This window comes from Pyrus communis, chromosome 12 (assembly GCF_041283825.1).
Source record: "Pyrus communis isolate YQ-2024b chromosome 12, ASM4128382v1, whole genome shotgun sequence".
Lineage (NCBI taxonomy): Eukaryota > Viridiplantae > Streptophyta > Magnoliopsida > Rosales > Rosaceae > Pyrus > Pyrus communis.
The window spans coordinates 19857155-19928955 of record NC_142576.1 but is presented as its reverse complement, the minus strand read 5'-3'; the positions used below and the strand labels follow the sequence as shown (position 1 = coordinate 19928955).

Genomic DNA, 71801 nt, shown 5'->3' with positions numbered 1-71801 from the left:
GTGCACAACTTTCATCTAGAGTTAAGGACCGTCTCAAGAATGAGAAGACACTCACTGAGTTGATTGAAAAAGAATAAAGAATTAGTTCACTAGAAATTGGAAAATAGCTATTGACGTAGGAAAAATGGAAACACAATTGTCATCTTCAGCCCTAAGGCAAAAACCTATACTTTTCGGGGAGATGTTTGAGAAATAGAATTGAAAGTTACTGATCCCTACGGGGACAACAACCAGAAGCATTCCTTGATTACATGACTATGAGAATTTTTTTGGTAGCCTCTTGGAAGATAAGTGAAAACTCTTTTTATTAGAGGCTCGAATAAAGAATTCAATGAGTGTTTGGTGGAAAAATTCCATCAAACTACTTATGCAACCATTAAAAACCCGCTGATTCTTTAGCTTGGCAACAAAACCTCACTTCTATACATGAATATATTTTGGATATCTATGTCCAGATTTCTTATCAAATTGAAGAAGAGTGTGACAAGAGATGCTCCATTACAGATTCATGAGAAGGAAAAGTCTATAGTTAAAATTAATGTGTGCCTGTGTATTGTGCATATAGAGTATAATGTTTGTACAAATACAACATATGCACCCATACCTTTAAAGTGTTTTCATCTTTGGCCCAGCTTCTTTCCAAAAAGAGATACTCAGAAAACCACATTGACCACCCTATGACCTGCATGTATAAAGGCATTCCATTTGGTGACAAGGAGTAAACCCTCAAAAACAAGGCAAATGGTAATGCTTAAGTATGATGGGGCCACAAGACAATGTTTGTGGAAAAACCAAAATCACCAATTAATTCATGAAAATATGGATTAAATCAAATAAGAACAATAAAAATAAAAAATCTGTACTATTACAATAAGATCTGAAATTAAATATTGATAGTCCCAACTGGTAATAACTAATGGCCTTAACAGACTAGCAAACTCTAAATTTTTAAATCTTAACTAAGCTGTTAAGGTTCTAAATTACTCTCATTTGATTAAAGATATGTATATATACAGCGCCCTCCAATTTTCTTGCGGATGCTGCTCCAGAATCCGAACCATTTGTTGTTTTTAGTCTCCATTCAAGAATCATCTCTGTCAAATCAGCCAAATCAAAAACCACCTAACCACTTGATTATCATTTACAATCAATTGGGGTTTACCAGAAATATTGTGTTGGTTTATTTATTTGATCATGATTAGATGCCTTAATAATCAATGCTTAGGCTAAGTTTCCCCAGCCATTTCTGTACATTCAATGATCTACAGGATGATTCTTAAATGGATTGTATAGAAGATAGACAGTTCAGATACTGAACTACATACAGAGTGGGCCCCCAAGGGAACCAACTTTTTGCATTCTTCCATGCAAGGGCCTTCTATATATGGAATATTCTCGTCACGACAAAGTGGCAAATCAATACAAGATGCTTCTGTTGGCAAACTACGATATAGGCCAAACATTCAAGCAAGAATCAACGTAATCAATGGTCCTGATTCACATTCTATCAAGAATGCATTGCCATAGTTTCTGACAAGAGAATATTCCCGCATATATGAATGCACGTACACGTACACAGATATTATGAACTTAACAGCTGGTGCCTTATAGCTTCATCTACACATACTGACAAGGCATCTTAGGGTGGAACATACCGGAAGGAACTTTGATGATTTCTTCATTACAGCTAAGGTGCTGCCAAGGCAACCTGACCGCTGCACAAGTAAATTTCATTTAAAAAATCAGTATAAAGAGAATACAACTCCATATGGAACCAAAAATCTAAATTGAAACAGTGGTCTTCTTTTACAAGTACATGTGAATAAGTCTTCAATGTAACTTTTGTGTGCCTCTATGAGTATAAGTAATACAAAAAGCCAAAAACTAAATAAGTATGGGCATTATTTTTTATAAATATACACATTATTTGTCTGGTTAAATGTATTTGTGCATGCATCTGATTAAAGCATGATATATAAACTTTGTACCTGAGCCAGGACCCATCCAACAAGCCAATCAATATCACTTCTATGATTGCATATGACAAGTGCATGTTCTTTACCTAGAAAATAGAAAACATGAATTTAAATAAGTTATCCTGCATAATTTTGAAAAGAGCAATACATACATAGTCCTAATGACAAAGAAACATCAAACAAAAGAGAAGGTTTAATCCTTACCCATTAAACGAAAGGTTTCAGGGTCTGTGTACACTTGGATCTGCAACAAAAAGGGTTAACTAAATCATGACTCAAATTTTCATCTCAAGACACTTAAAGTAAATATTACACCAGGTCATAAGCATTGTCCTTCACTTTATTACTATGATTTAAAGTACTAGGCCTTCCTTTAGCATTTGCTACGCATTTCAGGGGGTTATACAAGCTTATCAGAAGAAAATTTGATATACATGTTTTACTTTCCTCTTTCAGAATTACACCTTCTAGTCTTTCTTGTGGTAACAATAATTGCCGTGAATCTTTCAAAACCCAGAAATAACTTTGACCATTGGTCCATAAGGGTTGTAGGGAAAAATATTTGGTTGAAAAAATACATAGAAGCTGGCATAATAAGTGGGAATGCACCTAAAAGTGCTCAGTGTACAATAAATCAACTGCATTTAAGGAAGTTAGAGAAACCAAAATATTCACAATCACAAGATATGGGGGATATAACTGGTACCTTGACACCCGCCCACCAATCAATGAGCCAAACGAGTTCGAGCCACAACAAATCTGCCACCACTCTGTTGATCCTTCTGTATGTATTCTTAGACAGCGGCCGAACAAGAATGAAGCAAATCCCCTGAAAAAACAGACCAATTAGGCTAAATTGACTAAAACCTCAAAAGAAAAAGTGTGTGAATGGACACACACACACACACACATGTGCACATACAATTGTATGTGCTAATAGAACAGAAAGAGATAACAAAAGTAAGCTCCAAAATCTCAAATTGGAACTCAGTAAACGAAATGAGCTCAAAGGGTTTGGTGGCATGTAAGATTAAAATAAACATTTTTAAGCTTCGTTTCTTTTCCGAAACGTTCTCCACAATCAAACGAAGCTTGCAGGTTACAGTACAAAGTCGAAAGAAAACCTAGATTCACAGGCAAGCTTATAGGCATACCCTACCCAAACAACCCACTTGAGAAACAACAAACCCATGAAACTTAAACGAAAAGAAGCAAAACCCTCGTGGAATTCACGCAGAAATTGAAGAAATCGATGGCAGAAGACACAAAACTGAGCTAAAACAAAACCAAATCTAGGCAATAAGCAAATGATATCCAGAACCCATGAATGCAAAGAGGCAGAAGAAGGTGCACCTGAATGAGATTGACTACGAGGCCTGATACAAAGAAGAGCAGGCCGAGTGGAACGATGACAGCTGCAGCTGCAATCGCCATGGCGCCCAAAACCCCACACAGAGAAACGAATCGATTTCTCCACAAATTTCAAAACTTCCTAGTGCCCAAGAGCAACGAAACGAAAATTTTCAAATCAAAGTTGAATTAAATCAGGAACTCAAACGAATTGGACGCACGAGCGAGCCTGCGCGGCAGTATATCTGGAACGAACTCAGGCACTGGCTGTGACCGCGCAACGTGTTTGTGAAAATGCGCGAGCGAGAGAGAGAGCCGTTGTTGATATACAATTCAAGGGAATGGGGACATTGTGTGAGAAATGGGCTTTTCTGGATTCGACAGAAAACTGTAAATATTAATTAATTTTGCTGACTTCCTTTCCTTGGGCTGATCACCAAGCGCATCCTCTTGTCGGCATCACACGGTTGGTTCACGTCGGCTTCAATCTGAATGTTGATGGGGATGGTGGGTCCAATGGCCCACATCTATGTCTGTGTTAATCCCAAACGTTCAAATAGGTTTGCCTTGTCACCAAGTAAGTTGAACTCCTAAATAGTGTCGGGATATTAATTTGTAAGAGAGGTGCTTGGGAAATACATAAAAGATTTTGGGTTCTTTTCTCTCCGTTGTGGGAGTCGTCCCTTGTAAGTTTCTGCTCTCTCCCTTGTGTGGGAGTGATATTCATACAGTACTTCTGCTTAATTGTTCGAACTGTTCCTTCTGCTGGGATCAGTGATTCGCTTCCTGATTTCTCGTTGGAGTTGGTACTTCCCCTTCTTGGGACAATTCGAGGGTGGAGAGGCCTGGGGACAGGCCGATTATGGAGGACTTTTGGGACTTGTCCCATCTAGTCTTTACTTGGATTCTAATCTTTGGGTGGGGGGGGGGGGGTAAGGGGTATTTAGTGACACACTCTAAACAGAAGGTTGATGGAACTAAGTGTAGGAAGCAGAGTAGTGAATCTAAACATTTAAGAGCAGTTATTGCTATGGTAGAGAGTTTACCTACCATGATAGATACGGATTGAATATTGATCTCTTTCTCAAGATCAGTCAAAGGTGCTTGTTTTAAGTGCACAAGTGAAAGAACTTAACAACAGGAGTTTCAACGAAAAGGTATCCATCTTCCTGTCTTAATCAACACTCTATACAATCAAATCATGAGTAATGTTCAAGAAGATAATCGGGTTAGGGAGCAAGCGGCGGTGGAGGAGTTGGTAGTGCATCTAGAAGAATCGTTGGAATTAACAACTATGGATTAGGGTGTTAAATTGGTGGGGGTTGTGTTAAATGAAAGGTCCCTGAATAAGTGCGGGGTCCGAAACATACTGCGATCTGCTTGGAAAGACTGGGGAGAGGTGCAAATCAAATGGGTGAAAGACAACATCTTTATTATAATTGTTCTAGATGAGAGCTCATAAAGGAAAATCTTATCCCAAGTTCTATAGGCAGTGATGAAGAAAAAAATTTCAGTTAGACGGTGGCCTCAGGAATTAGCTTTGGAGAAAGTTCACTGGGAACTGGTCCTGTTATGGGTTCAAATTAGAGGTGTTCCGTTATGTCTTAGTACAAAATCGAACATAAAGAGGCTGACGAAAGAGATAAGGCAGTTGGAGGAGTTGGAAGATCCATCTTTGGCCCGTGGTTTTTTGCGAGTACGTGTGGTATTTGATACTACCAAGCCTCTCATCACAGGATGTTGGTTGCCCAGGAAGCAGAATCAGGACACCTGGATTGAATTTAGGTATGAAAGACTTTAGGATTTCTGTTATAAGTGTGGAAGAATTGGGCATATGAACACGAAGTGTTCCTTTGAACTTGAAATGGGTGGAGGTGCTGGTTTTGGGGAATGGACTAAAGCCGTTCCGATTCGGGAAACACAGGAAAATTGGAGACCTACTCAAAGTAGCCATAGTGAAAAGCGGATGGCTGGTATGATGATGATGGTAGAAAGGGGTGGAGGATCGCAGTGCGTGGGGGACACGAAGGTGAACTCCAGTGGGGAAAGTGATGCTCCAAGTGAGGGACCCATACGCATTGATGCAGCTCGTAGTCCAAGTGCGATGCAGACTTAGGGACAGATTGGAGGATCTAGTAGCATGGGTCAGAAAATGGGGTTTTTTCAATGGGTTGTGGAAGAAAACATGCAAGTTGTCAATCGCCAGTTGGTTTGGGGGTATGGCTTATTGGGCCCTCAAATTTTTAGCTCAATGGGAATGCAAAGCCCGTTGAAATTGGGCCCATCAGGGAATTCAACTGAGATCAATAAGGTTCCACTTTCAGTAAGTGGCGGGTCCAATGTTGGGCTAGGTTTGGTGGCGGAACTTGAAGCCCAGGAAGAAATTAATAATAACTCGATTGATACTTGCAGTAATATGAAGGAAGTTATTGTGCAGGACGTCCCTGCTCAATTGTCTAATGTTCCTCGAGAAGTTTCCAGACATACGCGAAATTTGGAGCTGAAACACACAGATTTGGCTCTTTCAGCCCAGAAGAAGATTAAAAAAGGTGATAGTGGTGCATCGAAAAGGGGCAAGGAGCGATTCCGGAATCTCAGTGTTCAGGAAATGTGCTTGGAGGGAGAGCGAGCTATCTATGCGGAGGAAGATTTACATGAGGTTCCTGTTGAATGCCAAGAATACTGGGAGTATCTTGTGGGAATTGGGGAGCATGACAAGAGAGCTATTCAGGCACAGAAGGCGGAAGGTTCCTCCCTAGGCGGTGACGGCTGGCATTCAACAGCCGCAAGGCATCCGTGACGTGGATTTGTATTAAGCATACGTAAACCTTGGGCACCATAGTCGTTTTGTTAATTAGTATTTCAAAGGATGATTACATGGGGAAGAGGATCATCTCCAGACCCAATCTCTCCGTATCCTCCGAATCCCCCTTCTTTTTATGTTTTCTTTGCAGTTTTTCTTCTGCATCCTCGTCTCTTTCAATTATTCTTCTTCAATTCTAAGTTTTCTTCTTCACCATTTCTTTTGATTTTAGGGAAACTTCAGAACCACGAGTCGTCAATGACTATTATGACGTTGTCGATAACTAACTTCAGGAAGGCCATGACGCCCATTCCGGGCCGACGCCGACTCTGAGGAAGCACGACTCTGGGGAAGCCACAATGCTAACTCAGCTCTTAAAGAAGAAGGATCAGGAGGATCTGTTGGGATTGGGTCCGGAGATGATCCTTTCCCATGATATGGAATAATTTTCTAGCCTTTTAGGTCAGAATTTGTTAGGTTGTACAATATTAAAATATATAGTCGTTTAGTACAATAGTTTAGTGATATTTTTCTTCATTTACAAGTATGAGATTTTAAGTGTAGCTCTTTCCAAGTTCTATACTGATAAGTGAGGACACATGACAACATTGTATGAAATATATGCCATGTTAGCAAAACAGTTGGGATTTGTTAAAGATTAGATATTTTGGATAAGATTTGTTAAGCTAAGAAATATTAAGGATCAATTGATTGCTGCTAATGAGTCTGTTTCTGATAATAATTTTGTGGTGGCTGCATTATCTAGTTTACCTAAAGAATATTCAACTATACAAACGGTGATTCTTACTAGAGATACTTCTATCACTCTAAAGGAGTTTCGAGAGTAGTTATTGTGTGTTGAAAGGGAAGCTGACTCCATGGTTAATAGTTTAACTCATAACTTTTCTGGATTGTATATGCGAGGTTTATCTTCTCAATTTGCAAATTCTCAAGGTTCCTCTAGTAATTCTGATGATATTCCTCTTAATACTGGTGAGACAATTACTCGATTATCTAATAGGGGTTCTACTTTAAGTTTACCATTTTAGTCTCCAGGTTCTATTGCAATGCCTTTTTCAGTCACAGGGTTCTTTCTCAGCCGTTCCATATCCATCTAGTGGTCCGATGTATTCTCCTGCTCAGTATTCTCCAAATTCGTATGTCATGCCACAATCTCCACCTCATGTGTATCCTGACTTTACCAATATGTATGGCTTCATAGGTAGTGGGAATGCTCCTAGGCTATTCAATAATTCTAATTCTAGATTGAGGCCTTTCTTTGGACAGAAGTCTAATGGAGGGTATAAAGGTTCTAATTTTGGTAATGGTAGAGGACAATCATCTGGTACTAAGTCAAATGGCAATAATTGGCAACCTTGGTCAGGAAATACAGATACTAGAACTTATATTGACACACCCCGACCAAAATCAAGGTGTGATGGTCGTCACGTGAGGGTGACGTAGCCATGTGCACAGTGCGAAAGTAAAAGATAATAATAAATGTACAAATAAATAAAAACCAAACTACTAAATAAACTAGTTAAAGTAACACACTAGTGTGAGACTAAGTGGGATAAACATAATCAGAGCACAGAATGCCTAAGTGCAGTCCAGAATAATGAATACTAATTACACAACACCCAAATGTGATCCTACATTTGTGATGTTCTGTCAGAACCACCGTCAAGTCCTCGTGAACCACCAAAGCTGCTTCTAACTAGAACTTGGAGGGGCGCAAAACAGAAAGTGTGAGTGGGCAAAAACAAAGCTTTTCAAAATCATTTCATTATCAAAAGTTCTAACCCCTCGCCGTAAAACCTGTATAGTTTCCCAGAAAATAGAATATACACATATATCGAACACATGTTCAGAAATATGCCATGTCGAATGCCTCCACATAAAATGTAAGTAACCCATGTAATGTCAATCAATACAAGTAACATGTCAGCCGGAGTCACCTAACGTGACCTGTACGGCTGAATCTAGAGCTCAAATCCTCAACTCACTAACTATACATGCACACGAGTCGGAACCACCTAAAGTGGTCTGTACGATAGGACTGGGTGTAAATAAATACGCTCAAGTGCTACGATCACATGAAGACTGGGCGAATAATCGCGGGTCACCTACGAGTCGGAACCACCTATAGTGGTATGTACGACAGGACTGTGCACCTAACTTGGATCCAAGATGAGCATATGGTGCGGAAGGTGAACATCACGTGAAGTATTGTGCCCTACTCTGGGCAGGAGCACTAACACCGGGGGTGTAGGTTATGAGCTCTCTATGCATCTCACATAACCACTAATTCACAATCATAAACCATAAACTTACCTGGCACTTACCTGTGCGTTCGCAGCACTAAACATACATATATACAACTACTAATGCATAAATAAATAGGCAAACGCTATGCATAGCATTTAAAACATATAAACATTCCATTTCATTTTCTAGGAAAAACCACAAGTATATAGGTATATACGGAAAACCAAAAGCCCACTCATTGGTATGTGGAAGGGTCGTAGCCCCTAAGCCTCAAGTGACTGCGCTCGTCCTCAGGATAGGTCTCACCTATATGCGAAACAACTATAAAATCGTCAATTTAAAGCACATAACCAAAATTAGGTAATAACTTCTCATACAATGCTCAAATGGGGTGTGTGAATACACCAACGTGATCTACTCAACCTCACAAACATCCCCATATTTTTAAAATAATTTTCCAAGACCCCACGCGCCGCCACGCGACGGCAAGTGCACGGACCTACGTGCCCCCTACGCGCGGCCACGTGCCAGTCACGCTGACGGCGTCAGTTAACGCCGTTAGGAATATTCCGTTAAACCCTAACACATTCCGTTAAATCTGACTGATTGCCTCAGAATATTCTGTCCAAATTGACGGAATATTCCGTCATCTTCTCTGGCGAGTTGCTGGTCGCCGGAAACCTGGAAAAAACTTCAAACCCTTCGTTCTCACTCGTTTCTTCACCAAATTTCATGAAACCAATACCAAATTGAAGCTCTTAACTTGTAGAACATTTCCTTACCTATTTAAAGCCCCAAAGATCACGAGATGTTGTCAGAGAAATTCAAGAAAAATAGGCCAAACTTGCAACTCACGATCCCGACGTTCAATTCCACCAAACGAACCACCCCAAGCTTCCTAAGGACCTCACTAAGCTTCCTAAAAGCTTCAAATTCCCTGAAAGTCAATAATTCACATGTGCATGAACAGTGACCAAATCGGAGATTCCTGGTTCGACGTGAAATCGAATGATTCCTTACTTGAAATTGGTATGGTTAAACTCGTATGATCCTCACGAACACAAAGGTACCATTTTCCACTTCGATCCGTCACGTTTGCAAGGGTTTTGAGTCCCGTCCGTACAAGTAAGAAGGAGAGAGAGAGAGAGTCAGCGATAGAGAGGGCACGGGAGAAGATGATGTGGGTGTAGGTGTATGGTCCAGATGTAACCAACAAAACCACAAAACAATCACCCCAAAATGATAAATACTCACCAAAGGTAAAATTGTCATTTCACACCTACGGTACGAATAATTCGGGACGGGCTGTCACACATATTGTTCCAGAATGCCAAATTTGTTCCAAAAGAGGTCATACAACTCCTAATTGCTAGAAGAGGTCTACTAATTCTAATCAAGTTGGACAAGTAGTTGAGCATCAAATACGTGGGAAACAAGTTCATAATGCCTTGGATTGTCATCATTGGAACAACTTTTCTTATCAAGGCACAACTCCTACACCATCTTTAACATCTATGCAAGCTCAAGGTCCTTTTACATTTCTACCTCAAGACTCGTGGATAGTTGAGATTGGTGTTTCTCATCACATTACCACTGATGTGAATTCTCTTCAGCATGTTACACCTTATCAAGGCACTGATAAGATTACTATTGGCAATGGTAAAGGTTTGCCAATTCAGCATATTGGTTTTGCAAAATTACATACTGTGCCTAATTCTTTAATTTTAAGAACTGTTTTACATGTGCCAACTACTGCTGTTAATTTGATATCAGTACAACAACTCTACAAAGATAATTTTTGTTGGTTCATTTGTGATGATCATGAATTCTTTGTGCATGACAAGGTAACCAAAGATGTTCTTTACCAAGGAATAAGTAATAAGGGAGAGTTGTTTCAGATACCAGCTCAGTTGTTATCAGGATCTTCTACATCTTCATCAAGAAAATCAATGGCTTTACTTGGACAGAAAGTAAAAACAGCAATTTGGCATCAAAGACTTGAATATCCCAACAATGCAATATTGTCTACAATGTTGAAACAGTTAAATATAGTATGTTCTCTTGATGAGCAACAACACTTATGTGCTAACTGTATTTCTAGAAAAATGTCTAGGTTACCTTTCTATGATAAAACAAAAACTTGTACTTTTCCATTTCAAAAAGTTCATAGTGATCTTTGGGGACCATCACCCACTGGGTGACAAGTATTATGTTAGTTTTGTTGATGAGTTTACCATATTTGTATGGATCTTTCCCTTAATAAATAAATCGGAGGTTTTTTATGTGTTTCAAAAGTTCTATAGTTATATCTTGACTCAATTCAATGTTGGAATTCAATGTTTACAAACTAATGGTGGTGCTGAATATGTTAGTAACAAGTTTGAGGACTTTCTAAAATACAAAGGCATTATGCATATGGTTTCTTGTCCATATACACCTCAACAAAATGGAATTGCTGAGATGAAACATCAACATATTGTGGAAACAGCTATAACTCTTACAATTGTTGCCAAGTTGCCTTAAGATTTGTGGTATCATGTTTGTGCTCACTCTGTCTTCTTAATAAATAGAATGCCTTGTACAATTTTAAGTATGCAGTCTCCATATCATAAATTATACAATTTAACTCCTCAGTTGCAAGGTCTCAAAGTGTTTGGTTCTACAGTTTATCCATACATCAGACCTTTTAATACCAACGAACTGCAACCTAGAGCTTCATTATGTGTTTTTATTGGATATGCTCTCAGCTATAAATGTGTTATATGTTTTCATCCCCAAACTAGGAAGTTCATTATTTCCAGGCATGTTATTCATGACGAAAGTTTGTTTCCATACAAGACTATCCCTTCTACACAGCATTGTTCTTCTATTCAGGTCCTGAATCTCAATCTTCATATTCTTTAGTTTTGTTTCAAGTTTCGATTCCGCCAAGCTTGGTTCCAAATGTGTCTACATCTTCACAGGGTATTGAAGAACATCATAGTATTGATTTTTCTGCTTCTAATGTTTCTGATACATCTAGTACTACTTCAAGGGATTTTGATTACAATGTGTCTACATCACCATCTGAAACAACTCATTCCTTTTCTTCAACAACTTTGGTGTTATCTGTCCTTGATCCTGCACGGCTAGAGGTAATTCTTCCTCTTCTATTTTACATAATGACAATCATGATTCCTCTACTGTGTCAAGAATGCAAACAAGATTGCAAACTGGTGCTATTTCTAGGAAGAACTATACTACTTTTCTTGCTGCCTTACCAGAGTTACAAACTTTGCAATTAGATTCTCATGCTCAGAGTCCTAGTGGCTTTTCTTTTATAGTTGCAATTAATGATTCTTCTAAAACAACTTCATTTCGAACTGCTACAACTAATGTTCATAGGCAAACTGCCATGCAAGAGGAGTTTGAAGCTTTGCAAAGCCGAGGAACTTGGGTTTTGGTTCCTCCACCAACACACCGGTCTATTATAAGTAGTAAATGGGTGTTCAAACATAAAAAGAATCCTGATGGGTTTACTTCACGATATAAAGCACGATTAGTAGCCCAAGGATATAATCAAGAGCCGGGTTTGGATTATTTTGAGACTTTTAGCCCGGCTGTGAGGCATACTACTGTGAGACTAATAATTTCTCTTGCTGCTCAATACAAATGGGATTTAAGACAGCTTGACATTAAGAATGCATTTTTGCATGAAGAGTTGGAGGAAGAAGTGTATATGAAGCAACCACAAGGTTTTGCGGATCCACATCACCCAAATTTTGTTTGTAAATTAGTCAAATGTTTATATGGTTTAAAATAGGCACCTCGTGCCTGGAATGCTAAATTTACAAGTTATTTAGCCATGGGATTTCAAATGTCTCAGTCTTACACTAGTCTCTTTGTTAAACATGATGGAGTTTATGTTGTGGCTCTTTTACTCTATGTCAATGATATAATCTTGACTGGTTCAAATGCAAGCAAAGTTCAAGCTATTATTCAGGAGTCAGAGGGTGTGTTTGAATTGAAGGATATGGGGGGTTGCAACTTCAATATAAAGATAATGGTGATATTTTTATCAACCAATCTAAATATGCTCGAGACTTGATTCATAAGGCTAGTATGGACACCTATAAACCTGTACCAACACCTTGTAAGCCAAATACTCAACTCTTGGCATCTAAAGGTACACTTTTAGATGATCATACTGCTTATAGAAGCTTGGTGGGTGCCCTGCAATATTTGACTTTCACCAGACCTGATCTCTCTTATTTAGTCAATGTAGCTTGTCAATATATGAATAGTCTTACTGATGTTCATTATGCTCTAGTGAAACGGATTCTTCGATATGTCCAAGGTACTATCCATTGTGGTCTTACATATTCTGCATCTTTAGATCAGTCTATTACTGCATTCTCTGATTTAGACTGGGCAGCTGATCCTAACACTAGAAAAGTTAAGTTTTAAAGAGTGGTCTTCTGAAAGGTTCGATGGTGAGGCAGCGAGAACGGCTGTGGGACGATGCATGTGAGTGTCTACTGCTCTGCTTTTTTAGGGTTTTCCTATTGCAGTTGGGGGTGATTTTGTTACTTAAGCATAATCTTGATTTGATTGTAAGAAGGGATTTTGGGAATTAGGATTGGGTTGTAAACACGAAAAATCTATAACGAATGAAATGAGAACACATGTACAGAGTAGATTTGTATTGATGAATTTGTAAGGTTACAATTTTTGTTTACAATTTTCCTTTGATTCAATCTTCAAATTTGATGTAAATGCGTATGTTGTTGATCTAAAGGTCGCGATGACTTGATCTTGGACGAACATTAAACAATTGCTTCAAGTTTTGAGCTTGAAACAATACGTAGATAGTCTTCACCTCAAAGTTGCGGCACGGGTCTTGACGACTTGATCTTGAATCGAACGTCGTTACAAGTTTTAAGCTTGCAACAAAGTCTTGAAGGAATCGACACAAGTGCTTGTTGATTCTTCAAGGGAATGCTTCGACTTTGGTCGAAAGAAAGCTTCGGATTTGGTTGTGTGTTCTTTGAAGAAAGCTTTGGCAACATATTAGTCTTCAAAGATTTGGCAAAGGTTCTTCTCAATGTGAGAATTTCGGCCTTTGAATGTAGATATTGTCGACCTTATGCTTGTCTTGGGACCTTGTATTTATAGACTTCCAAAGTCATGCCTTTGGGTGGATTTGGCTTTGATTTGTGTCTTGATTCGTCCATGGGAGAATTTAGGCATGTTTTGTGTCTTGTTTTTAGCCACTTTCCCTTGCTTGGCCGAAATCTATAGGGCTTTCTTGCCTATTTTGTGAGAAATCTTCAATTCTTGCTTGTTTTGTGAAGATGCTTTAGCTTTCATTCTGGCTTTGGAGCAATTTGAACCCCTTGCCGATTTTAAAGGGTATTCCCCCATTTTGGCTTAATTTTGGGAATGCTTTTGAGCTTCCTTTGCTTGACTTGTGCCACATGGCATTGATGACTTGTCCATTTGTGATGAGTCATATGCCACGTGGAGCTTTGTGATGCATCATTTGCATGCAACGAAATTTACATGTCTACATGGGTATTGTTTGTTAAGATAATACGGTTGGTCTATTTAGTAGTTTGCCATCTCAGCTTTTTCTTGGGAATAAAGGCATTTGATAATCTTAACAATTTTCTTTTTCTATTTGAACCCAAAAAAAAAAAAAAAAAAACAAACAAACAAACAATTTTCTTTTTCTCAAAAACAATCTTGACCATAATTTATTTTGTGATGCAAATCTTTGGAGTGTTGGATACTAAGGCATCAAGAGTAGTCTTAGCATCATTGGGTGAGTTGATCAAAGTTGTGATTAAATTTTGTGTCACCCATATTTTAAGTTCGATCTCACATTTTTCAATAATAATAAAAATTATATTGGAGCCAATATAAAGTACCTTGAAAAGTGAGTAGTGGTAAAAAGTATTACCATGAATTAGTGATGGATGCACATTGGGACCAAAGTGGTCCCAAGACCACCTAGAGTCTAGAAAATATACATGTGAAGGTTTTTCGAGAACTCTTCGAATGTTTGATATGGGTCCCTTTTGTGCCCAATAAATGTTTGATGTAATGCATGCTAGGCATATCTTGGCAGCACTTAGCAGGTTGCGTCAAGAGCACTCGACAAATTCTCTAGATAGCACTCATCAGATTGCTTTGGCATATGTCGATCTATGTTGACATGTGTGCAACATGGTTCAGCTGACGACAATTGTTCAAAGAAATGCCTTAGTGAATAAACTAATTTTTTTTTCTTTTCGTGATTCAAATCTTGAATCCACCACTGTTATGAAGACAATGACTAAAACTTAAAACATGTTAACTTCTCGTTCTATATTGAGCGTTCAACTTGTTTAAGAAACAAACCAAGCTTAACTTAGACATGCCCAAATCGTAAAGCACATGGGTAGCTCGTTAATAAGAAGCTTGAAAATGTTATACAAGCAGACCCTCTCATTGTTGTAAATTAGCTCGTGTTCGACTTTTCTTGTTTACCCCGCTTGAGATCGGCTCGAAAATAAACGAGCCAACCAAGTTGAGCTCTTATAAAATTTTAACAAACCCAACTTAAACATGATGAAATTTGCAACATTTATATCCCTAGTTAAATTTGGAGAGGTGATTTTCACACATTCTTTTTATTTTTTTCACACACCCACTTTATGCATGATCATCATATTGCATAAATTAAATGGAAACAAAAAATAAGACTAAACATAGGTGTGAAAGAAGTTAAAAAGAGTGTTTAATTACTATTTCTTTAAACTTAGTAGGGCATCAGGGTGGTTTGGAAAAAATAGCTCAACATGAGATGTCCAGAACTATTGTGGACTTGGACTACGGAGATACATGTTCTTACTTATTAATGTTGCAGCCGAAACTTATTGGGCTTAGTTTATGGTGAATTTAATGGTGACATTTCTTTATTCCAAATTATGGCTCCACTTGTGCATTCCTATTATTTTGGAGGGTGAAGTAGTATAATTCTTTTCTTTATTTTTTATTTTTTATAACAAATAATATTACACTAAAGGAAAACGGGTGGGCTTAGCCTCGTAATGAGCTACCAATAATTTGATTCAAATTCACCTTTGGCAAGAATCGAACCTAAGATCTCTCACTTACAAGTAAAGAGAAATACCATTAGACCATAACACTAAGTGGCAAGTAGTAGAATTCTTAGACAAGAATAAACAGAGCACATCTTTTAGACACCCCTACATTTAATAGTAAAAATGTATGTATATAACGGACACATATATAGGCCATGGCCTTGCTACATGAAAATAATAGAACCAAAAAAATAGAAAATGAGGGAAACTTTGCTACATGAAAATAATAGAACCAAAAAAATAGAAAATGAGGGAAACTAAGGCAGATACTAGGGTAACAGAGAGTGGAATGCTTCCTTTGTCTTTCCTTATAAGCATTCCTTCAATGATAGGGTAGTTCATTACTATGACATAGAAGGGTATGAAAACTTGTATGAACATCTTGTCCAACTCCCCCACAAAGATCCCTCTAGCAATCCCCACAGCAAACGATGCCATGTTCAAGATGATTAGGGCAACCATTGGAACAAGAAATAGTAGTGATGTTTGGAAATCAAATACTCCCATATTGTAACGCTTGAGTTGTTCGACGTCGTCGACTTTATTCGTTGGAAAAAAACTGGCTTCTCTTATTCCAAGTTTCTTCATGAAAGCATCCACACTACCATATAAATGGGATGTGACTGACTTCATCATCCATATCCTCTGCTCATTTACCCAATGTCGAAATGTTGACCCCGTTGCGAGCACCTCATATAAATGTTTAGAATGGGATGATAGGAATATGAACGCAAATACAATGAAATAAGTATTTGAGACCTGCGAAGAACAAGACCGACATACTATCATGTCAAAATCATACTCCTAAAGTTGTATAACAACTAATTAAGAGGGTAATGCTTTCTTATATACTATACAAATACTTATATCGACAGACTGTGAGTTTCAATTTTTAACCACACATGTTCATAATCAATAAATGGTTCAGTTTCAATCTTCAGAACATAAAGCAAGTGAACATTTCCCTTGAAAGTGAAAGTAATAATATATTTTGAATCATTTATACAAAAGAATTTTTAAAGAAACTTGTAAAAAAATATAGGTATAATAAGAGAAAATTACCTGAGGGTATAAAGGAATGCCATTGAGTAGGCAGAGTTGAGGAATGGTAGCAAAGCCCCAGAGCGACAAGAAATAGAAAATGGGGAAAAGGGCAAGTTCTGCATAACACATGCTGTGAAGAAAAGTGGGCATTTTGAAAGGGCCATATATAAGAGGATTAAACTTCGAGATAGCAACATCAACCAAGCCGGAGGACCATCTTGTCCCTTGGACCAAAAAATCATCCAAATTGGTGGTGCCACTGCCCAAGAATTGTGGCCTTTTTGGATCACAATACACTGAAATCCAACCTTTGCAATGCAAATGAAACCCTGTGAAGTAATCTTCCACCACTGAACCGTATAAGAAACCAACCTGCATGCCACAAATAAAAGAAGATCACCATTAGCATAAAGTTGAAGGAATGCTAGGCTCAGTCACCTCCCGAGCGGGTTACTATGAGCGCTTGATACATTGTGCTACTAACACGTATCAACTCCTCACAATTGACTAAGCTTGGCATATTCTTTTTTTGGAAATAAGTAAGGTTTCAATAGTTTAATTGTACTCGCCTCTTTGCCCCATTTGGTGCCATCTTCATAAGCACAAGATGCTAGTAGTTGGGTTTCATTTGGCTGTGCATTATTTCTTTGGACGAACATACGATCAGGCTTGTTTATTTGGCGGAGGGATTTGATGAACTCATTGGATGGACCAAAACATTGTCTAAGTTTCATTGCATCCCCGGCTGATCATTCAATAGTGAAACTAATTTAGTGACCTAAAAAACGTATGAACGCATATATTGCGGACAAGTTCATAATTTTAATATATATGCTTATTAAACCAAATTAAGGTATTTAATTAATTGAATTTGTATTTACCTTCACTAATGGAACTTTCACATAAGGACACCCTCTTGATGTAGTAGCCAGTACCAGACATGCATGGCCCTCCAAGCCCATCATAACCTTTCCATAGCACCTATTTATATACAAGTCCATACCAATTCTAGTCAAAGATTATTATATGCATTTGTACATATGACATATAATTGATTGATGCAAAGTTTGGTCCTTGAGTTCTTATGTACCTTCAATGCTAATCTATACTGACTGTCATAGATATCGTTGTTACTGATGTTGCAAAATTTTTGAGGAAATTGAACAAATGCTAGAGAGTGTGATATCTTGGGGTCAAGGTGGAAACACATTGCTTGCCGAGCCGAACTTGCATCATGGCAATGCATGTCACAATCTAAACCTAATATGTAAGGCGAATTGCTTATAACTCCCGACTCACGTAACTGATCAGAACAACGTCAACGTTACTTATCAAATAGTATACTATGTAGGTAATTATGTCAAACTGTCAACCAAAGTTATCAATTAATTGAACGAACTATTTTTTAGGACATAGTGGTTAATTGACAGCTAGCTTGACAGTATATAAGTAATACACATATATGGTAAGAGAATATTACTTAAAATCGACACATAAATAGTGAAAAAATTACAAAAAGAGAGATGCATGCATACAAGAACATTGAGCGCTCCGGCCTTGAAATGATGAGGTTGAGAAGGTCTTTTTTCACGAGAAACATAAATAAGAAGAGGCTTATTTTTGGCTTCATTTGCTTGAATTGCATCAGCATTATCACTGGACGTTTCTTGTATTACCTGCCAAAATTCCAGATATGATTCTTAGGATGAATTTGTATGTAATTAAAACAATATTTGTCTTCTCTTACAAGAATATTAGGTTCCTTTGTGGTTGAATTCTTATAGCAAGCCTGATGTTGACAAAGTTAATGATATGAATTGTGTGCAGACGACTTTTTTCCCATTTGTTGGATGTATTGGTAAAATAGAAAATAATTTGGAAATTAAGTAGGCATGTCAGTTGTGAGGCACGGGTTATCAACGTTACTATCACTAGGAAAATACTAATTACATGTTAATACAATGAAATCATAATTTTGACACTGATAAATTAAAACTTCATATGACATATCAGTTTAATAATACAATGTCTTATGATGATAAACTTAAACATAATATTATATTATTGGACTATAACGCCACAGTTATAATAAACTCTTTCTATGTTAGTACTTCTCGTCACCGATCCTACTTTTATTTTATTGGTCTTAAATAAATCTGTCTTTTGTATTGATGAGAATCACCAAAGCTAAAGTACTAATCAACAGAATTGGATCCGGATCTACTCTTGACCATTCATCATGTATCATGCGGTCAAAAATCATTTGACGTTGTTTATTTAAAATCAAACACAAATAGTATCTGACAAAAATTAATCGCACGATGTACGATAAACGGCTAGAATGTGAGGATCCTTAGAATCCCCACAAAGTGATTCCAGAGAGGATCCCTTTCCCTAACCAGCAAACAATGTCCTATGTAGGGGACATTAATACCTCAATTACCGCACAGTGATCTCGACGACTATTGCTCCTAGTGTCCCCAATCCTTGCATTTTCTGTCACACTTTTCTTAAACGCCTCGTATTTCTCCTGCGATCAAATCTTCGCCATTAGCTTTGTTGCAGAAAAATATCATTATATATCTTCACGAGGAATTTGCTTTGAGAAATAACCAAAAAAAAAAAAAGTCAATTTTGCACTTATTCGCCATCATTCTTTTTGTCATTTTAACGGACCATTTTATGTATTTTCTCAAAAATAATAAGCCTCAAACGTATAGACTCGACCTCTATTAAAAAGGTAGTACATGAGAGATGCCCAATTGAATATTTACAACTAATTATATTATTCTGAGAACAGAAATTCTGTACGTTCTCTCACGTTTAACTAGTGAGAAAATGTAAAAGGGAATTTTGGTGTTGATTGACACACAAATACGTACAAAAAAAAATAAAGAAATTATAATTAACCTTAATATGCTCTTTCTCTTGTACGAACTCACTGCCCCCAAAACCACCGTTCTCATCCCCGTCATCCTCTCCTGCACCTGCAGAGAAATAAGCCTCCGGAGCCGTACACTTGATTCCATACCTCTTACAAAACGGAAGCCACCACTTTGCAAACCTCCAAGCCTCTCTCATCCCATTCAAAGTCACGGCAGCACCAGCGTCATCAGAGAGATACACGTGAAGCTTTTCTGGTGGATAGTCCATTGCCATGGCAGATAACACCGTGTTCATTACCCCCACGGTTGGCTCCTTCTCCGGATCCGCGGTGCAAATAAACACGTCAATCGGCGGAAGCTTGTCATCCTCCGGAAGCCTCTCTGGGAACACAGTTCGCGAAACTGTCTGCCATCGGAATGATTGGCTGAGGAGCCATTCGAAGGCAAGGAGGACTTCCGAGGCAAAGACAAGAAGCCATGGTAGGGTTGTGGCTTTGGTTTTGGGGTGTTGGAAGAAGAAAGAGGCTCTATAGGAAATCAAGAAGACTAGAGCGATCGAGTGGACGAGGATATGTGTCCGGTTGATGAAGTTTGAAAGCTTGTGGACGTGGCAGAGATGGAGAGGGACCTTAGAATTCTCCATAGCTTCTTCTGTGGCAATTATATGTGTTCTTGCACTCAAGCATCAACAAGCAACATCCTCCACCTCCTTTTAAAGTACAATATCACTGTCTAGTTATCGTTTAAAATACTGTCTACTAAATGATGAAATTATGATTCCATTATAAAATTAATTTAATTAGTAATATAGGAAGTAGTCAAAACCAGATAAGTCTTTAATTAATTTAATAAACTAATGGAAAATAGCTGTAAATTTAATAAATTAATGGAAAATAGCTGTAAATTTTTTTGACCTTTTACTTTGGATGTAACTGAGGATTTATTCAATGAGAACTAGCCGATGAGCACACACTCTGTGTGTGTGAACAATTTTATTTTGTTTTTTGTTTTTTTATTAAGGAGTGTGATTAGTTTTTAAAATTTTAAAAAGAGTATGAAAAAATGATGGTGGGACAATTTTTCTTAATAAGTACATATTTTATCTTAATAATACATAATTACTGTTTTTTGTCCTTCTTATGTAAATATCGTTTATCAAAAGTGAGGGTAAAATAGGAAACATAGGGATATGATTGTCATTTTGTCAAAAGGTACAAAATTACTATTTTACCCTTCTGGTGTCAATATTATGTATTAAAAGTGAGGGCTAAATTGGAAAAAGAGGGAAAAATGTTGACAAAGGCTCTTCTCTTAATAGAATAGATGATTGATATGCCTAAATCATCTATGTTTTATTTTTTTTTTATATTTTTTTTACGAAATAAGAGCTTTTTCTGTTTTTATTGATCAACACGATGGTCCCTAACTACCAATGTTCTTTGACTAAAATCTTTGTGATTTTTAGTTTTTGATCGAAGTCCCTGACATTAATGTATGTATTTCTATGTAGGTTATTATATTTTTAACTTAAAAATGAAATTTGTAGTTATTTATATTAATGAGATTTAAAATAAAACCCCATAATTTATGGGATTAAAAATATTAAAGATAAATTATACTCTTTAATATATTGTGTGTGTGTCTATATCTAAACACATGGGTACATTCATAAAAAAACTGACCAAAAAATTATAGTACCAAAACATGGGTACATTTTTCAAAAAAAAAAAAAAGATATTAGGCTTAATAACATTATTAAATTTCTTCTATTAAACTTGACATAGATACATTCTCAAATGACACACCCCGACCAAAATCAAGGCGTGCTGACCGTCACGTGAGAGTGACGTAACCATTGCACAGTGTAGAAGCAAAATGATAAAGAGAAATACGAATAAATAAAAACTAGAGCATGAATAGCCTAAGTGCAGTACTAGCTAAGATAACATGCTAGTGCAAGAGTAATTGTGAAATACAAAACCAGAGCATAAATAGCCTAAGTGCAGTCTGATTGGACAAGTACTAAATAAACAACACCCAAAGGTGATCCTACATTTGTGAAATCTGTCAGAACCACCACCATTCGACTCTTAAGCTTGCAAAGAGTCCAAAAATATCAACAACGATCACGATCTGCGATGTTTGAAAGGATTTTGAGGGTTGTCTGTACAGGTTGTATGGAAATGGAAAAAGAATCCGAGAGGGAGGAGAAAGAGAGGGTCAACGGGGAAAGGGATTGATGTGTGTGAGTGTGTGTGTGGTCTAGCTGAGTCACCAACCGAAAACAAATCACCCACAACCCCAACTAATGTTCAAGGGCAAAATCGTCATTTCACACCATCGATAACATAATTCGGGACGGGCTGTCACATCAAATCAATGAAATAGAATGTACCCATATAAGTTTAAAATGGATTAGAGAAAAGATTGAATGAATTTTATATAAAAATGGGTACATTTTATATTAAAAAAATGTACATTTTTCATATAACAAATTGGTATATTTAAGAATGGGTACATATCAATTTTTTTATAAACATTTAATGGGTACAAACTTATTCTAATTTTTTTTTTATATTTTAGAAATGTTTGAATTGAAAATTAATTAGGAGTTTAATTATTAAAACTCTAAATCAATTACTAATTTTAAAAATTATGTAACTTACATGTAATTCATTAATATATTAATGATAAGAACTTTGATCAAAATCTAAAAACTAATAAAGGTCTTAATCAATAAACATTAGAAACTAGGGACCAGATACTAATTTTTCCTAATATTAATGTAATGAGGACGACTGGGTTACTCCATTTACGTTGACAATATACACCTTCGCTACCAACTATTTCACACATATATACGATACTTAGATATCATCACATAATAACAACAATTCACGTGTTATAACCTGAATAGACCATACGTTTATACAATATATATATATATATATATATATATAAATAGAGTGAGAGTGAGAGAGAGAGAGAGAGAGAGAGAGAGTATTCCACCAACTTTTGCTGATGAAAATCTATGTGTTTGTTCTAGGATTGTTTTGAATATTCTTTTTTCTTTTTCTTTTTTTTATTGCTCCACAATATAAATACACCATACTTTTATACTATATATATGGAGTATTCCACTAATTTTGATATGAATTTTTACCTCAATATTGATTTTTCCTCTGAATTATTACAAATGTGTTGTAGGCCTAATTTACTGAAGTATAATAAGGACAAAGAGATAGAGGGTGCGGCAATAGCAGAGAGAAAGAGAGAGGTGTAATTGTGAGGTGTGTTCTATTCCACCCCATTGTGCCTTTATTTATCGTAGTAAGGAAGGTTAATTCCTTACCTTAATAGGATTACAACTCTAATAGGATAATATCTAGTCTAAGAGATATGGTAGAATCCCATAACAATATCCTAGATATGTTAGGATTTACATAATCACATTCCTAATCTAATAAGACTGCAACATTCCCCTTGAGTGTGTACATACTCAATTAAATGACGCATCAGGTCTTCAGCGATAGAAGCAAGTACAATTGATGAAGTCGGCGGCACAATGAGCAAATGTAAGTCTCAAATCCACGAAAGAATGCATAAAAGGTAAAACTCACAAAACATCGCTATGATAAAACCCAAGGTAGGAGAAAAACCCATAAACTAAGGAGAAAAGTGAGAAGTTGCATTAAATCAAAACTATACGTCTTCTGGACACAAGTAGTCGAGCTCACAAGGAAATGATTAACCCAGTTGGGTGCCTCGTTAAAACCTAGTTAGGTAGCAAAAACCCAATGGGAAAAATACTCCTAATCGTAGGGAAAAAGAGTAAATTAAGATCAAGTGAGTATACTTCTGGATACTCGCCCTGAGTTTGACAGAACTTCCAAATGAGAACTACAAGTATTGCAAATGAATACTTAGGCATACCAATTCCTCGAACAAGCTTCTAGAAGGTTGGCTTCGGTAGTGACGTCGTGTAGAAGTCAGCAAGATTGTTTGGGATTGGCTTGCATGACTTCAATCTCCTAATGCTTTGCTGATGTGATGTAGATGCAATATGTCTTGGTGTTGACTTCATTGATGTATCATCCCTTGGTCAGGTGGATACATGCATCATAGTCTTCATGGATCATCGTTGGGACTCAACGATGGATGAAAACAACAAGTACTTCGAATATGCTTAACAAGAACTCCTAATCATGTCTCACATGTGGCGTAGTGAAGTGAGGTAAGTCTTGGAACGATTTGAAGATTTCGCAACTAAGGTCATATTGTGGACCTCCAAGATATTGCAATATCCCTTAACGGTAAAGATATAACCATTTGGGGATCTGCTTTGTGCAGGTCTGATAAGTAACCATCATCAGTATAACAAACAAGGTAAGCATCATTCCAAGGATCAAGGGGGTCGGATCCGCTCAAGATGCGTTAGGATTAGTCCAAATCTGTAGTACCTTTCAGGGTAGCGGAAAAAACGTCTTTAATACCAATTTAGTTACGCTTAGGCACGGTGCTGCATCTTTACTAATAAATCAATAGCGAATGAGATGTTTTATCTAATGCAGTGAACTCAATAAAGCACAAAGTTGAACTTAGATATGGGATTTCAGATTCTATAACCTCTTCAAGGGTTTCATTTGCATATAGCATATGGAAGATCATAGGTATACTCAAGGGTAACACCTTCAAGGTGTAGTTCAACTGGTAGACCAAAGTACCGTCAAAGCAACACTTGAACTTCAGGTCAAGGCATAAACGAGTTTTTCCAAGATCCTTCATCTCAAATTCCATCTTCAGGTGCGAGGCAGTTTTCTCAAGCTCTTCCAGAGTCTTAGTAAGATTCATGTCAACAACATAAACTGTAACTCTAGAAATTCGGAATAAAACTTAATAGTTTAACACATAAGGGCATTCATTCATATCCTTGACTGAATAAATAATCACTTAGATGAGTATATCGCATCAGCCGAATTGCTTCAATCCGTAAGTGAACGCCTCAAACAAGTTAATAGGGTGTTCCATGGTTTGGAACTATTTGAACTAGTCCATGTAGTTCTTCGGGAAGTTACATGTAAATCTCTGTATCAATATCCCCATGGAGAAACACTAACCACATTCATAATGTTGCAATCAATCACAGGACGTTTGACAGAAACCTTGCGCCATAAGGCATATATCATATCGCATTATTTCATTCATCTCATTACGTTTCCTTTCCCGAAGGTCCAGGCAATCATTGAAATTGTGCTTTTATGATCACTCTGCGAGGCTATTTAGGGTGAACATGGGAATTCGATGTTCAAGTATAAACCCAAAAGACACGTAATACTTATTGAAAACCATCGATATAAACTCTCGGGCATTTATCCAGTCTCCCAGACTTTATGGGATAATTAGGGTGGTGAACCCTCAGAATCGACCAGGAAGTTTAGTAGCAATGTGTCTGGACAAACATGTGACTAGTTTGTCGATTCATCAACCAAAATCATAAGTATTTATATGGTCCGCATTTTGGTTGGATTAGTCCACATATATTCCCTTGAATCCACTGTGAAAAAAAGTTGCTTCGTATCTTTGCGATAGATGATTTAGAAAATCAATTTTCCTAATGAGCAGGCTTGGCAAAATGTGCTTGTAGGCATAAGATCCTTACTTCGGGTAAGGAGATGCGTTGTGGCATCATTGTTCAACCTAAGTGTCCCAAAAAGTTGTGCCAAAGCAAGTAAACTACTCAATCATTAGGTTCCAGGGTGGCTACATGTGGCGTGCTCCTAATTGGGAGACAACCCATTGGCCCCAAAACAAAGCTTCAGGCCCATTTTTGGAGCTGGTGCAAAGATATTCTACTCTATTTTCCATCAATGGTTTCATTCATGATTATTGTCATCTCGAATATCCTTAAGACTCAACGACGTTCTTCCGGAACAGGGAGAATATAAGGTCTCTTAAATGGTAAGTTAGTATCATTCATACAACTAGGAGCATTCCGATGTTCTTAATCAGGTTGGATTGACCTGTAGTCGTTGCTAGAGATGTGATTTACGTGTAAAATTAGTGTGCATCGTATCGCATTCATCCAGACAACTAACTTTTCCACATTTGTACCTAATCATGTGTTTAATTAAATTCGGTCACATGTTTTAAGAAACAAGATTCAATTAACTCATATTCGAGGACAATATCAATAAGATTATCCATAACTAAAACAAACACCAAACGTGAATCCAAGGACATAGAAAAATGTTCACAAGGTAAATGAAGAGGATTTGACTAACAAGGCCATCTATGTCAAAATTCTGCTCTTCCAATGGTGTCTGATGGAGCAAAATTAGTCTCACATATTGATTACTCGAGTAGTACTCCTCAATGACATTAGTATGGGTACGAACAGGTGCATAACCAATGATCTATTCCATCAAGACGGAAATAGATTCTGCAGGATTAAGGTTTGGGAATACTATCCTTTATTCTTGAAATTTTAGGTCTTAAGTGCCAAGGATCATGCTTCGGGCATAATGCCACACCTTGGTAGGCCCTGATTCTACCATATGTTGAAAAAACAAACTCAAAATTGGATTGTGAGAGAGACAGACCTAGACTTGGGTTCGATAGGCTCCAGCCGAAGCTGGACGGCTCTCTTCGATAGGCCTCTGCCAAAGCAGAGCAATACCATTCGGTGTATTTCTGCCGAAGTAGGGCACCACCATTTGGTAGGCTTTGACTAAACTGGGGCCATTCGTTAGACTTGAGCCAAACTGGGTCTATACCTGTCTCTCACATTTGTGGTAGTAATCAAATCTGAGAATTTGGTAAACTTCCGCTTTCTACACTGCTGCTTCATGAGCGAGTTAGAAATAAGGAATGAAGAGTATTCTCCAGTCAAAATTTGATCGGATTTATAAACTTCATAATCGTACTCATTCATGGACGTAATTAAGGTATGCTTTAAGCAATGTCTTTCATGATTAAGCAGTCTATATAAGCGAGCCAAAGAGCCATAGAATCCTTGTTCGAGAGGTATTTCCATTTGTAATGCTTCGGGCATAAGTCTTCGAATGAAGAGCATGGCAGAGGCTTATTCAGCTCTTTCATGCCATTGTTGGCTACAATGGTTTCTTTGCTACTTGATAGTCAAATGGAGATTCATGTCTTGAACCCACGTAAAGTGGTTTCGGTCAAAAAACGTCCAAATCAGTGAAATCGAACTTGTTACAGTTCGGCTATCCATTAAATGGAGGGAACAAGATTATGATTGGTGTTATAGAAAATAAGATATCCATAAGCATCAAAGTTAGAACATTTGGGTTCTAAGACATGTTTTACATGAAAAACGTTGGGTTTTCATAGGTGTATTGTTTTATGAAAACTTCGGGTTTCAAAAGCACTAAATTCGAAACTACAAGTTCGATTTAGTTTATGAACGTTCAATTCATATAGGGGTACTTGTAAGAACACAAAATACAATATACAATAAAGTGTAGTGACTTTGTGGATTGCTTCAGGAACCCAAGTATGAGTGCATCGGGACTATGAAAGATAGTCAACGGTTCAAAGAAACAAAATAATTTATTGAATCGTTAATGACAAAAAGTGGACTTCATGCCAATAATTTTGGATTAATTGTCAAATTAATAGATTGCTGGTCACTTTTAATTAATTCAATAGATCGAGACATTTGGGGTCGATCGTAGAAGCAAAAGAAAATAAAGTTTTAAGCAATATTTTGGGGTAGACAGCTGCGGGCCATTCGAAAGAAAAAAGAAACCCAAAAAATTGGTTAAGGCCATGAAATTAGGCACCAAAAATATGGGTGCGAGTAGGCTGCGGTTGGGCCACATGAGGCTGCTGCAGGCAGCCCATCAAAAAACAAGGTTGCAAGCTTGCTGCACTCACAGGCTGAAAAAATAATCACAAGCAACAAGCTTGCTATTGCAAAGCGGGCTAGGGAGCAGAAGCGCAGCAAGGCTGGCTTCTGATGAAGTGACACATATTGGTGCAAGCTACTGGAGCTACAAGCCCAACACCGACTACTGCATGGAGAAAGCAGCGATTGGGCCAAGTCACGTGGATCCAGGGATGTAGCTGCAGGTTGCAGAGATAAAAGGGAGGCAGGGCGAGTGTGGGTTAAAGCTAGAAGCCCAGCAAAGCTGACTTCTTATGAGGCTAGCATGGATTGAGGCTGCAAACCCAATCGTGAAGAACCCAGGCGTTTGGTCTAGTTTGTCATACGCGCAGCAAGCCCATATTTTTTCTCTTTTTTTTTATTCTGATTTCTAAGGTTTGGAAAAACACAAAATTGTTTCTATTTTCTTTCAATTTTTTGACTCACAAATTCCTCATAGCATAATTGCATATTGGATGAACAAATATATATGTTGACAAAATATATGAACGTATATACAATATATAATTGAAAGAAAAATATAAATATAGGGGGTTCATGCATCATGGGGAATGTTTTCATGCTTCATGGTCGTTTCAAATATCTTAATTTATTTTAAAAGAACATGATTGGCAGAAAACAACAGAGCTTTGAATTTGTAGAAGATCCGTCTCTGATAGCCGGAATTACATCTCCAATGCGTTGTATCACGTTCAACACAGAAAAATTAGTAGGACTGACAATTTCTTGAATAAATACCCTAGATATGTTAGGATTTACACAATCACATTCCTAATTTAATAGGACTGACAATTTCTTCAATGAATATTTTTCACTTCCATACGTAAGATTTACTGCTTATTGTCAGAAGACAAAATAACAAAACATCGCATGGTTCCTTCCAGAACCCTCTCTAGGTTTCAGGATCTTTCCTCTGTTTGAGGGTGCTTCTCACCTTCTTATGTGAGCGATCCCGATTGGGATCGTGCTTCCCTTTGTTGTCATGGGTCTTAGCTATGGCTAGGATCGGTGGGTAGCTTTTTGTTTTTGTTTTTTCTTTCTTCTCCCCTTCCATTTGCTGCTGGTTCTTCCAATTTTCTTCTATGGCTTTCCCAATTCTTCAATCCCCTTGCGTATCCTTTTTCATGGCCCTTCCTTGCTTCGTTTTTCAGCCATGTTTTCTGTTGAGTTCATGTGTAGAGTTTCGGTGTTGTATATATGTGGCTCGGGTGTCTCCCACACCACCACGTTCTCCTTGTTGTCTGCCATTTTCGGTGGTGTTGCTTGGGAATTTCTCAGAGCTTCTTTCTGATGGTTGGCTTCTCTCTCGCTGACTGTCTCTTGTTGTTGGCTGTGTGCAAGTGGCGCCTGTGGAGGGGATGATATGCGGTGGATGGAGGATCGGGTGGCTGGCTAATTCTTTAATCGACGATGATGACCACAGTGGATGATTCTCGGTTGTTCATTTTTGTTTGGGCTTCATTGTTGTTGGGCTCTTTTTCTTTGTTTTCTTTGTTTTTTGGCCCGTTCTTTGTTTGTTTCTAGGAATAAATTGGACATTTGTTTGGCTTGTAAGTGTGTTTGTTTTAATAAAAGTTCGTTGTTGGTGATCCTTTTGGGATCTCGCTTCCAAAAAATAAATAAATAAAATAAAAAATAAAATAACAAAACATCGCCGATATTAATTTTGATGATATAAAAAATAAATATAAAATTAACATCCTGAACTTTTCGTTTGGTTGCTTTTAAATAATTTAAAGCACATACCAAGTTCTGGTTCTAATTAAGTTGTAAGTTCTAACAAATATTTTCGATTAAAAGCCCTATGTAGTTAAGGGTTTTGACAAAAACATACAAAACGGCTCTAGCAATAGAGTAAAATAATTTAAACATGTAAATTTTCTGTCCGAAACCCTAATCCACGGCTATATAGCTAATCACCTTCTAATTATAATAAATTAGTGATTCCTTTGACTTGTCATATGTTTGTCTTTTCTCTTTTGTTTAATTCAAAGGACTTGTCATAAATGAAGTAGTATTAATCGAGTTTACGTTTCAAAATTGGCCAAGTACAACTTGTCATATGTTTGTCTTTTCTCTTTTCTATAATTCAAAGGACTTGTCATATATGAAATAGTATTGATCCAGTTTACGTTTCATAATTGGCTTAAGTACAGAAATCTTTGTCTGTTTTCTGCTTTTTCGGTTTAGGCCACACACTATACATTGAATCTGACCACGACTTCCTGGCTGCAATCTTGAGTCCCAAGTATCAAAGATTAGTCTAACGATTTCCATCCACCTAGTCGGCCGGCTGTATACAGAGTCTTGGACCAGGCAAATGCCACTTTTCCTTGGACCATCCACCTAAACCCTAAGTCTAAACCCTAAACCCTACATTGAATCTGACCACGACTTCCTGGCTGCAATCTTGAGTCCCAAGTATCAAATATTGACTAGCATAAGAAGGGTAGTATGGTCAAGGTCAAAATGTGTAAAAATGATATAAAAGACAGTTAGTTAGTTAGAGTTGGGAGGTCTTGAAGCTTAGGAGATAAGATAACACTTGGGTATATAAGTGTAAAGATCTTGTAAGCAAGTGATCAATTGTAATACACGAAAATATCACATCTCTCTATCTCTCTTCGATATCATTCTTTCTCTCTATATTTCTGGGTATTTTCTGGTTTTCTTGATGAACACTGTTATCATCAAAGATTAGTCTAACGATTTCCATCCACCTAGTCGGCCGGCAGTATACAGAGTCTTGGACCAGGCAAATGCCACTTTTCCTTGGACCATCCACCTAGTCGGCAGCATACAGTGTCTTGGACCAGGCAAATGCCACTTTTCCCTTGGACCAGGCAAATACCATTTTTCCTGGTCCACTTTTCCTTGGACCAAATAAAAAAATTCTTGGAGCGGGACGTAAAATAAAAACTTGATTCACTTAAAGGAGTTTTGCTCCAATAGTACTTAGTAGGAGTAGTGCCCGTGCGTTGCTGCGAGATTACAAAATGTGAGTATAATATAGACAGATATGTAAAGAATGATGAAGTTTGAATCAAATGTGTATAAGGGCTTGTGAAAATGATGGTATTCAAATGAAAGTCTGTATAAAAGTGAAGGAATAGAAAAAGAAAAATATGACACATACCATTTTTTTTACTTGAAAAATTGGTCTCATTGTTTAGGTATTTTGGTGCAAATGGCAGAATTAAATCAAACATGTTGAAAAGTGAAATGATGTGTAAAAAGATGGATCAGATATATCTAGTTTGGTGTCTCTTTACAATATAGAGACACAGTTTGCTGATGTATTTTAGTTAGGCCTGGCAATTTCTGACACGATCCGATAACCCGACACGACACGACACGACACGAAATTAACAGGTGTTTGGGTCGACACGATAACGAATCGGGTCGTTATCGGGTAACCCGATAAGCACCTGTTAAGATAACGAGTTCATTCGGGTATACACGTGGGTAACACGATACACGATAAGCAAAATATTATTTTTATAATTTTATAACCCTAAAAAAATACTGTAATAATTATATACATTAATTTTACAATTTTATACCCCTAAAAATTATAATAAATATATATATATATATATATATATATATTAAATTAACTATAAAGTTTATAATAATTATAATAATTATATATACTATAATAATTATACCCCCAAAATATTAACTATCTATAATAATTATATATATATATATATATATATATTAAATTTTATAAAAACTATAATAATTATTAATTAATAATTTAATATGCATGATGCATTGCATGATTTTGCATCCATTGATGTGATTTCTTTCCATTCAATTTCTTGCCGTTGCCGCCCTTTTTGAAAAAAAAAAATGGAGGGAAAATGAAAATGTTAAGAAAAGTTGAAAATGAAACAAAAAAGTGAGGGAATTAGGGAAAGATGTTGGAGGGAAAAGTGAAAATGATAAGAAAAAGTTGAAAAGGAAACAAAAAAGAGAGGGAAAAATGAAAATTAATAGAAGTGGTGAGAAATTTTTTTTTTTTTTTTAAGTTATTAACTTTTTATCACACACATGACATATCTCACTATTTTTATAATGACACACGTGATGTATGTACTATTCTGTGTACCAGTCAATTATAATTTATACGTACAAAATAAATAGATTTAAATCTACTTAATAAATATACACACACACACACACACACATGGAACTTGATTGATGGCATACGAATTCTCCAAAACTAATTTCAACGATCCCAACCGTCAAACTTGTTTGTATATGCTTTGAGATCACATCAACAAAATATCGTAAAAAATAAACTTTCAGAGATCAAGTAACGGGATAAAGCTTTTCGACGGTTATAAACGAAAAATCACGACTTAACGGTTATTTTAACTTCGATTTTGATGATTTTTTATAGCTACACTCCTTGACCCTATATGAATACAATGAATGAATTCGATCTTCAATTTAAAATATTTACACAAGTGGATACCACAAAATCTTATGTTATACTTGATGAAAGTATAAATAAACTCTAAGAAGGGTTAGTTAATCTATTGTTTTTATGGGATACGAATTCTCTTAAACTAATTTCAACGATCCAAACCGTCAAACTTGTTTGTATATGCTTTGAGATCACATTAGCAAAAAATCATAAAAAACAAACATTCAGAGATCAAGTAACGGGGACAAAGCTTTTCAACGATTATAAACGAAAAATCACGATTTAACGGTTATTTTAACTCCGATTTTGATGATTTTTTACAGCTACACTCCTTAACCCTATATGAATATAATGAATGAATTAGATCTTCAATTTAAAATATTTACACAAGTGTATACCACAAAATCTTATGTTATACTTAATGAAAATATAAATAAACTCTTAAGTGTTAGTCAATCTATCATTTTGATGGGATACGAATTCTCCAAAACTAATTTCAACGATCCAAACCGTCAAACTTGTTTGTATATGCTTGGAGATCACATCAGCAAAAAATCACAAAAAACAAACATTCAGAGATCAAGTAACGGGACAAAATGTTTCAACGGTTATAAACGAAAAATCACGATTTAACGGTTATTTTAACTCCGATTTTGATGATTTTTTATAACTACACTCCTTGACCCTATATGAATACAATGAATGAATTCGATCTTCAATTTAAAATATTTACACAAGTGGATACCACAAAATGTTATGTTATACTTAATGAAAGTATAAATAAACTCTAAGTGTTAGTCAATCTATCGTTTTGATGGGATACGAATTCTCCAAAACTAATTTCAACGGTCCAAACCGTCAAACTTGTTTGTATATGCTTGGAAATCACATCAGCAAAAAAATCACAAAAAACAAACATTTAGAGATCAAGTAACGGGACAAAGCTTTTCAACGGTTATAAACGAAAAATCAAGATTTAACGGTTATTTTAACTCCGATTTTGATGATTTTTTACAGCTACACTCCTTGACCCTCTATGAATACAATGAATGAATTCGATCTTCAATTTAAAATATTTACACAAGTGGATACCACAAAATCTTATGTTATACTTAATGAAAGTATAAATAAACTCTAAGTGTTAGTCAATCTATCGTTTTGATGGGATACGAATTCTCCAAAACCAATTTCAACGATCCAAATCGTCAAAATTATTTGTATATGCTTAGAGATCACATCAGCAAAAAATCACAAAAAAAAAACATTAAGAGATCAAGTAACGGGACAAAGCTTTTCGACAGTTATAAACGAAAAATCAAGATTTAACGGTTATTTTAACTCTGATTTTGATGAATTTTTACAGCTACACTCCTTGACCCTATATGAATACAAAGAATGAATTTGATCTTCAATTTAAAATATTTACACTAGTGGATGTGGATATCACAAAATCTTATGTTATAATTTATATACTTAATAAAAGTATGAATCAACTATAATATTAATAATTATATACATTAATTTAACAATTTTATATCCCTAAAAAGTAAAAACTATAATAATTATATAATATAATTATATATATTAAATTAAATTTAAAAATTGATGACCATTGGATCGGCTGAGATTAAATCTCAACCGTCCATTTCATAATTATATATATATTTTATTAAATTTAAAAAATTGATAACCATTGGATCGGCTGAGATTTAATCTCAGCCGTCCATTGTGTAGGCTATTACTCTTCTCTTCTCTCTCAACTCAGCTCAAAATTCAAATCACTCTCTGTCTGTCTCTCTCTCTCGAATCCTCGATCGACTTCGTCTTCGACTCTAAGACCTCACGCCGTCACGCGGACGCGGCGCCTCATGGGCCCTCTCACCTCACCTCAGTCTCAGATGAGTGACCTCACTCTCCTCGTCGTCCTCGAGTCTCGACCTCACCCAGGTCCCAGACTGTCACCCTCCTCACTCAGTCACTCTGTCAGTTTCCTCACTCCTCACCGGTTCACCCACTCTGTCACCCTCCTCACTCCTCAGTCTGCCCTCCTCCTCACTGCACAAGGTAAGAAATTCCTGCAATAAACTCAAGGGTTTCTGAATTAGGGCTTGTCGAATTAGGAATTTCTTAAATTAGGGTTTCTAAATTGGGGCTTTTGGAATTAGGAATTTCTGAAATTGAAGTTTCTGAATTAGGGATTTTGAATAGGGACTCTGAATTTGGGCTTTTGGAATTCGAAATTTCTTAAATTAGGGTTTCTAAATTGGGGCTTATGAATAGGGACTCTGAATTAGGGCTTTTGGAATTCGAAATTTCTGAAATTCATGTTTCTGAATTAGGGATTTTGAAATTCATGTTTCATTGTTTCTGAATTAGGGATTTTGAAATTCATGTTTCTGAATTAGGGATTTTGAATAGGGATTCTGAAATACAAGAGAGATGACGCACGGCCTCACGCACATCTGCTATGAAAAATTAGGTTAGAGTTAAAATAGATAATTAAAAATACCCATATTCTCTTAGTCATAGTGGAATGTGGTTACATCTGATCTGAGACATTTCCAGAGAACATGGTTTTCCAGAGAACATGTATTCAAATTTTCAAACAGTCTGTCAAAACTATTTACCTAATCCTCATTTTCTAACCCTCAAAAATCTTTTTGACTTTTCTTGTTTGACAAGAATTCAAGAAAATGGAGCTAATTTCATTATATTAATCAAAAGAGGAGGGGTTAGATTCTTCCCCCGTTCCACACAATGTGAAACCGAAAAAGAAAAATACTCTACTAGGTTTGCCAAAAAGAGAACAAAAATAAAATAATATTCCACTAAAAAAAATCAAGTTAACTATTACACATGTGTGGTGCTTTGCTATATAAATTATAAAACCCCAAACCCTAATTTCCTTTTTACCTAACATTCCCCTCGTTCTCTTCTCCCTTGTAACGTATGCTAGAAGACATTGCCTATCCTCGGTGCATAGTTCTAGCCTCATACATTGCATGCATGTTTCAACATTGCCTATCCTCGGTGCATAGTTCTAGCCTCATACATTGCCTATCCTCGGTGCATTGAGGGAAGTGCTTACATACATTGCTTGCATGTTTGAACAGCCCTAGCTGAAATATAATATTATTCCGAAAGTCACCACTTGCATTGCCAATCATGATGATAATTGATAAAGCATCTTCTCTTGCCATCGTGGTTTATATTATAGGGCCTACTAATTTAGTCAAAATCATTTGATATTCCATTATTTGCTTACTGTTTGCTTACTGTTTGAGTGCAGTTATAACTTATATATGTGAAATTGAAATAGTTATATATGTGAAATTGAAATGGATATGTGAATTTGAAATGGATATGGTATGAAATTGGTATGAGCAAGATTTTAAAATTTTGTTTTTCTTTCTTGAAGCAATGGATGCTGTAGAGCAAGATTTTACGAATCTTAGTGATGGAGGGTCAGTGGAAGTGACAATGGGAATGCAACCTGATCATGGAAGTGAAAATACAGAAGATACAAATACAAGTCCGGCAAAGAAAAAGGCTAGAGTGATCAAATTAGATACAAATACATGATGCATGCTTTTTTATGATGTAGGATTTTGATAATAATTATGATGGTTCAAGTTCGATTGAAAAAAATGAATTGCAGAAGTATTTGGAGGATAAAAGAATAGATAGAAAAGTAGACATAGATGTTCTTTCTTGGTGGCAAATGGAGCGTTTTCATTATCCGATACTTTCTCAGTTAGCACGAGATGTGTTAACGATTCCCATTTCAACTGTTGAATCAGAATCTGCATTTAGTATTGGGGGTAGAGTACTAGATCAGTATCGTAGTTCATTGTTACTAGAAACAGTTCAAACTTTGTTGTGCACACGAGATTGGCTATTTGGAAAAGGAGGTAATATATTTTTATATGGTATAGTATTATTATTTTATTTCTTTTCATAATTATTTTGTTTAACTTTTCATAATTTGAATGATTTTTAATGTTTGCTTTTTCTATACTTAGTTTATGCGGAAGAGAGTTCTGACGTGGAAAACCTTACTGAAAACATCTTCAACATAACCCTTGAAGGCAATAGATCAAGCCAAAGTTCCAATAAAATTTCATGATGATCGATGTAAATTGAAGATTTTGTAAATGGAGGTGTAAACTTTTGAGAAAGACTTACAATCTTAAAAACAAAAACTCTTTATCCTTGCACATTTAATATTTGTAATAGATTAGTAATGTATGTATTATTTTTTTTATTAGGCTTTTATTTTCGAGTGTAGATATAGTACTTGAACGAGAAATGTTTTAATGTTTTGAAGTAATATTTATGTGGCAATGTGTGGTATGTGCAAATTTTAAAAAAAAAATATTTTTTTCTTAACGGGTCATAACGGGTCGGGTCACTTTACCCGTTGGGTAAAGTGACACGACAACGGGTAAAGTGACCCGACCTGTTAAGGACCCGTTAAGATAACGGGTGTGACACGACACGACCCGTTAAGATAACAGGTGTTACACGAAAACGACACGAACACGATAGACACGACCCGTTTGCCAGGCCTAATTTTAGTTCAATCATCACTTCCATCTTTTCTCTTCAGAGGAATTGGTGCTACCTATTTATACACAATCACTTTCTTCTTTTGACTTATTGTGAACACATGGCTAACCGGTTGTTTGTCTAATGAGAGGTTTAAGCTGGACATATATAAGTATAAATGCAGGTACTCTGATTGAAGATATACTTTATACATATGTCCAACTTAAGTTATCAATGGTCAAGCAAGGAATAAGGCTTGTATTCAGATTAGGTAAAAAGAAGACAGTCGGTATATACATTGGTAGTAGCCAATTCCCTTGAAGAGAAAGGTTAGTAAATATTGAATTTAAATGAAAACTTAGCAAGAAAGAAAATTAGGAAAACATACCATTAAATCGTTGTATTGTGATTGAGGATTTAGACGATACCTATAAGAGGTTTTCTGTAAGCTTAACCATACAACGAAGAAGATGAATAGAAATTAGTTTTTTAAGTTGGTTTTTTTGTTTATATTTTTATTTTTTATGCATGAGCAAGAAAAGGGTAATGTATCGTAATATTAGTGGATTAGAGAGTATAATAAGAAAAAGAAACATAACCTTTGTGGAGAGTGATGTAGTCTGTGGTATACCTGCAGCAAGGTTGTGTAATCAAATTTAGTTGCGAACATTGGGAAATATAACGTAGCATAGTTAATGGTTGTTGTAGTAGTTGTATAGAGAAAATTGTGCTGCTTCAAGAGTTGATAAGTATTAAAAAGATGCAATTTTTTTCTTATAGTTGGGTAGAAAACATATACCGTAAACTTCTCAATGTGTTCTTTAGGAGTGCATTAAGGATTCAACTGAATTTTACTTCTTTTTTTTTCAATCTTGCTCTCAGTTGTGCACTCATCTGCCTTCCAATCGTTACCACTTGTTCATTATTTGTATAAATGAAAACTAAAAAGGTATAATACTCTTAAATGAAATCCCAAAATAATTGGGTAAAAGCATTTTAGATCACGTCAATTAAATCTTAAATTGAAAAGAACACTTCAATCTAACTAAAAGTACACAAAGAAAAAAACAAAGACAAAAAAAATGTTTAAACTAATCTAGAAGCCAAAATGATCGCCCAACCTCAGTAAATTAATAATAAAATTGTAAACCCATTTAAATTCACAGGAAAATCAAAAACTTGAAATCGGTAAACATTGTACCTTGAAAGGGGTATATGCACAAAGCTCTTCGAGACTGATCCGAATTCTGACATTGGAGATTAAAGTAGAGTCTGATTATCAAGGTTTTGCAGTAAGGATCGTAAAATACATTAGGATAAAACACTTATGATAGGAGCATATTTATGCTACTTAGTTATGTTGTTTCCTTGCATTTAGGGAGTTAATTACTATTTATTTCAGTCTTTTAAGTTATTTTCGTATGTTTTTAGGTCCTAATGGCAAAAGGAGCAAGAAAGGGCATTTTGGAGCTAAATGGAGCATTTTTGGGCATGGATTGGATAGCTTAACCATGGAGTAAAGAGGATGGACGAAATTGAAGTCAAGAAGGACTAGGAAAGGCTACAAATCTGGTGGATGAAGTCCTAAAGCAAAGAAGATAAGGAAATAGCAAAGAACAAGGAACTTTATCCAACCTTATCTTATCCTATCCTAACCAACCTTATCCTTTCCTAACTCTAACATTATCTTATCCTATCCTATCCAAATCACGTTAGGACTTAAACCTAGCTAATTAGAGGGGATTAATTACATAGTTGAAAACCTATTTCAGTTTCTAGAAGCCTTATCCATGTGTATGCCGCATGAACACCATTCCTTGTAGGTTTAGGAATTGCAATCCTTCTCCTACACTAATATCATATGTTCTTGTCCCTTTAGGCTTAGGAATCTACCCTAAACATTCATTCTAGAAACCTTATCTCATCCCTACAATCATGCCGCACCAAACCTTATAGAAATCCCTAAATCCATGCCATGCACTACCTATCCCAATCCCCTTTGGTTTCTGCCTTGAATTAACCCTTTTTCAATGGGATTGTGCAATCCTTCTCCTTCACTAAGTGTGCCAAATTAGCCTATATAAACAGCCCTATGCCGCACCATTTAATCACCACCCTTCCACACAACATTCATTAATTCATTCAGAAATCCATCCTTTGCCGTAACCTTGCAACCAACTTTCCATCATTCCCTTACTTCCAAACCTTCATCCCAACCTCCATACACCACCATCAACCCTTGCCGCACCACCATACCTTCCTAAATCCATCCAAAACCCAGAAAATCATCCACAAAACCACCCTAGACCTTGTGCCGTGACTTAGCAAGGAAGAGGATAAGGAAGACGAAGCCTTGGGCGTTTGTGCATTCGAGTTGGAGTGTTGGACGTTTTTAGGTGTAATCTATCTTTTATTTTTAATGTTTAATTCTATTTTCCTTAGTTTTGTTATGAACATGAGAGGCTAAACTCGTTTTAGCCTAGGGATGCTTTGAAACCATGATTACGTTTATAATATGAGTTGATAAATTCCAGTTGTGATTTCATAAATTGTGAATGCAATTTACTTAACCGTTTGATGGATAACTTATTCTCGTATGTTGATTAGGGAGGCCTACTTAATTTGCATGCTTGAATTTGGTGCTAGAATATAAGGATGTTTCACATAATCGTCACAAACTTATATTCACAAGTACTTAAGGTTGTTTTCACAATCATGTTAAGTAAATTCCTAGCATAAGTATCATGATGTCATAGTTACAAGTGCTTTGTCAATACTTATGATTTCTATTGAACGTAATGATCTTTGACCGTATCTCTATTATGATGTCATGTAGGGAACTTTTGAAGAATGCTTTGGGTTGTCGTATGATGTCATCCAATCCACTAACTTAAGGGAAATCTGAGGGTTAATTAGTGATGTCATGGTTAATCTGGGGTGTTGAGGTTCATGGTTTATCGGAAAAGCAACTGGAAATCAATTTATGTTTGAATGTATCATGTGTGGAGAAGTATCCCTTGGCTATCCCATCATCCATTGGTTTTTCTTAAATTCGTCCAAAATCTGTTTTAAAGTTTTAAGTTACTTGGTTTCTTTTAAATTCGTCCAAAATCAAAACCCCTTTTCTTACTTGTTCCAAATCTGTCCAAAAGAGTCTTTTTGAGTCTTTTGAGTCAAAACTAATTCTATTTTCGTCCAAATTGAGTCCTAGAGTCTAAATTGAGTCTTTTTGGTTGTTTTGAGTTGTTTTGAGTCTTTAAAGTTTGTTTTGAGTCTTTTGAGTTTATTTAAAGTGTTTTAAAGCCTATTTTCACATCTTTGAGTCAATTTTCATTAGATTAGCAATCCCTCCTAATCCCCGGCCTAGAACGATCCCTACTTATATCTATACTACAATTGTCAAAAAGAGGGTTTAATTTGAGTGCTATCTTTTATCACATCAACTTAAAACGCAATTTATATGTTTAGACAAAATGCTATGAAATCAAGGCTTGAAGAAATTTGCCCCTCCTCCGAAGATGGAAGGAGGGTGCAAATAAAATCTAAAGTTATTTCGTTGCGCAGCATTGATTGAAACCAATAATGAAGACAACTGGAAAAAAAATAGGTGGAAAGCACACTGAGTTTGTCTTTTTAAAAAACGATTAAAATCTGAAACAATCATATACACCAATCACAACAACTGAAGTTTCCTTTGTTAAACAACGATTAAGATGTAAAGCAACCACAAATACCAATTAGAAGCAACGCGAAAGAACAACAGCAACTCAATCTGTATCAGATTATGTTTCAAACATGTACAATTGAGGAAAAAAAAATTACTCACATGGAAAACCAATTTATTTGAACCATCATAAACACAACAGATAAAACCAACTTGCCAAGGCTTATTTCAAATAAACACAAAGTAAGAATCGAAAATTACACACAGTTGTTGTAAATATACCCAAGCTCAATGTGAATGTTTTATCAATAATTTGAGAAAGGTAGCATATGAGCAGGCTCCAAATTTAACAAAAAAACTTGTCGCAACCTGCAGATTTGCAAAAAAAATAGAAACAAAGATTTGACATTTTACTTCAAAGGTGAAAAATGCAAAAGAAAGGATACAATGAAACAAAAGAAATTATAGATGATAAAAGTTTGAATTCCGAATGGAGAAAAATGCTAAATTAAGATAGAATGCATTGAGCAATATCTAGTCTCTGTTACTAAAGTATTTTATACTGATGAAAAGCTTAAACTGGAACAATGGCTTGGTTTCTCATATTTTTTGTTATTTTTGTTTTTATTCACCAATGTTAATATACAGCTACTTTAATCATGTTGCATAAAAAATATAAGCATTTATATACATCTCACTTAAATAAACAATTTGATCACAAATTTTGCAAGACATCTTTAAAAACTATGTTTGCAGTATAGTTGTTTGCAATATTTTCTCCATCTGGAATCAAAATTTTGAGACCTTCTTTTGATGTAACTCTAGATAATGCTACATATAATTGCCCATGGGTGAAAACAGGTTCTGGAAGATATAAACCAACTTGTTTCAAAGATTGCCCTTGGCTCTTATTAATAGTCATTGCAAAACACGGTCTAATTGGGAATTGACGTCTTTTAAAAATAAAAGGCCACTTATTCTCTATTGTTGTAAGAGTGATTCTCGGAATGAATACTTTGTGACCAATATTGTTTCCAGTAAGTATTTTAGCCTCTACAATTCTACTAAATAATTGAGTCATAATTAATCTGGTTCCATTACACAAACCTAAAGACTGATTTAAATTACGTAATAGCATAATTGGCATTCCTATCTTCAAAATTAGGTTATGTGTAGGTAAACCATTGAAATCCAATTTATTCAAAAATTCAACAGGATATAATGTTTCCAAATTTTCAATATTCTCATTTGAAGAACACAAAGAATCATAGCTTAGAAACACATGTTGTTCTCCAGATAACAAATCTATTATATAATTATTTATATCTGTAACAGTTGTGTTTCGAAGTGTTATAATAGCACGTTCTCTCAAATAGGCAAAATTTTCAAAAGAATTTTCAAAATTGGGATAAGTTGCTAAAAAAATTGATAAAATTGGATTTCCAAAAGAATGAACTATCAAATCTTTAGGTATTTGAATCAAAAATGTGTCTTTATCATCTAAACTATTTTCACCAATTTTTCCATCACCTATTTGTAAAATCCAATTTGCGAAATCACTGATTTTTTTTTCTTTTCATCAATGCTTAATCCATTTTTGGATAATCTCATGTTTTCTGTTAAATAAAAAATTTTAAAATGTAACCACAAATAAGAACTATTCAAATAAGCATTTATTATATCTTCTTTGCTTCCTCCAGGTATAACAGGTAATATTTGGCGAAAGTCACCACCTAATAAAAGAGTTTTACCACCAAAAGGAATATTATTTTGTAATCCATTTAAGTGGGACATAATGTCAGAAAGAGATTTATCTAATGCTTCAAAACAATGTTTGTGATTCATAGGTGCTTCATCCCATATAATTATATCTGTTTTTTCGATTAATGTAGCAAGATGAGTTTTCTTTTTTATTGCACAAATTGAAGAATCAGTAAGGACCAAGGGTATTTTAAATCTAGAATGTGATGTTCTACCAGTTGGTAATAACAACGAAGCTATTCCTGATGATGCCACAGCTAAAACAATTTTTCTCTCATATCTAAACTTACTTATAATAGCATCCCATAAGAAAGTTTTCCCAGTGCCTCCATGACCATAAACAAAAAATAGTCCACCTTTTTTCTTGTCTACAACATCTATAACAGAATTATAAATAAGTTTTTGACCTTGATTAAGTTACGATTTTAAAAGTGTGTGTTTTTTTGATAATTCTTCACAATCATAATTTAACTCCTCTTAAAAGTTTATTTTTAATTTCTAACATTTTTTTTGCATCAGGCATTGGTAAATGATATTTGACCAAAGAACTTGATGCATTATTAAAAAGTAATTCTAACTCAAACAACACAGAATTTTTTTAATTCATCCTGTGGTATGATCATATCAGGAATTGCAAAAGTTTTTCGCAAATTGTACAAAATGTCATCATACATGTTTTGCCAATGAGTATCAAAAAGAATTTGAGGATTTCCCACATCGCAGAACAAAATTATTGTAACAAATAATTGTCTCAATTGATGAGAAGAAGTAACATTTACAGCACTTGATAAAGCCTCAATCCATTCTTTATCATCTCTTGATAATCCCAATGATTGACAGGCAGCATGATATGAAGGATGTATAATACCATTAACAGTTCTTATATCATCAAAGCTTAATGCACCTTTTTTCAAATTCAAAAGCATTCGCAAATAATATAATTCACCAGATGCAGGATGCACATATGCTATTCTACCTATTAAACCTTTTTGTTTTCTTGGTTTCCAAATTTTTTTCCTCGTATCATATAAAAATTTTGAAGGAATTTGTGCATAAGTGAGTGCGCGTGCTTCGTTATAAATTTTGTTAATTTCAAACCAACTTGTTAACATTGTATGGTCAGAAGCATTTTGTTTAAGAATTGAATGGATTGATTGATCCCCACTGAAAACAATATTTTGTTCTAATGGTAAATGCACCGGTAATCGTTCCACATAAGGTTCCCTATGATGTATAGAATATTGGAACAATCTCCAAACAGCTTCATAAGGTGATATGTATCGACAGTTTAGATACGTTAATATTTCATCATTTGGATCCTGTTGAATGACTAACCGTGCTCTATCTGAACCTTTATTTACATATTTGAACAAATATTTTATAAGCATTGATTGACAGCAGGATTCAACATTTATGTGTGCATTATATCTTAAAAGTAATTCAGCGTTATAAGGAACCACAAAACCGTTATCAATTTTGATTCCATTTTTTATGACATATTTTGTATCATCATCACGACGCCTGTAAACAGGAAAACCATTGTCTTAAAAAATTGTGTCATTTTTATATGGCTTAGGAAAGTTTTTGGAACACTTATTTTCCCGCATGCAAGGAGAATTTTGATTAATATGTCCACATGGCCCATTAATCATAAATTGGTTAACAATTTCATAAAGTTGAGGATTGACAAATTTGTCTGGTAATTCAGCAGAAATAATTGAATCTATATCTGATGCCATATAACATTTAAAATCCGATTTCAACCAGATTAACATATGAGAATGAGGCAAACCTCTTTTTTGAAATTCAATTGTACAAACATCTGTTTCCAAAAATAATTGAAACAAACAAAAACCCAAAAAAAAAAAAAAAAAAAAAAAAAAAAGGGTTAGCCTGATGGAGCAATAAAAAAGAAAAAAATTTCAGATAACGGAAAAAATAAGTTTTTAGAAACTTACTTGCCTCAACCTGTCCAAAGGGCTTTCCAGATTTAATGAAATCGAGCATATCATCAAGTTTCATTTTAAATATTCTAGAAATTATATCAAGTCTGTCCTCAGGCTTGTATCCTGGTTTTTTTTTTCAAATTCTCTTATGATTTCTGGCCACTTTACATTGCATGTAAACGTTGATCAAGTTGACCATATTCTCTACAAATAATCATAGCATCTTGATAATTATTAATCATATATCTAGGACTTCCTGTGTACAAAGCAGGTAACACAATTTTTTGGCCTAAATTGTTTGCATCATTTTCACCTCTTGACATTGCATCGTAAATTCCTTTGTAAATTTCACTTCTTAAATTTTTCTGATTTTGTCTAATATAATCCAGCCTATCTTCTTCAAGTGTTGCATAGGAATCTACCAAATATTGTTGAAAAAGTCTACCACCTTTTAACAGTGTAGTTAAGTATGGATCTCTTTCTTGAATCTGGTAAGCTATATAAGCTCTCATAGGTATTCTTTGTCTCTTTGTTTTTGGACCGTTATAATTTTCATTCCATTTTAAATCTGGTCTATACCCATCTTCACCGTATGGAAAAAGAATAGGATACCGAAGAACCATAAATTTTGGATTCAATTTTGTAACACGCTTTAATCCTTCACTTTTACAATCTACAATAATATCTCTATTAGAGTCAGATAAACCTATATCACCAACTATTAAACCACCTATTTCATCACTTTGTTGGTTGATCATATTGCTTGCTATCATTTGGTTGTCTCCCTAGCAACGTAAGTTTTAAATTGGTCAGACCATCAATTTCACATTTGTCTCTTGCTGTTCGAAAAAGTTTGACCAACTCATTTGATTCATCAAACATTTTAATCAAGTTTTCCACAATTTTTGAATCAAGTTTTTTATTTGTTCCATCACAATCAAAAGCTCTAAGACGATTCTATATTTCATTATATGTATCATAAACATATAACTGAGCAAATTTTGGAGACTCATTATCAACAGGTAAAAGAGAACTCATCAAATGACAAACTTGACCACTAATTTTAAAAATGTAAGGACTTGATCCGTCATTAATTGAGTGATCAACTTTTGCTCCCATTGAAGTAAATGAAAACATGAGTTGTAAGCTCTAATATTTTCTCGAAATGATAAACTTTTTTGACTTCCATTTGGATCAAGCAATAATCTAAAAAAGATGGTGTTGGCTTTGGACTTGAAAATTTAATTTTTCCTTACAGAGAGTGAAAATTGGTTGATTTTTTGTCCAGCTTTGTTTAAGAGACTCTTTTAACCAAAAATATGCACCGCAATACACGCATTTATAACTTTTATCACCCAAATCCATATAGTCTTTCACAACCCCTACAAAAAGAACATATATAAAAAAATGTAATCACTATATGGAAGTAACTTAATCCTAAAACCAAGCCTAAAGAAAACAATTATTGCAAAAAATTCAAAACATACCATTTCTATTTTTTTGGAAAAATGCCTGACCCTTCTTCATGAGACAACAATTATCAGCATCTATGATTTTTTGAATTCTATTTTCAACATTGTTGAACAAACTCACAATGTTTTTCCCTTTTTTATCAGAGGTGTACATGGTTTTTTCAAACGGGCTCAATCACACAGTGGTTAGTAGAAGATGTACTGGAGGAACATTGATATTCAACTGATGAATATTCGCAAATAAATGTGTCAGTTGCAGACATAATAACATCTTCAGAATTATGCATATAACTCGCTCTACACATTCTTTTTCGCTGATGACCATCGTCAACCAATGTATTAGATTCACTATCAGTAAAGCTTTTGTTTCGTTTTATAGCATCATTTGTTTGATCATTTGTACATTTTTCAGACATGATGGAAACAAACAACTGCACAACAGATTAAGAAAATAATGAAAAAAATCAATAAAAATATAAGAAATATATAAAAACAATAAAGATCACACAAAAACTAATGACATGTTTGAATCAAGAGTTTCATTTCAATTCAACAAATGCAAAAGAAAACTGCATTGTTAAAGTTTTAATAAATAATTTCAGAACTTTAAATAAGTTACCTTGAGGACAAAGCGCCTTGGAAGGTGAGAACAAATAGCTTTAAATCCAAAATACTCAAGATTTTTCAAATTCTGTTAAAAAAAAAAAAAAAAACACATCATTAGAAAACTCATCAAAACAAATAAACACTTATTTGTTCACATGAACTATCTATTGTACTATATGATGATAGTGCACAGTTGAGTGTTTAAGTTTATTAAATAACTGAAAGTTGGGGGTGGCTGGGTACATGTTTTCCTTTCGTTTTTTTTTTTTTTTTTTTTTTTTTTTGGTGTTTATTTAATATCTCGAAGTGAACAGTAGTAGTTTCTAGGAAAACAAAAGTTGAGTTAATTATTAAAACAAAGAATACCATAGTTTACCAATGTGACAGAGATGCACTGCGTTTGCAAGATTAGAGATGAGCGCGGATGTACTTACGCTACCAAAAAATCCAAGTAGAATTGATTACTGACTTTAACAATTCAAATCAAATACAATTTTTCAAAAATAAATGCAAGGTGATGGGTACAGTTTGTCAATGAAACAATTTGAAATCATATATTTACAGGTAGGAGATAGCAAATATTTGCATTGCATATCTTAGTAGAATGAGTGGTTATGAAGGAGAATTAGATTTATTCAATTTCGATACAAAGAGAATTAATTAATGCAGGAACAACATTTGTGCACATTGAGAATGAAATTAACTAATTAACTTACTAACCCCTACTGTAAATTTCACACCTATACTCAAAACAAATTTTGTAACCAATATCCCAAAAAAGAGGCAAAAGGAAAGAAAAAAACCTTTATATGGTATACTGCGGTGTTATTTGTGTAACCGAACTCAACCCAACAACCTTCTTGTATACTTGGAAATTAGTTACAGATTTTATGGCTGCAGAAGAAAATCAAACAAAAAGTCTTAACTTTCCTAGAAAATTTTACTTCTTCCTAAAAAACAGAAATCCATTTTTAATCCAACAATTATCAGTGCATCCCCAAACTGGAAAAAAGCAGAAGGATAGAAAACGTACCCAAAATATAACAGTAGCGTCATAGGTGATTCGAAATAGTCACACCTTACTTTCTAACTCATTCATATACTTGACTTTCTTTTCCTTCTACCTCAGAGCAAATTGTCTATTAGTTAAAGACCACAAAACCAAAATACTGGAAAGCCACAATTTACAACCCAAGCATATAAGATTAAGAAAAATCAGGCAAAAAATAGCTACACATACCAAATAAAATCCACAAAACTAAGCCAAATGTAATCTGTAAAGATCTGGCACAACACAAAGACCAATTTCCCCTAATTTAATTTTGATAAATGCAAAATGATCACAAATAACTCACTCAAAAATGGGAAAGCAAAAAGACCTAAAAACAACAAAATCAAAACCTCAAAATCAGAAAAAAAATGAAGAACAAAAATCGCAAACCACATAAGCAAAATTATTGAAAATAAAAAATCAACATGCATTAAAGCCAACAATAATCGGCACAAGCAAGGAAATCAATTAGGAAAAAAGGTTTTTATTTCGAAACTCACCAATTTGATCCTCTCAGCAACGACCAGTTGGAATCGGCAACGTGGAAACACTGAATTTTGATAATTTAATCTCCAGGGCAGCGACCCAAGGAGCAGAACCAAGCCTCAGAAATTTGACTTCAGCCAGTTTCTATCCTTTGACACACGCCAAAGCCAGAATCAGAGAGGCAACACAAAATGAGAGAGCAGTGGAATGGAAAACAAAAATCCACAGGATAAACTCGAAATAGAGAGAACCTCAACAACCCCTCTCATCTTTTTCCCAAAAACTACAAACCCATATAAACCCAACAATTACAAACCCATGTACCAAGCAGAAAAAACAGAAGGGCAAAAAACATACCCAAAAAATTACAACAACATTGCAAATACCAGAAAATCCGAGATTTGCCAACTGAAGAACAAAAATACAAAATTCTCTTTTAACAGGGAAAAGCCAAGAGAACACCACAATTAACAACAAAAGGAAACGATTAAGGTTTCATCCAAACAAAAAAAACGAAAAAAAAAAAAAACCGAAAGAAAACGATTATAAAATATACCTTAGTCGAATCACACTTGTCCCACAACGGGCTGGAAAGACACCACCCTTGAAAATAGTTGTTAATCAACAAAAAATCCGGCCACAGGCTAGAAATCCCAAACAGAAAAAATGGGCAAACAGCAGGAATTCTTTACCCCAATTAGAGATCTGAAACCCTCGGAACAACGAAATGAAACGATTAAGGTTTCTCTTTCCCCATCCTCTGCTTCCCCAAATGATGCACCTAGACCTCTCTCGCCACAGGAGTCGACTCCTCTCACAGTTTAAAACCCTAAAATCCATTCGAACCCATTACCTAAACAAAGAACATCACAAAAATTAAACGATGAACTGGAAAAAAATAAATAAAATAAAAAAAACCAACGAAGTCCACATCTCTTTAAACGCAACAGAAGAAAACCCTTTCACAGTTTAAAACCCTAAAATCCATTCGAACCCATCACCCAAACAAAGAATATCACAAAAATTAAACAATGTACTGAAAAAAACCCAACGAAGTCTAGATCTCTTTAAACGCAACAGAAGAAAACCCGTTTTGCAAACCAACATAAAAATCTGCAAAGGAAAACAAAAATCTAAAAGAAAATCACGCACCACAGAGTTATCGGAAGAAGGAAGCACCTGCAACGTTCTGAAAACCACGGCTGAGAAAAACAAAACACAAAAGCGCACCAAAGAGAAGCACACAACGGGAACCAAAAGAAAAGAGAAGCTGAGAGCGATAGAAAACCACCAATGCAAGTGAGAAACGGAAACAAAAAGCAAGCAAAATAAACCCCAAAAGAGAATAGCACGATGACCGACACGTGTCACACACAATTCGCAACTTGTCCCTGCACGAACCACCAAAAACAATAAGGAGGCATGAAAAAGCTGAAGGGCAATTCGGCCACTTGAAAAGCACCTACCCAGCGCGGGCAAAGAAGGAATTTTACTATAGAAAAGGAAGAAACCAGCGCCAAAACCCAAACAAACCAGGGGCAGATCTGTCCGGACACTATTGTTGAACAGTGCCAGAACCCAACTGGGTTTTAGTATATATAATATCACTCAGTTATATAAGTTTTCTTTTATGTAAAATTTAACTATACAAAGATTTATTAGATCTTTATATACAAAGATTAACAATTGATCTTTTTAATTGTGGTAAAAGAAACAAATTCTCTCTTCCTTAAGAAAGAATTCACATTAATGAGAGAAGTGACTTTACATGTGCTTATAAGTGGTTCGTCTATTCCTTATATTACTAATTAGTTTTATGGTGGAACTGTTAGAGTAGAACCTCAACTTTCTTTATAGTATCAGAGCTGATTATCCCACGTGTGAAGTCCAATGGCTACACGTACTCTACGTCACCCGAGTTGTATTGTCCACATGTTAAGCTTGAAATTTCACAAGTGAGAAAGCGTGTTAAGAATCAAACTCACATTGATGAGAGCAGGGATTTTTCATTTCATCAAACCTTTTGAAAGCCATTGAAAGTCAAGGGCCCAAGCACACACCCAACCATGTGGCCTATATAAAACAATTCGCGGCTCTCAATTCGTTTCCCTTTCGTTAATTATTTCCATTTCATTAAACCTCTTGAAAGCCATTAAAAGCCAGGGGTACCTAACAATGGGCTACATAAAAGGTCGAAGGGAACCAACTAATGCATGAGAATATATGTGATTAGAAAGCATTGTAAACACTAGTCTCTCCTTTCTCTAAAAAGTTTCCCATTTTCTGTAACGACCCGTCCCTAATTATTACATTTTTTTTTTTACTATTAAGGTGAATTTACGAAAATGGCCTTCGAGGCATCTTCTCAAGGTAGGACCTATTCCGTTGTTCATATCTTTTATAATAATTCTTTCACATTATTCTTGATTAGTTGTATGCTCTGAACACGATTCTGCTTTATGATGTGATATAAAATAGCACACAAACTTAAACCCTCATTTTGATAGTTGTAGTATATGGAATTATGGATCGTTCTAGGCTGAGGACCATGAGGGCTGCTAATCTACACTAATTAGACTCAAAAACATAAAACTAAGCTAAACTAACTCAAAACAAACTAAACTATCTCAAATAACTCAAAACGAGCACTAAGGGGTGATTTGGACGAAAATCTAACTAAATTGACTCAAAACATGAAAAGGGGGTTTGTTTGGACAAAAATTGACTTAAAACTAATAAGTTGCAGAACTAAGTAAAGGTTGCACGAAATTAAGATGACTTAAGGGGTGAAAGGCTAGGTAGAGGGTCATTCTCCACACATGACACATATGCATACAAATCGATTTCCAGTTATTATTCCTATAAACCATGAATGACAATACCCCAAGTTAACCGTGAACTGCACAAATTAACCATTAGATTTTCCTAAATTCATTGAATTGGACTCAGCGATGCAAACAAATTATTCTTATCAAGTTCCCTATATGAACTGCATGATAGAAATACATATCAAAGATCATTAAGTTCGGTGAAAATCATAAGCATTGACATGACATTCGTAACTATGAACTGCATGATACTCCTACCAGGAATTTACTTAACGCGATCATGACTAGCAACATCCACTACTTGTAAATATAAGTTCATAACTATTAGGTGAAATTCCCTTATATTTTAGCATCAAATTGAAAACCAAATTAAAACAAACATTGAACTAAAATTAAGGATAGAATACACCTAGAAACGCTCCAGCAATCCCAAAGGCTTTGGATGGCAGGCGCGGCTCCAAACTCTCATTCCTTACAAAGCTATACTTTTCGGGGAGATGTTTGAGAAATAGAATTGAAAGTTACTGATCCCTACGGGGACAACAACCAGAAGCATTCCTTGATTACATGACTATGAGAATTTTTTTGGTAGCCTCTTGGAAGATAAGTGAAAACTCTTTTTATTAGAGGCTCAAATAAAGAATTCAATGAGTGTTTGGTGGAAAAATTCCATCAAAGTACTTATGCAACCATTAAAAACCCGCTGATTCTTTAGCTTGGCAACAAAACCTCACTTCTATACATGAATATATTTTGGATATCTATGTCCAGATTTCTTATCAAATTGAAGAAGAGTGTGACAAGGGATGCTCCATTACAGATTCATGAGAAGGAAAAGTCTATAGTTAAAATTAATGTGTGCCTGTGTATTGTGCATATAGAGTATAATGTTTGTACAAATACAACATATGCACCCATACCTTTAAAGTGTTTTCATCTTTGGCCCAGCTTCTTTCCAAAAAGAGATACTCAGAAAACCACATTGACCACCCTATGACCTGCATGTATAAAGGCATTCCATTTGGTGACAAGGAGTAAACCCTCAAAAACAAGGCAAATGGTAATGCTTAAGTATGATGGGGCCACAAGACAATGTTTGTGGAAAAACCAAAATCACCAATTAATTCATGAAATATGGATTAAATCAAATAAGAACAATAAAAATAAAAAATCTGTACTATTAGAATAAGATCTGAAATTAAATATTGATAGTCCCAACTGGTAATAACTAATGGCCTTAACAGACTATCAAACTCTAAATTTTTAAATCTTAACTAAGCTGTTAAGGTTCTAAATTACTCTCATTTGATTAAAGATATATATATATACACCGCCCTCCAATTTTCTTGCGGATGCTGCTCCAGAATCCGAACCATTTGTTGTTTTTAGTCTCCATTCAAGAATCATCTCTGTCAAATCAGCCAAATCAAAAACCACCTAACCACTTGATTATCATTTACAATCAATTGGGGTTTACCAGAAACATTGTGTTGGTTTATTTATTTGATCATGATTAGATGCCTTAATAATCAATGCTTAGGCTAAGTTTCCCCAGCCATTTCTGTACATTCAATGATCTACAGGATGATTCTTAAATGGATTGTATAGAAGATAGACAGTTCAGATACTGAACTACATACAGAGTGGGCCCCCAAGGGAACCAACTTTTTGCATTCTTCCATGCAAGGGCCTTGTATATATGGAATATTCTCGTCACGACAAAGTGGCAAATCAATACAAGATGCTTCTGTTGGCAAACTACGATCTAGGCCAAACATTCAAGCAAGAATCAACGTAATCAATGGTCCTGATTCACATTCTATCAAGAATGCATTGCCATAGTTTCTGACAAGAGAATATTCCCGCATATATGAATGCACGTACACGTACACAGATATTATGAACTTAACAGCTGGTGCCTTATAGCTTCATCTACACAAACTGACAAGGCATCTTAGGGTGGAACATACCGGAAGGAACTTTGATGATTTCTTCATTACAGCTAAGGTGCTGCCAAGGCAACCTGACCGCTGCACAAGTAAATTTCATTTAAAAAATCAGTATAAAGAGAATACAACTCCATATGGAACCAAAAATCTAAATTGAAACAGTGGTCTTCTTTTACAAGTACATGTGAATAAGTCTTCAATGTAACTTTTGTGTGCCTCTATGAGTATAAGTAATACAAAAAGCCAAAAACTAAATACGTATGGGCATTATTTTTTATAAATATACACATTATTTGTCTGGTTAAATGTATTTGTGCATGCATCTGATTAAAGCATGATATATAAACTTTGTACCAGAGCCAGGACCCATCCAACAAGCCAATCAATATCACTTCTATGATTGCATATGACAAGTGCATGTTCTTTACCTAGAAAATAGAAAACATGAATTTAAATAAGTTATCCTGCATAATTTTGAAAAGAGCAATACATACATAGTCCTAATGACAAAGAAACATCAAACAAAAGAGAAGGTTTAATCCTTACCCATTAAACGAAAGGTTTCAGGGTCTGTGTACACTTGGATCTGCAACAAAAAGGGTTAACTAAATCATGACTCAAATTTTCATCTCAAGACACTTAAAGTAAATATTACACCAGGTCATAAGCATTGTCCTTCACTTTATTACTATGATTTAAAGTACTAGGCCTTCCTTTAGCATTTGCTACGCATTTCAGGGGGTTATACAAGCTTATCAGAAGAAAATTTGATATACATGTTTTACTTTCCTCTTTCAGAATTACACCTTCTAGTCTTTCTTGTGGTAACAATAATTGCCGTGAATCTTTCAAAACCCAGAAATAACTTTGACTATTGGTCCATAAGGGTTGTAGCAAAAAATATTTGGTTGAAAAAATACATAGTTAGAAGCTGGCATAATAAGTGGGAATGCACCTAAAAGTGCTCAGTGTACAATAAATCAACTGCATTTAAGGAAGTTAGAGAAATCAAAATATTCACAATCACAAGATATGGGGGATATGACTGGTACCTTGACACCCGCCCACCAATCAATGAGCCAAACGAGTTCGAGCCACAACAATTCTGCCACCACTCTGTTGATCCTTCTGTATGTATTCTTAGACAGCGGCCGAACAAGAATGAAGCAAATCCCCTGAAACAACAGACCAATTAGGCTAAATTGACTAAAACCTCAAAAGAAAAAGTGTGTGAATGGACACACACACACACACACATGTGCACAAATGTACACATACAATTGTATGTGCTAAAAGAACAGAAAGAGATAACAAAAGTAAACTCCAAAATCTCAAATTGGAACTCAGTAAACGAAATGAGCTCAAAGGGTTTGGTGGCATGTAAGATTAAAATAAACATTTTTAAGCTTCGTTTCTTTTCCGAAACGTTCTCCACAATCAAACGAAGCTTGCAGGTTAAAGTACAAAGTCGAAAGAAAACCTAGATTCACAGGCAAGCTTATAGGCATACCCTACCCAAACAACCCACTTGAGAAACAGCAAACCCATGAAACTTAAACGAAAAGAAGCAAAACCCTCGTGGAATTCACGCAGAAATTGAAGAAATCGATGGCAGAAGACACAAAACTGAGCTAAAACAAAACCAAATCCAGGCAATAAGCAAATGATATCCAGAACCCATGAATGCAAAGAGGCAGAAGAAGGTGCACCTGAATGAGATTGACTACGAGGCCTGATACAAAGAAGAGCAGGCCGAGTGGAACGATGACAGCTGCAGCTGCAATCGCCATGGCGCCCAAAACCCCACACAGAGAAACGAATCGATTTCTCCACAAATTTCAAAACTTCCTAGTGCCCAAGAGCAACGAAACGAAAATTTTCAAATCAAAGTTGAATTAAATCAGGAACTCAAACGAATTGGACGCACGAGCGAGCCTGCGCGGCAGTATATCTGGAACGAACTCAGGCACTGGCTGTGACCGCGCAACGTGTTTGTGAAAATGCGCGAGCGAGAGAGAGAGCCGTTGTTGATATACAATTCAAGGGAATGGGGACATTGTGTGAGAAATGGGCTTTTCTGGATTCGACAGAAAACTGTAAATATTAATTAATTTTGCTGACTTCCTTTCCTTGGGCTGATCACCAAGCGCATCCTCTTGTCGGCATCACACGGTTGGTTCACGTCGGCTTCAATCTGAATGTTGATGGGGATGGTGGGTCCAATGGCCCACATCTATGTCTGTGTTAATCCCAAACGTTCAAATAGGTTTGCCTTGTCACCAAATAAGTTGAACTCCTAAATAGTGTCGGGATATTAATTTGTAAGAGAGGTGCTTGGGAAATACATAAAAGATTTTGGGTTCTTTTCTCTCCGTTGTGGGAGTCGTCCCTTGTGAGTTTCTCCTCTCTCCCTTGTGTGGGAGTGATATTCATACAGTACTTCTGCTTAATTGTTCGAACTGTTCCTTCTGCTGGGATCAGTGATTCGCTTCCTGATTTCTCGTTGGAGTTGGTACTTCCCCTTCTTGGGACAATTCGAGGGTGGAAAGGCCTGGGGACAGGCCGATTATGGAGGACTTTTGGGACTTGTCCCATCTAGTCTTTACTTGGATTCTAATCTTTGGGTGGGGGGGGGGGGGGTAAGGGGTATTTAGTGACACACTTTAAACAGAAGGTTGATGGAACTAAGTGTAGGAAGCAGAGTAGTGAATCTAAACATTTAAGAGCAGTTATTGCTATGGTAGAGAGTTTACCTACCATGATAGATACGGATTGAATATTGATCTCTTTCTCAAGATCAGTCAAAGGTTCTTGTTTTAAGTGCACAAGTGAAAGAACTTAACAACAGGAGTTTCAACGAAAAGGTATCCATCTTCCTGTCTTAATCAACACTCTATACAATCAAATCATGAGTAATGTTCAAGAAGATAATCGGGTTAGGGAGCAAGCGGCGGTGGAGGAGTTGGTAGTGCATCTAGAAGAATCGTTGGAATTAACAACTATGGATTAGGGTGTTAATTTGGTGGGGGTTGTGTTAAATGAAAGGTCCCTGAATAAGTGCGGGGTCCGAAACATACTGCAATCTGCTTGGAAAGACTGGGGAGAGGTGCAAATCAAATGGGTGAAAGACAACATCTTTATTATAATTGTTCTAGATGAGAGCTCATAAAGGAAAATCTTATCCCAAGTTCTATAGGCAGTGATGAAGAAAAAATTTTCAGTTAGAAGGTGGCCTCAGGAATTAGCTTTGGAGGAAGTTCACTGGGAACTGGTCCTGTTATGGGTTCAGATTAGAGGTGTTCCGTTATGTCTTAGTACAGAATCGAACATAAAGAGGCTGGCGAAAGAGATAAGGCAGTTGGAGGAGTTGGAAGATCCATCTTTGGCCTGTGGTTTTTTGCGAGTACGTGTGGTATTTGATACTACCAAGCCTCTCATCACAGGATGTTAGTTGCCCAGGAAGCAGAATCAGGACACCTGGATTGAATTTAGGTATGAAAGACTTTAGGATTTCTGTTATAAGTGTGGAAGAATTGGGCATATGAACACGAAGTGTTCCTTTGAACTTCAAATGGGTGGAGGTGCTGGTTTTGGGGAATGGACTAAAGCCGCTCCGATTCGGGAAACACAGGAAAATTGGAGACCTACTCAAAGTAGCCATAGTGAAAAGCGGATGGCTGGTATGATGATGATGGTAGAAAGGGGTGGAGGATCGCAGTGCGTGGGGGACACAAAGGTGAACTCCAGTGGGGAAAGTGATGCTCCAAGTGAGGGACCCATACGCATTGATGCAGCTCGTAGTCCAAGTGCGATGCAGACTTAGGGACAGATTGGAGGATCTAGTAGCATGGGTCAGAAAATGGGGTTTTTTCAATGGGTTGTGGAAGAAAACATGCAAGTTGTCAATCGCCAATTGGTTTAGGGGTATGGCTTATTGGGCCCTCAAATTTTTAGCTCAATGGGAATGCAATGCCCGTTGAAATTGGGCCCATCAGGGAATTCAACTGAGATCAATAAGGTTCCACTTTCCGTCATCTTCTCTGGCGAGTTGCTGGTCGCCGAAAACTTGGAAAAAACTTCAAACCCTTCGTTCTCACTCGTTTCTTCACCAAATTTCATGAAACCAGTACCAAATTGAAGCTCTTAACTTGTAGAACATTTCCTTACCTATTTAAAGCCCCAAAGATCACGAGATGTTGTCAGAGAAATTCAAGAAAAATAGGCCAAACTTGCAACTCACGATCGCGACATTCAATTCCACCAAACGAACCACCCCAAGCTTCCTAAGGACCTCACTAAGCTTCCTAAAAGCTTCAAATTCCCTGAAAGTCAATAATTCACATGTGCATGAACAGTGACCAAATCGGAGATTCCTGCTTCGACGTGAAATCGAATGATTCCTTACTTGAAATTGGTATGGTTAAACTCGTATGATCCTCACGAACACAAAGGTACCATTTTCCACTTCGATCCGTCACGTTTGCAAGGGTTTTGAGTCCCGTCCGTACAAGTAAGAAGGAGAGAGAGAGAGAGAGAGAGAGTCAGCGATAGAGAGGGCACGGGAAAAGATGATGTGGGTGTAGGTGTGTGGTCCAGATGTAACCAACAAAACACAAAACAATCACCCCAAAATGACAAATACTCACCAAAGGTAAAATTGTCATTTCACACCTACGGTACGAATAATTCGGGACGGGCTGTCACACATATTGTTCCAGAATGCCAAATTTGTTCCAAAAGAGGTCATACAACTCCTAATTGCTAGAAGAGGTCTACTAATTCTAATCAAGTTGGACAAGTAGTTGAGCATCAAATACGTGGGAAACAAGTTCATAATGCCTTGGATTGTCATCATTGGAACAACTTTTCTTATCAAGGCACAACTCCTACACCATCTTTAACATCTATGCAAGCTCAAGGTCCTTTTACATTTCTACCTCAAGACTCGTGGATAGTTGAGATTGGTGTTTCTCATCATATTACCACTGATGTGAATTCTCTTCAGCATGTTACACCTTATCAAGGCACTGATAAGATTACTATTGGCAATGGTAAAGGTTTGCCAATTCAGCATATTGGTTTTGCAAAATTACATATTGTGCCTAATTCTTTAATTTTAAGAACTGTTTTACATGTGACAACTACTGCTGTTAATTTGATATCAGTACAACAACTCTGCAAAGATAATTTTTGTTGGTTCATTTGTGATGATCATGAATTCTTTGTGCATGACAAGGTAACCAAAGATGTTCTTTACCAAGGAATAAGTAATAAGGGAGAGTTGTTTCAGATACCAGCTCAGTTGTTATCAGGATCTTCTACATCTTCATCAAGAAAATCAATGGCTTTACTTGGACAGAAAGTAAAAACAGCAATTTGGCATCAAAGACTTGAATATCCCAACAATGCAATATTGTCTACAATGTTGAAACAGTTAAATATAGTATGTTCTCTTGATGAGCAACAACACTTATGTGCTAACTGTATTTCTAGAAAAATGTCTAGGTTACCTTTCTATGATAAAACAGAAACTTGTACTTTTCCATTTCAAAAAGTTCATAGTGATCTTTGGGGACCATCACCCACTGGGTTACAAGTATTATGTTAGTTTTGTTGATGAGTTTACCATATTTGTATGGATCTTTCCCTTAATAAATAAATCGGAGGTTTTTGATGTGTTTCAAAAGTTCTATAGTTATATCTTGACTCAATTCAATGTTGGAATTCAATGTTTACAAACTAATGGTGGTGGTGAATATGTTAGTAACAAGTTTGAGGACTTTCTAAAATACAAAGGCATTATGCATGTGGTTTCTTGTCCATATACACCTCAACAAAATGGAATTGCTGAGATGAAACATTAACATATTGTGGAAACAGCTATAACTCTTACAATTGTTGCCAAGTTGCCTTAAGATCTGTGGTATCATGTTTGTGCTCACTCTGTCTTCTTAATAAATAGAATGCCTTGTACAATTTTAAGTATGCAGTCTCCATATCATAAATTATACAATTTAATCCTCAGTTGCAAGGTCTCAAAGTGTTTGGTTCTACGGTTTATCCATACATCAGACCTTTTAATACCAACGAACTGCAACCTAGAGCTTCATTATGTGTTTTTATTGGATATGCTCTCAGCTATAAATGTGTTATATGTTTTCATCCCCAAACTAGGAAGTTCATTATTTCCAGGCATGTTATTCATGACGAAAGTTTGTTTCCATACAAGACTATCCCTTCTACACAGCATTGTTCTTCTATTCAGGTCCTGAATCTCAATCTTCATATTCTTTAGTTTTGTTTCAAGTTTCGATTCCGCCAAGCTTGGTTCCAAATGTGTCTACATCTTCACAGGGTATTGAAGAACATCATAGTATTGATTTTTCTGCTTCTAATGTTTCTGATACATCTAGTACTACTTCAAGGGATTTTGATTACAATGTGTCTACATCACCATCTGAAACAACTCATTCCTTTTCTTCAACAGCTTTGGTGTTATCTGTCCTTGATCTTGCACGGCTAGAGGTAATTCTTCCTCTTCTATTTTACATAATGACAATCATGATTCCTCTACTGTGTCAAGAATGCAAACAAGATTGCAAACTGGTGCTATTTCTAGGAAGAACTATACTACTTTTCTTGCTGCCTTACCAGAGTTACAAACTTTGCAATTAGATTCTCATGCTCAGAGTCCTAGTGGCTTTTCTTTTATAGTTGCAGTTAATGATTCTTCTAAAACAACTTCATTTCGAACTGCTACAACTAATGTTCATTGGCAAACTGCCATGCAAGAGGAGTTTGAAGCTTTGCAAAGCCGAGGAACTTGGGTTTTGGTTCCTCCACCAACACACCGGTCTATTATAAGTAGTAAATGGGTGTTCAAACGTAAAAAGAATCCTGATGGGTTTACTTCACGATATAAAGCACGATTAGTAGCCCAAGGATATAATCAAGAGCCGAGTTTAGATTATTTTGAGACTTTTAGCCCGGCTGTGAGGCATACTACTGTGAGACTAATAATTTCTCTTGCTGCTCAATACAAATGGGATTTAAGACAGTTTGACATTAAGAATGCATTTTTGCATGAAGAGTTGGAGGAAGAAGTGTATATGAAGCAACCACAAGGTTTTGCGGATCCACATCACCCAGATTTTGTTTGTAAATTAGTCAAATGTTTATATGGTTTAAAATAGGCACCTCGTGCCTGGAATGCTAAATTTACAGGTTATTTAGCCATGGGATTTCAAATGTCTCAGTCTTACACTAGTCTCTTTGTTAAACATGATGGAGTTTATGTTGTGGCTCTTTTACTCTATGTCGATGATATAATCTTGACTGGTTCAAATGCAAGCAAAGTTCAAGCTATTATTCAGGAGTCAGAGGATGTGTTTGAATTGAAGGATATGGGGGGTTGCAGCTTCAATATAAAGATAATGGTAATATTTTTATCAACCAATCTAAATATGCTCGAGACTTGATTCATAAGGCTAGTATGGACACCTATAAACCTGTATCAGCACCTTGTAAGCCAAATACTCAACTCTTGGCATCTAAAGGTACACTTTTAGATGATCATACTGCCTATAGAAGCTTGGTGGGTGCCCTGCAATATTTGACTTTCACCAGACCTGATCTCTCTTATTTAGTCAATGTAGCTTGTCAATATATGAATAGTCTTACTGATGTTCATTATGCTCTAGTGAAACGGATTCTTCGATATGTCCAAGGTACTATCCATTGTGGTCTTACATATTCTGCATCTTTAGATCAGTCTATTACTGCATTCTCTGATTTAGGCTGGGCAGCTGATCCTAACACTAGAAAAGTTAAGTTTTAAAGAGTGGTCTTCTGAAAGTCTTCACCTCAAAGTTGCGGCACGGGTCTTGACGACTTGATCTTGAATCGAACGTCGTTACAAGTTTTAAGCTTGCAACAAAGTCTTGAAGGAATCGACACAAGTGCTTGTTGATTCTTCAAGGGAATGCTTCGACTTTGGTCGAAAGAAAGCTTCGGATTTGGTTGTGTGTTCTTTGAAGAAAGCTTTGGCAACATATTAGTCTTCAAAGATTTGGCAAAGGTTCTTCTCAATGTGAGAATTTCGGCCTTTGAATGTAGATATTGTCGACCTTATGCTTGTCTTGGGACCTTGTATTTATAGACTTCCAAAGTCATGCCTTTGGGTGGATTTGGCTTTGATTTGTGTCTTGATTCGTCCATGGGAGAATTTAGGCATGTTTTGTGTCTTGTTTTTAGCCACTTTCCCTTGCTTGGCCGAAATCTATAGGGCTTTCTTGCCTATTTTGTGAGAAATCTTCAATTCTTGCTTGTTTTGTGAAGATACTTTAGCTTTCATTCTGGCTTTGGAGCAATTTGAACCCCTTGCCGATTTTAAAGGGTATTCCCCCATTTTGGCCTAATTTTGGGAATGCTTTTGAGCTTCCTTTGCTTGACTTGTGCCACATGTCATTGATGACTTGTCCATTTGTGATGAGTCATATGCCACGTGGAGCTTTGTGATGCATCATTTGCATGCAACGAAATTTACATGTCTACATGGGTATTGTTTGTTAAGATAATACGGTTGGTCTATTTAGTAGTTTGCCATCTCAGCTTTTTCTTGGGAATAAAGGCATTTGATAATCTTAACAATTTTCTTTTTCTATTTGAACCCAAAAAAAAAAAAAAAAAAACAAACAAACAAACAATTTTCTTTTTCTCAAAAACAATCTTGACCATAATTTATTTTGTGATGCAAATCTTTGGAGTGTTGGATACTAAGGCATCAAGAGTAGTCTTAGCATCATTGGGTGAGTTGATCAAAGTTGTGATTAAATTTTGTGTCACCCATATTTTAAGTTCGATCTCACATTTTTCAATAATAATAAAAATTATATTGGAGCCAATATAAAGTACCTTGAAAAGTGAGTAGTGGTAAAAAGTATTACCATGAATTAGTGATGGATGCACATTGGGACCAAAGTGGTCCCAAGACCACCTAGAGTCCAGAAAATATACATGTGAAGGTTTTTCGAGAACTCTTCGAATGTTTGATATGGGTCCCTTTTGTGCCCAATAAATGTTTGATGTAATGCATGCTAGGCATATCTTGGCAGCACTTAGCAGGTTGCGTAAAGAGCACTCGACAAATTCTCTAGATAGCACTCATCAGATTGCTTTGGCATATGTCGATCTATGTTGACATGTGTGCAACATGGTTCAGCTGACGACAATTGTTCAAAGAAATGCCTTAGTGAATAAACTAATTTTTTTTTCTTTTCGTGATTCAAATCTTGAATCCACCACTGTTATGAAGACAATGACTAAAACTTAAAACATGTTAACTTCTCGTTCTATATTGAGCGTTCAACTTGTTTAAGAAACAAACCAAGCTTAACTTAGACATGCCCAAATCGTAAAGCACATGGGTAGCTCGTTAATAAGAAGCTTGAAAATGTTATACAAGCAGACCCTCTCATTGTTGTAAATTAGCTCGTGTTCGACTTTTCTTGTTTACCCCGCTTGAGATCGGCTCGAAAATAAACGAGCCAACCAAGTTGAGCTCTTATAAAATTTTAACAAACCCAACTTAAACATGATGAAATTTGCAACATTTATATCCCTAGTTAAATTTGGAGAGGTGATTTTCACACATTCTTTTTATTTTTTTCACACACCCACTTTATGTATGATCATCATATTGCATAAATTAAATGGAAACAAAAAATAAGACTAAACATAGGTGTGAAAGAAGTTAAAAAGAGTGTTTAATTACTATTTCTTTAAACTTAGTAGGGCATCAGGGTGGTTTGGAAAAAATAGCTCAACATGAGATGTCCAGAACTATTGTGGACTTGGACTACGGAGATACATGTTCTTACTTATTAATGTTGCAGCCGAAACTTATTGGGCTTAGTTTATGGTGAATTTAATGGTGACATTTCTTTATTCCAAATTATGGCTCCACTTGTGCATTCCTATTATTTTGGAGGGTGAAGTAGTATAATTCTTTTCTTTATTTTTTATTTTTTATAACAAATAATATTACACTAAAGGAAAACGGGTGGGCTTAGCCTCGTAATGAGCTACCAATAATTTGATTCAAATTCACCTTTGGCAAGAATCGAACCTAAGATCTCTCACTTACAAGTAAAGAGAAATACCATTAGACCATAACACTAAGTGGCAAGTAGTAGAATTCTTAGACAAGAATAAACAGAGTACATCTTTTAGACACCCCTACATTTAATAGTAAAAATGTATGTATATAACGGACACATATATAGGCCATGGCCTTGCTACATGAAAATAATAGAACCAAAAAAATAGAAAATGAGGGAAACTTTGCTACATGAAAATAATAGAACCAAAAAAATAGAAAATGAGGGAAACTAAGGCAGATACTAGGGTAACAGAGAGTGGAATGCTTCCTTTGTCTTTCCTTATAAGCATTCCTTCAATGATAGGGTAGTTCATTACTATGACATAGAAGGGTATGAAAACTTGTATGAACATCTTGTCCAACTCCCCCACAAAGATCCCTCTAGCAATCCCCACAGCAAACGATGCCATGTTCAAGATGATTAGGGCAACCATTGGAACAAGAAATAGTAGTGATGTTTGGAAATCAAATACTCCCATATTGTAACGCTTGAGTTGTTCGACGTCGTCGACTTTATTCGTTGGAAAAAAACTGGCTTCTCTTATTCCAAGTTTCTTCATGAAAGCATCCACACTACCATATAAATGGGATGTGATTGACTTCATCATCCATATCCTCTGCTCATTTACCCAATGTCGAAATGTTGACCCCGTTGCGAGCACCTCATATAAATGTTTAGAATGGGATGATAGGAATATGAACGCAAATACAATGAAATAAGTATTTGAGACCTGCGAAGAACAAGACCGACATACTATCATGTCAAAATCATACTACTAAAGTTGTATAACAACTAATTAAGAGGGTAATGCTTTCTTATATACTATACAAATACTTATATCGACAGACTGTGAGTTTCAATTTTTAACCACACATGTTCATAATCAATAAATGGTTCAGTTTCAATCTTCAGAACATAAAGCAAGTGAACATTTCCCTTGATAGTGAAAGTAATAATATATTTTGAATCATTTATACAAAAGAATTTTTAAAGAAACTTGTAAAAAAATATAGGTATAATAAGAGAAAATTACCTGAGGGTATAAAGGAATGCCATTGAGTAGGCAGAGTTGAGGAATGGTAGCAAAGCCCCAGAGCGACAAGAAATAGAAAATGGGGAAAAGGGCAAGTTCTGCATAACACATGCTGTGAAGAAAAGTGGGCATTTTGAAAGGGCCATATATAAGAGGATTAAACTTCGAGATAGCAACATCAACCAAGCCGGAGGACCATCTTGTCCCTTGGACCAAAAAATCATCCAAATTGGTGGTGCCACTGCCCAAGAATTGTGGCCTTTTTGGATCACAATACACTGAAATCCAACCTTTGCAATGTAAATGAAACCCTGTGAAGTAATCTTCCACCACTGAACCGTATAAGAAACCAACCTGCATGCCACAAATAAAAGAAGATCACCATTAGCATAAAGTTGAAGGAATGCTAGGCTCAGTCACCTCCCGAGCGGGTTACTATGAGCGCTTGATACATTGTGCTACTAACACGTATCAACTCCTCACAATTGACTAAGCTTGGCATATTCTTTTTTTGGAAATAAGTAAGGTTTCAATAGTTTAATTGTACTCGCCTCTTTGCCCCATTTGGTGCCATCTTCATAAGCACAAGATGCTAGTAGTTGGGTTTCATTTGGCTGTGCATTATTTCTTTGGACGAACATACGATCAGGCTTGTTTATTTGGCGGAGGGATTTGATGAACTCATTGGATGGACCAAAACATTGTCTAAGTTTCATTGCATCCCCGGCTGATCATTCAATAGTGAAACTAATTTAGTGACCTAAAAAACGTATGAACGCATATATTGCGGACAAGTTCATAATTTTAATATATATGCTTATTAAACCAAATTAAGGTATTTAATTAATTGAATTTGTATTTACCTTCACTAATGGAACTTTCACATAAGGACACCCTCTTGATGTAGTAGCCAGTACCAGACACGCATGGCCCTCCAAGCCCATCATAACCTTTCCATAGCACCTATTTATATACAAGTCCATACCAATTCTAGTCAAAGATTATTATATGCATTTGTACATATGACATATAATTGATTGATGCAAAGTTTGGTCCTTGAGTTCTTATGTACCTTAAATGCTGATCTCAACTGACTGTCATAGATATCGTTGTTACTGATGTTGCAAAATTTTTGAGGAAATTGAACAAATGCTAGAGAGTGTGATATCTTGGGGTCAAGGTGGAAACACATTGCTTGCCGAGCCGAACTTGCATCATGGCAATGCATGTCACAATCTAAACCTAATATGTAAGGCGAATTGCTTATAACTCCCGACTCACGTAGCTGATCAGAACAACGTCAACGTTACTTATCAAATAGTATACTATGTAGGTAATTATGTCAAACTGTCAACCAAAGTTATCAATTAATTGAACGAACTATTTTTTAGGACATAGTGGTTAATTGACAGCTAGCTTGACAGTATATAAGTAATACACATATATGGTAAGAGAATATTACTTAAAATCGACACATAAATAGTGAAAAAATTACAAAAAGAGAGATGCATGCATACAAGAACATTGAGCGCTCCGGCCTTGAAATGATGAGGTTGAGAAGGTCTTTTTTCACGAGAAACATAAATAAGAAGAGGCTTATTTTTGGCTTCATTTGCTTGAATTGCATCAGCATTATCACTGGACGTTTCTTGTATTACCTGCCAAAATTCCAGATATGATTCTTAGGATGAATTTGTATGTAATTAAAACAATATTTGTCTTTCCTTACAAGAATATTAGGTTCCTTTGTGGTTGAATTCTTATAGCAAGCCTGATGTTGACAAAGTTAATGATATGAATTGTGTGCAGACGACTTTTTTCCCATTTGTTGGATGTATTGGTAAAATAGAAAATAATTTGGAAATTAAGTAGGCATGTCAGTTGTGAGGCACGGATTATCAACGTTACTATCACTAGGAAAATACTAATTACATGTTAATACAATAAAATCATAATTTTGACACTGATAAATTAAAACTTCATATAACATATCAGTTCAATAATACAATGTCTTGTGATGATAAACTTAAACATAATATTATATTATTGGACTATAACGCCACAGTTATAATAAACTCTTTCTATGTCAGTACTTCTCGTCACCGATCCTACTTTTATTTTATTGGTCTTAAATAAATCTGTCTTTTGTATTGATGAGAATCACCAAAGCTAAAGTACTAATCAACAGAATTGGATCCCATCCAGATCTACTCTTGACCATTCATCATGTATCATGCGGTCAGAAATCATTTGACGTTGTTTATTTAAAATCAAACACAAATAGTATCTGACAAAAATTAATCGCACGATGTACGATAAACGGTTAGAATGTGAAGATCCTTAGAATCCCCACAAAGTGGATCCAGAGAGGATCCCTTTCCCTAACCAGCAAACAATGTCCTATGTAGGGGACATTAATACCTCAATTACCGCAGAGTGATCTCGACGACTATTGCTCCTAGTGTCCCCAATCCTTGCATTTTCTGTCACACTTTTCTTAAACGCCTCGTATTTCTCCTGCGATCAAATCTTCGCCATTAGCTTTGTTGCAGAAAAATTTCATTATATATCTTCATGAGGAATTTGCTTTGAGAAATAACCAAAAAAAAAAAGTCAATCTTGCACTTATTCGCTATCATTCTTTTTGTCATTTTAACGGACCATTTTATGTATTTTCTCAAAAATAATAAGCCTCAAACGCATAGACTCGACCTCTATTAAAAAGGTAGTACATGAGAGATGCCCAATTGAATATTTACAACTAATTATATCATTCTGAGAACAGAAATTCTGTACGTTCTCTCACGTTTAACTAGTGAGAAAATGTAAAAGGGAATTTTGGTGTTGATTGACACACAAATACGTACAAAAAAAATAAAGAAATTATAATTAACCTTAATATGCTCTTTCTCTTGTACGAACTCACTGCCCCCAAAACCACCGTTCTCATCCCCGTCATCCTCTCCTGCAGAGAAATAAGCCTCCGGAGCCGTACACTTGATTCCATACCTCTTACAAAACGGAAGCCACCACTTTGCAAACCTCCAAGCCTCTCTCATCCCATTCAAAGTCACGGCAGCACCAGCGTCATCAGAGAGATACACGTGAAGCTTTTCTGGTGGATAGTCCATTGCCATGGCAGATAACACCGTGTTCATTACCCCCACGGTTGGCTCCTTCTCCGGATCCGCGGTGCAAATAAACACGTCAATCGGCGGAAGCTTGTCATCCTCCGGAAGCCTCTCTGGGAACACAGTTCGCGAAACTGTCCGCCATCGGTATGATTGGCTGAGGAGCCATTCGAAGGCAAGGAGGACTTCCGAGGCAAAGATAAGAAGCCATGGTAGGGTTGTGGCTTTGGTTTTGGGGTGTTGGAAGAAGAAAGAGGCTCTATAGGAAATCAAGAAGACTAGAGCGATCGAGTGGACGAGGATATGTGTCCGGTTGATGAAGTTTGAAAGCTTGTGGACGTGGCAGAGATGGAGAGGTACCTTAGAATTCTCCATAGCTTCTTCTGTGGCAATTATATGTGTTCTTGCACTCAAGCATCAACAAGCAACATCCTCCACCTCTTTTTAAAGTACAATATCACTGTCTAGTTATCGTTTAAAATAGTGTCTACTAAATGATGAAATTAGGATTCCATTATAAAATTAATTTAATAAGTAATATAGGAAGTAGTCAAAACCAGATAAGTCTTTAACTAATTTAATAAACTAATGGAAAATAGCTGCAAATTTAATAAATTAATGGAAAATAGCTGTAAATTTTTTTTACCTTTTACTTTGGATGTAACTGAGGATTTATTCAATGAGAACTAGCCGATGAGCACACACTCTGTGTGTGTGAACAATTTTATTTTGTTTTTTGTTTTTTTTATTAAGGAGTGTGATTAGTTTTTAAAATTTTAAAAAGAGTATGAAAAAATGATGGTAGGACAATTTTTCTTAATAAGTACATATTTTATCTTAATAATACATAATTACTGTTTTTTGTCCTTCTTATGTAAATATTGTTTATCAAAAGTGAGGGTAAAATAGGAAACATAGGGATATGATTGTCATTTTGTCAAAAGGTACAAAATTACTATTTTACCCTTCTGGTGTTAATATTGTGTATTAAAAAATGAGGGCAAAATTGGAAAAAGAGGGGAAAACGTTGACAAAGGCTCTTCTCTTAATAAAATAAAACCCCATAATTTATGGGATTAAAAATATTAAAGGTAAATTATACTCTTTAATATATTGTGTGTGTGTCTATATCTAAACACATGGGTACATTCATAAAAAAACTGACCAAAAAATTATAATACCAAAACATGGGTACATTTTTCAAAAAAAAAAAAAAAAAAAAAAAGATATTAGGCTTAACAACATTATTAAATTTCTTCTATTAAACTTGACATAGATACATTCTCAAATGACACAGTCCGACCAAAATCAAGGCGTGTTGGCCGTCACGTGAGAGTGACGTAACCATTGCACAGTGCAGAAGCAAAATGATAAAGAGAAATACGAATAAATAAAAACCAAACTACTAACAGTACTAGCTAAGATAACATGCTAGTGCAAGAGTAATTGTGAAATACAAAACCAGAGCATAAATAGCCTAAGTGCAATCTGACTGGACAAGTACTAAATAAACAACACCCAAAGGTGATCCTACATTTGTGAAATCTATCAGAACCACCACCATTCGACTCCTAAGCTTGCAAAGAGTCCAAAAATACCAACCACGATCACAATCTGCAATGTTTGAAAGGATTTTGAGGGTTGTCTGTACAGGTTGTATGGAAATGGAAAAAGAATCCGAGAGGGAGGAGAAAGAGAGGGTCAACGGGGAAAGGGATTGGTGTGTGTGAGTGTGTGTGTGGTCTAGCTGAGTCACCAACCAAAAACAAATCACCCACAACCCCAACTAATGTTCAAGGGCAAAATCGTCATTTCACACCATCGATAACATAATTCGGGACGGGCTGTCACATCAAATCAACGAAATAGAATGTACCCATATAAGTTTAAAATGGATTAGAGAAAAGATTGAATGAATTTTATATAAAATGGGTACATTTTATATTAAAAAAAGGTACATTTTTCATATAACAAATTGGTATATTTAAGAATGGGTACATATCAATTTTTTTATAAAAATTTAATGGGTACAAACTTATTCTAATTTTTTTTTTATATTTTAGAAATGTTTGAATTGAAAATTAATTAGGAGTTTAATTATTAAAACTCTAAATCAATTACTAATTTTAAAAATTATGTAACTTACATGTAATTCATTAATATATTAATGATAGGAACTTTGATCAAAATCTAAAAACTAATAAAGGTCTTAATCAATGAACATTAGAAACTAGGGACCAGATACTAATATTTCCTAATATTAATGTAATGAGGACGACTGGGTTACTCTATTTACGTTGACAATATACACCTTCGCTACCAACTATTTCACACATATATATACGATACTTAGATATCATCACATAATAACAACAATTCACGTGTTATAACCTGAATAGACCATACGTTTATACAATATATATATATATATATATAGAGAGAGAGAGAGAGAGAGAGAGAGAGAGAGTATTTCACCAACTTTTGCTGATGAAAATCTATGTGTCTGTTCTAGGATTGTTTTGAATATTCTTTTTTCTTTTTTTGTTTTTTGGCTCCACAATATAAATACACCATACTTTTATACTATATATATGGAGTATTCCACCAATTTTGATATGAATTTTTACCTCAATGTTGATTTTTCCTCTGGATTATTACAAATGTGTTGTAGGCCTAATTTACTGAAGTATAATAAGGACAAAGAGATAGGGGGTGCGGCAATAGTAGAGAGAAAGAGAGAGGTGTAATTGTGAGGTGTATTCTATTCCACCCCATTGTGCCTTTATTTATCGTAGTACGGAAGGTTAATTCTTTGCCCTAATAGGATTACAACTCTAATAGGATAATATCTAGTCTAAGAGATATGGTAGAATCCCATAACAATATCCTAGATATGTTAGGATTTACATAATCACATTCCTAATCTAATAAGACTGCAACACTCCCCTTGAGTGTGTACATACTCAATTAAATGACGCTTCAGGTCTTCAGCAATAGAAGCAAGTACAATTGATGAAGTCGACGGCACAATGAGCAAATGTGAGTCTTAAATCAACGAAAGAATGCATAAAAGGTAAAACTCACAAAACATCGCTATGATAAAACCCAAGGTAGGAGAAAAACCCATAGACTAAGGAGAAAAGTGAGAAGTTGCATTAAGTCAAAACTATACGTCTTCTGGACACAAGTAGTACAACTTACAAGGAAATGATCAACCCAGTTGAGTGCCTCGTTAAAACCTAGTTAGGTTGCAAAAACCCAATGGGACAAATACTCCTAATCGTAGGGAAAAAAAGTAAATTAAGATCAAGTGAGTATACTTTTGGATACTCGCCCTGAGTTTGACAGAACTTCCAAATGAGAACTACAAGCATTGCAAATGAATAGTTAGGCATACCAATTCCTCGAACAAGCTTCTAGAAGGTTGGCTTCGGTAGTGACGTCGTGTAGAAGTCGGCAAGATTGTCTGGGATTGGCTTGCATGACTTCAATCGCTTAATGCTTTGCTGATGTGTTGTAGATGCAATAAGTCTTGGTGTTGACTTCGTTGATGTATCATCCCTTGGTCAGGTGGATACATGCATCATAGTCTTCATGGATCATCGTTAGGACTCAACGATGGATGAAAACAACAAGTTCGAATATGCTCAACAAGAACTCCTAATCATGTCTCACATGTGGCGTAGTGAAGTGAGGTAAGTCTTGGAATGATTTGAAGATTTCGCAACTAAGGTCATATCGTGGACCTCCAAGATATTGCAACATCCCTTAACGGTAAAGATATAACCATTTGGGGATGTGCTTTGTGTAGGTCTGATAAGTAACCAGCGTCAATATAACAAGCAAGGTAAGCATCATTCCGAGGATCAAGGGGGTCGGATCCGCTCGAGATGCGTTAGGATTAGCCCAAATCTATAGTACCTTTCAGGGTAGCGGAAAAAACGTCTTTAATACCAATTTAATGGTTACGCTTAGGCACGGTGCTGCATCTTTACCAATAAATCAATAGCGAATGAGATGTTTTATCTAATGCCGTGAACTAAGTACAACAAAGCACAAAGTTGAACTTAGATATGGGATTTCAGATTCTATAACCTCTTCAAGGGTTTCATTTGCATATAGCGTATGGAAGATCATAGGTATACTCAAAGGTAACACCTTCAAGGTGTAGTTCAACTGGTAGACCAAAGTACCGTCAAAACAACACTTGAACTTCAGGTCAAGGCATAAACAAGTTTTTCCAAGATCCTTCATCTCAAATTCCATCTTCAGGTGCAAGACAGTTTTCTCAAGCTCTTCCAGAGTCTTAGTAAGATTCATGTCAACAACATAAACTGTAACTCTAGAAATTCGGAATAAGACTTAATAGTTTAACACATAAGGGCATTCATTCATATCCTTGACTGAACAAATAATCACTTAGACGAGTATACCGCATCAGCCGGATTGCTTTAATCCATAAGTGAACGCCTCAAACAAGTTAATAGGGTGTTCCGTGGTTTGGAACTATTTGAACTAGTCCATGTAGTTTTTCGGGAAGTTACATGTAAATCTCCGTATCAATATCCCCATAGAGAAACACTGACCACATTCATAATGTTGCAGTCAATCACAGGACGTTTGACAGAAACCTTGCGCCATAAGGCGTGTATCATATCACATTATTTCATTCATCTCATTACGCTTCCTTTCCCACTTGTAACACTACAGGGTTACCTTGGGCAGTATAGGAACTATGGGTCCAAACACACTTTGGTAAGGAATTTAACCTGGATTATAATTTCAGTTGTCCAATCAGTTCTACGTTGTCACTAATCAACATAACACAGTTCGATATTGTTACTTTCATTTAAGTCGGTAACTACCATATAAGTGAAAACATCATCAATGATAATCTCATTCCAATTCCATTATCTCATCCAAACTAGTATTTTGGACTAAGAACTTCAAGTCTCGGGAGTAATCCGGATTAATCTCATGAAATGGAAATGATTGGAGACAACGATCGAGTATGGATTCATTGTTGTGTCGTGATCTTCCTCTTATAGAGAAGTGAATCTTATGAACCGAGTGGTTTGTCGTGCTTTAGGCCGAGACAGATTGATTGGTTATCCGCCGGTGTACCGGACCATCCAACAGGGGCTGCACACCCTTCGAGGATGTTGACTCGACGTCCATTAAGTACGTCTATCCTTGCAGGCATGTTTGAAGCTAGTATATGATCTCATCATTTTAGCTAGATCAAAGGAATGTGTCTGGGGTAACATTCTAAAAGCTAGAATTCATTGCACTTGCTTATCACACTTGTGTGATATGGGGATCGACATGAGACATAATGGGCAACGTCTACGGAAATTCGCGTCGTTCTA

At 35.9% G+C, this 71801-nt stretch overlaps 5 protein-coding genes and 1 long non-coding RNA gene across 15 annotated transcripts in view; 1 reads left to right on the top strand and 5 right to left on the bottom strand.

Moving 5' to 3' along the window:
* The window catches only part of LOC137745273 (1-acyl-sn-glycerol-3-phosphate acyltransferase 2-like), a 7277-nt gene extending 3422 nt beyond the window's left edge, over window positions 1-3855 (bottom strand). The window contains exons 1-6 of the mRNA XM_068485200.2: window positions 3330-3855; window positions 2683-2805; window positions 2181-2220; window positions 1989-2062; window positions 1656-1715; window positions 605-682 (exon numbers count right to left, since the gene is read on the bottom strand). Coding sequence (XP_068341301.2) covers window positions 605-682; window positions 1656-1715; window positions 1989-2062; window positions 2181-2220; window positions 2683-2805; window positions 3330-3410 — 456 coding nt within the window. The 5' untranslated portion in view covers window positions 3411-3855. The remainder of the gene's footprint in view (window positions 1-604; window positions 683-1655; window positions 1716-1988; window positions 2063-2180; window positions 2221-2682; window positions 2806-3329) is intronic.
* Window positions 3856-15634: 11779 nt separating this feature from the next.
* LOC137745871 (quillaic acid 3-O-glycosyltransferase CSL1-like) lies at window positions 15635-20179 on the bottom strand. Of its 4 annotated transcripts, none has more exons than XM_088680723.1 (8): window positions 19479-20179; window positions 19003-19098; window positions 18104-18244; window positions 17450-17549; window positions 17138-17313; window positions 16587-16940; window positions 15734-16283; window positions 15635-15684 (listed from the first exon to the last, which is right to left on the bottom strand). In XM_088680723.1, exons 1-7 carry the CDS (start codon window positions 20094-20096, stop codon window positions 15738-15740), a joined length of 2031 nt encoding a protein of 676 aa, XP_088536849.1. In that variant the 5' UTR covers window positions 20097-20179; the 3' UTR covers window positions 15635-15684; window positions 15734-15737. The 4 variants fall into 4 exon arrangements, with proteins under 4 accessions (XP_088536849.1, XP_068342005.2, XP_088536848.1 ...); XM_068485904.2 differs by adding an exon at window positions 17659-17871 and having other exon boundaries at window positions 15635-16283; window positions 19479-20131; XM_088680722.1 differs by having other exon boundaries at window positions 15635-16283.
* A 14616-nt stretch (window positions 20180-34795) lies between these two features.
* LOC148692455 (uncharacterized) lies at window positions 34796-36141 on the top strand. Its single transcript, XR_015954358.1, has 2 exons — window positions 34796-35708; window positions 35820-36141. It is a non-coding gene; the product is annotated as an uncharacterized LOC148692455 (long non-coding RNA).
* A 4370-nt stretch (window positions 36142-40511) lies between these two features.
* Window positions 40512-43792, bottom strand: LOC148692454 (uncharacterized). Its single transcript, XM_088680947.1, has 2 exons — window positions 43729-43792; window positions 40512-41335 (listed from the first exon to the last, which is right to left on the bottom strand). Exons 1-2 carry the CDS (start codon window positions 43790-43792, stop codon window positions 40725-40727), a joined length of 675 nt encoding a protein of 224 aa, XP_088537073.1. The 3' UTR covers window positions 40512-40724.
* Window positions 43793-45378: 1586 nt separating this feature from the next.
* On the bottom strand, window positions 45379-54242 carry LOC137746246 (1-acyl-sn-glycerol-3-phosphate acyltransferase 2-like). Of its 5 annotated transcripts, none has more exons than XM_088680852.1 (14): window positions 53818-54242; window positions 53161-53283; window positions 52655-52694; window positions 52463-52536; window positions 52130-52189; window positions 51080-51157; window positions 48484-50690; window positions 47888-48184; window positions 47346-47480; window positions 46828-46914; window positions 46598-46688; window positions 46161-46229; window positions 45808-45879; window positions 45379-45619 (listed from the first exon to the last, which is right to left on the bottom strand). In XM_088680852.1, the coding sequence occupies exons 1-7, from the start codon at window positions 53896-53898 to the stop codon at window positions 50640-50642; spliced, it is 507 nt and encodes a 168-aa protein (XP_088536978.1). In that variant the 5' UTR covers window positions 53899-54242; the 3' UTR covers window positions 45379-45619; window positions 45808-45879; window positions 46161-46229; window positions 46598-46688; window positions 46828-46914; window positions 47346-47480; window positions 47888-48184; window positions 48484-50639. The 5 variants fall into 5 exon arrangements, with proteins under 5 accessions (XP_088536978.1, XP_088536977.1, XP_088536976.1 ...); XM_088680851.1 differs by having other exon boundaries at window positions 46171-46229; XM_088680850.1 differs by lacking the exon at window positions 46161-46229.
* Window positions 54243-62284: 8042 nt separating this feature from the next.
* Window positions 62285-66919, bottom strand: LOC137745336 (quillaic acid 3-O-glycosyltransferase CSL1). 3 transcript variants are annotated; one of them, XM_088681457.1, is made up of 9 exons: window positions 66196-66919; window positions 65723-65818; window positions 64819-64959; window positions 64374-64586; window positions 64165-64264; window positions 63853-64028; window positions 63302-63655; window positions 62498-62998; window positions 62285-62452 (listed from the first exon to the last, which is right to left on the bottom strand). In XM_088681457.1, the coding sequence occupies exons 1-9, from the start codon at window positions 66805-66807 to the stop codon at window positions 62351-62353; spliced, it is 2295 nt and encodes a 764-aa protein (XP_088537583.1). In that variant the 5' UTR covers window positions 66808-66919; the 3' UTR covers window positions 62285-62350. The 3 variants fall into 3 exon arrangements, with proteins under 3 accessions (XP_088537583.1, XP_088537584.1, XP_068341380.2); XM_088681458.1 differs by having other exon boundaries at window positions 62285-62399; window positions 62449-62998; window positions 66196-66893; XM_068485279.2 differs by having other exon boundaries at window positions 62285-62998; window positions 66196-66893.
* Window positions 66920-71801: the final 4882 nt, after the last annotated feature.

Bases quoted from the DNA above. Each gene is read 5' to 3' on its own strand.
- LOC137745871 (XM_068485904.2), bottom strand. From the start codon at position 20,096: ATGGAGAATTCTAAGGTCCCTCTCCATCTCTGCCACGTCCACAAGCTT. The intron at 18,245-19,002 runs GTATTAATGTCC...GAATTTTGGCAG, and splicing joins ATCACTGTGCGGTAATTGAG to GTAATACAAGAAACGTCCAG. The intron at 17,550-17,658 runs GTACATAAGAAC...GTATATAAATAG, and splicing joins AGTATAGATTAGCATTGAAG to GTGCTATGGAAAGGTTATGA.
- LOC148692454 (XM_088680947.1), bottom strand. From the start codon at position 43,792: ATGAAACTTGATGATATGCTCGATTTCATTAAATCTGGAAAGCCCTTT. The intron at 41,336-43,728 runs GTAAGTTTCTAA...CAACTGTTACAG, and splicing joins CTTTGGACAGGTTGAGGCAA to ATATAAATAATTATATAATA.
- LOC137746246 (XM_088680852.1), bottom strand. From the start codon at position 53,898: ATGGCGATTGCAGCTGCAGCTGTCATCGTTCCACTCGGCCTGCTCTTC. The intron at 52,190-52,462 runs GTACAAAGTTTA...TTACTTGTGCAG, and splicing joins TTGGATGGGTCCTGGCTCTG to CGGTCAGGTTGCCTTGGCAG. The intron at 50,691-51,079 runs GTATGGGTGCAT...TTGTCCCCGTAG, and splicing joins AAGATGAAAACACTTTAAAG to GGATCAGTAACTTTCAATTC.
- LOC137745336 (XM_088681457.1), bottom strand. From the start codon at position 66,807: ATGGAGAATTCTAAGGTACCTCTCCATCTCTGCCACGTCCACAAGCTT. The intron at 63,656-63,852 runs GCGAGTACAATT...TGTGGCATGCAG, and splicing joins GCACCAAATGGGGCAAAGAG to GTTGGTTTCTTATACGGTTC. The intron at 62,999-63,301 runs GTAATTTTCTCT...TGTTCTTCGCAG, and splicing joins GCATTCCTTTATACCCTCAG to GTCTCAAATACTTATTTCAT.